General features: G+C 40.9%; 2 protein-coding genes across 5 annotated transcripts in view; both read left to right on the top strand.

Annotated features, from left to right (window-relative positions):
- The first annotated feature begins 18,981 nt into the window (after positions 1 to 18,981).
- On the top strand, positions 18,982 to 53,839 carry LOC131258550 (voltage-dependent calcium channel type A subunit alpha-1-like). 4 transcript variants are annotated; one of them, XM_058259888.1, is made up of 30 exons: positions 18,982 to 19,073; positions 19,214 to 19,486; positions 20,711 to 20,811; positions 21,316 to 21,471; positions 21,565 to 21,785; positions 21,865 to 21,968; positions 22,785 to 22,900; positions 23,519 to 23,578; positions 24,512 to 24,616; positions 25,970 to 26,167; positions 26,257 to 26,471; positions 26,545 to 27,209; positions 27,281 to 27,844; positions 27,928 to 28,071; positions 28,161 to 28,362; positions 28,503 to 28,667; positions 31,101 to 31,211; positions 34,332 to 34,415; positions 34,489 to 34,671; positions 36,884 to 36,975; positions 38,997 to 39,147; positions 39,247 to 39,374; positions 39,492 to 39,694; positions 39,772 to 39,986; positions 48,470 to 48,582; positions 48,691 to 48,848; positions 51,646 to 51,876; positions 52,852 to 53,009; positions 53,076 to 53,353; positions 53,435 to 53,839. In XM_058259888.1, exons 1-30 carry the CDS (start codon positions 18,982 to 18,984, stop codon positions 53,586 to 53,588), a joined length of 5,640 nt encoding a protein of 1,879 aa, XP_058115871.1. In that variant the 3' UTR covers positions 53,589 to 53,839. The 4 variants fall into 4 exon arrangements, with proteins under 4 accessions (XP_058115871.1, XP_058115870.1, XP_058115872.1 ...); XM_058259887.1 differs by lacking the exon at positions 20,711 to 20,811 and adding an exon at positions 19,687 to 19,787; XM_058259889.1 differs by lacking the exons at positions 20,711 to 20,811; positions 22,785 to 22,900 and adding exons at positions 19,687 to 19,787; positions 22,252 to 22,367.
- An 11,560-nt stretch (positions 53,840 to 65,399) lies between these two features.
- LOC131259155 (voltage-dependent calcium channel type A subunit alpha-1-like) overlaps positions 65,400 to 72,089 on the top strand; it is a 19,993-nt gene continuing 13,303 nt past the window's right edge. Inside the window, exons 1-3 of the mRNA XM_058260582.1 lie at positions 65,400 to 65,410; positions 71,017 to 71,178; positions 71,262 to 71,534. Coding sequence (XP_058116565.1) covers positions 65,400 to 65,410; positions 71,017 to 71,178; positions 71,262 to 71,534 — 446 coding nt within the window. The remainder of the gene's footprint in view (positions 65,411 to 71,016; positions 71,179 to 71,261; positions 71,535 to 72,089) is intronic.

The raw sequence follows: 72,089 nt of genomic DNA, 5'->3' as shown, positions 1-72,089 counted from the left end.
ACCTGCCTCCTGCCCGCATTCACACTGGACCGCTGCGTTGACGGTTCTATATAATATTTATTTGTCATCATAATCCGCAGCACTTTTCCAGCCGATCGGGTGGCAAATGAACCACCTGTTCACCTGCGTTTCAAGCTGCAGCAGCTTACGACAAAATGACGTTTACCCACGTACAGGGTGAGTGAGGGTGGCTCATAGGGGAAATGGAACGCTACAAGGAGCGTTTTGATTTATTTTCTCCTCTCGGTTACTTATTGATAGGTGATAAATTTACAAAATGGGAAAAAAACCATGTCTAGTGATGTTTAGGAATGCTTGATGTCTTATGAAGCCCCCCGTTATAACTTCATTTTTAAATGTATGTTTCTTTCCTGTTCATGGACCTGTTCATGTATGTACAAGTTTAAACCGCGATTGACTATTAAAAGAAATTTATTTTTTAATACACATTTAAACTTAAAATTCCCTTAGTGAACTCTGCATGAATGGGACAAAACTCGATTCCAAATGCACCATGCTGCGACCATCATTGCTTGCTCGCAGCAGGAGCCCATTATCCAAAACAAATTGTCCGCGCCGTTTGTTGCTTTAGGCGCTGACCCATAGTTACACACTTATCCCGCAGCTTTTGGGATCGATACATACAACGACGGGCACATTTGCGCCTTGTCCGGATGTGGGAGGTGCGAAAATGGCGTTAGTGTAAGCTATGTGCGCTGCTTCTTGTTTCTGGAAGTCCTAACAATAGCATCCAAGGCCAGTCAGCAGGAGGTGGCGTTGTGTTTTGCGTTTTCAAAACGTGAAAACACAGTCATGTCGCTCCAGTGTTAATCGAAAACAAGCTTTAATTAAGGCTGATTACATCAGTTGAAGATTTTTGTTTTTCTCCACGTAGTAATAGCAACGAGCGTTTTCAGGGCGCAACAGCGCAGCACGTGATTTAAATTGATTGGTTGTTGTGGTTTTTTAGGGCACAATGTGACACGTTTGGTTTTTTAAATTTTGCAAAGCACAGTTTAACATACCAATTTTCGAAAAGCACATTCTACTTTGACGCTACCAGTTTGAGGAAACCAAGGAATTGCTCTCAAACGAATGTTTGGGGTTATCGGTTTAGCAAGTTTTGTGAGTTTTTTCTTTGCTCAATGTAACATTTTCATTGTTGTGTACAATTAGCTGAAACTAATAATCTTACATTATATTCATGAACATGGCTGTTAACCACATTATTCATATTCATATTCATATACAAAAACTAAGCATCTATAAAATGAACCATGTTTATTAAAATTAAAAAAAAGCGTTTTTACTAAAACTGTAACTGCATACATTTCATTGCTTCAATTTTGATAAAAATCACTCTACCGTATTCATTGTATTTCAACCTAATTTTCAGGTTAATGCTACGAGTTAGACTAATTAAAACTCGTTCAATACGAGGTTGGCACGCAAACTGATTACTAGGATCCCTGAAAAGAGATATCAAGCGCACATTCTACTGACAAAAAGAAACACGCAGATTCATTCATTCGCGCTTGCCTTCATTGGACGTTGAATTTGTGAAAACAAAATTGCCAACCTCAGTGATAAAGGAAATACTCCTGACTCTTTCAAGTTATTAATCCGTTAGCAGAAAGCATACCCTTCCGCTATTCTCGATTAGTCACATAATCGAAACAGTACGCAGAACTCTGGAAAACATTCTATGTATAAGCGTCCGTCGTCAAAGCTCAAAAATAAAATCGCAAAATTAAGCTGTAAGCCATCCTTTTAATTTATAACTGAAATCCAAGAGTAACAATCGCCTCTAATTCTCCGTAGATTAAGCTCCGAGGATAAAGACGACCACGCTATGAAGGAAAGCTGCTAATAGAGAAGTATGTAAAAGCTAAGAAGCGAATGGTAGCGTTAGAGTTTAATGGCATAAGAGGTTGGAGAAACATTGTACCATAAGAATGACCTGGATCGTGCAACACGTTATTAGGAACAAGAGCGAGGAATTCATGATTTGCAACAAGTTCATTTGTGTAACATTGTACGTTGAAAAATGTGTCAAAGTATGAATTAATATAACATAGTGCGAAGGCAACATGTTTTGCTAATTCTTATTTTAAAAGGAGAAGTTAGGTTATTGGAAATATTTATGTTTACCAAAGGAGAGAGACCCTTGGATATTTAATTCACAATTTAATGTATTTTTCTTATGTTATTGAAAACTATTCCAAAGTTGTTTAATGTGGCATGAATTGCTAAATTCGAATGAAAACTTACTAGAAAATTAAGAATGATGGGACAAGTCCAACAACGTTAGCTACTGTGCTCTTCAGACGAGCTGTTCACGGTGAACCACTGCACTTACCGTTCAGGCGAAATGGAGTTTTGCTTGGAATGCATGCAAAAATCCGCCTAGTTTCCGAAACGGTAACCTGGTCGTCCTGCGAGAATCCAATGCGAGCATCTTGGCCTCGGTCAGAACAACCCCATCAAACATTTCAATGGCATCGCTCACGATGTAGCCCAGGTATCGGTTCTGCACGAACGTGACATGACTGGAATCCAATTTTACATCCTTCCAGTAATATGGATTACGGGGCTGCCTGAAGCGTCTACAATTGGCTAGCGTCACTCAAACCGTCAGCTTCTCGTAGCTGTCAAAATGCTGCCAGTGCCCTGGGCTATGTGGATGAATGTAGAGAAACACTTCGCTCAAACACTTCACTATACCGTGCAGTTGTTCAAAAAATGGGCAAAAGAGAAAGGATTACGTTGGCGAAACCGCATATTCTATGGATTAGGGTAAAGTGAATGTAAGCTGTACAACTGGGGCAACACACATTCAAAACATGTAAAAATATGTCCACAAGATTGTTCGTATTGTAAGGTCCATTAGGTCAGCTTATTCCAAGTTTTTTCGTCACTTAAAGTTGCAAAGGGAGGGAAATTCTTACAAACTTTTTAAATTTCAACACCTTTAATCTTCTACAAGGTTGATTTTGTTCACGGAAATGGTTCTCAGCTTTGCAATGACGTAGTCACCAATACCCAAAGCACCATTGAAGCTAATTAAACTTGGTGAAATATGTGACCACAGTGCCGTCATGCCATCGAACTAAAAGCCCGTACCGTGATATAACTATGACGATCATACCTTGCTCACCGGTAAATGCTTTAACTTTTCGGAAAACTCTATTTACACTTGACATTTACACCCCTCAGAGAAGAGGGGATCTTCAGAACTGAAATGGCAGCCGGGTTCATCGTCGTCCATTCAACCGCAATGACTTATTGCTTCCGTTATTGCCGAAAGTTGGACAGTTGGGGTAGGAAGAGTTCTACGGTTAGTTACTGGATTAGCAAACCCGAGGACAACAAAAGGGGGGCTACGAATTAAGGCAATTTCAACAAACCACGGACCGCAATCTTGAAGAGATTTACTATATACTTCACGCGCACCAATTAAAATTAACTTACCACTTGTGAGCTGGTAAATTTTGATTCGGAATACGAAGGTAACGATATAGGTAACGGAGAGTCTGTAACGAGCACGAAATTGTTCCATTTTACCTGTCGTCTACCGAGCCCAAGGTCCAGAATGCCATAATTTGTGCTCGAAATAAACGCAGACGTGGAAGGAATTTTCTCGGAAAATGTTTGCCTCGCTAATGGATTGGAATGAACGGAATGGCTTAAAAATAAATTTCAATTCTATTCTTAAATGTTGGTTGCTTTTCTGCAAGTATCATTAAAAAGGGCCATCAAATCTAAATGTCAAAAAAGAAAAAGCATTCTTATGTTCCCGTTCCATGCATAGAACAGGAAAGAAGCTGAAGAACTCCAAAGCATACGTGTTCATAAATCGGTTTGAATGACATGCCCAAATCAATCAAAGGGAACACAATAATATGGTAATGCTGTTTGCAAGCAGCAAACAGTAATTTATATCATTACTCACCATTACGTTTGCGTTACGTAGAAGCAACGTCACGGCAGAACATCATCTGTGCTTGGCGGTGTTTGCCATGTTACCCATTTTGTGGTCTCTGTCGGTTGGCTTTACACTTAAGTGTGAAACCATCAACAGCGATTTCCCCAAAGCTGTTCTTGTGTGGGGAAAGTTTAGCCGCAGCTTGTTGCCCCATGGTGTACACGTTATCTTTAATGTACTTTAAAAGTTTACACATTGCTTCCGACACGGGCCGTGGGATGTTATTTCGGTACAAATTGGTTTCGAAAAGGTGGCCTCCATAGTCAGGAAATGAAGTTGAAAGCAAATGCACAAGAAGCCAACGAAGTATGAAGTTTTCAAACAGATTTTCGTTCGACTCCGAATTGGTGATAATTTATTATCTAACACCAAAGTTAATCCTTCAGACCAATTTCAAATACCATAGATTGTGTTTCGAAACATAAACGTGCCCGGAAGCTATCGCTTCTCGCAACCAACAACCATGCCGAACCGTCGCATTCGAGTTGAGATGGGTCCTCCGATGGATTGCCTTCTCTGATACCCTCTGCCCTTCGATATGGCGGCCGTGTAAGGATGTAATGGAAACGCAGGGGTGACGATCGAAGAATTTTACATTGATTTGTTTTTATGTCCTTCACAAAAGGAACCACAAAAACGACCCTTTTAGTGAGAGCTAAAATAGAAAGAGTTAAAAAATCGATTTCATAGTCCAGAACGTTAAATGTGCCTCTGGTTTATGTCTTTAATTCTTTTTTAATTAAATTGACTACCGTTGAGTGCTTCAAGTGAACGAGACGGGAGTTTTAACCAAATAAGTAAGGATGGATGGGGAACAAATGAGATTATTTTCTACGTGCTTAATTCAAACAGATTTCTTGTTCATGCTATACTAAAATATAATTTTTGTATAGAAGCCTTTCTGGTCGGAGGTAAAAATACATAGCTTTAGAGTTTTTAATGCTTTTTAAACCTTACGGAATAAGTTCTTTACTTTAATAAAATATATTCCGCAATTTAATCGAGACTTTCAAATGAAAATATAAGACTATAATCAATCCATAAATTAAACCTACACACAAATTGAAATTCAATTGACTCCCGTTCTTCTTATGAAACAAGTGACGCATTTTTTGGGTTTACGTTCAATTTACGGAAACCACAAGAAATAAACTTAAACATTTCAACGGTATAGTGTAATAAAGTGCACAACCCGTCGCTATCTTTCACCTTCCAGGAGCTCGTGCGTTTCCAGCGTGTACTATCGACACGGCGCTAATAGCTTGCGCTGTAAGCGAAGCGCCCATGTAAAACCACACACGCTAGGGAACCGTCCCGACGCCAGGATGAGACCGGATGCAAGATCCATGTAGTAAGGTAGTAATTGCCTCTGGGAAGTTCCGGAACGACGCATTCACCTCGATGGAAACGGCTGCTAGGCAACACTTTCATCGTTTCTACCTTTAATTTGCCGACCCATTCGGGTGCTTGTTTGACATTCACCTGTATCGTGTTGTTACGGAACGGGATGGTTGCGGTATCGTCGGTGAACCAATAGTAATTCTTGGTATAGTGTTAGCAACAGGGAGTTGTTTTCACTAAAAGACCGACATACTAACATTTCCGAATGGTGCATCATTCAGGAAAATACATCGTCCAAAGTGATTAACTGTATAATTGAAGCGAGGCTGCAATATGGATGCAAAATGATGTCCATGATTTGAACTTCCCGTCGTTTGTTTTACCAAAACTCGCCCTTGGGAGCAGTTGAGAAAATTAAATAGACTTAAATGTTCTACAATGTTTGGGGTTACGAAATAGATAAGATTTTTTATGATCTAAAAGTTCTGAAATATGCATCGATTGCGTTTGGTTATTCGTTGAATTTTAAATGTCAAAATGTAATCGACATAAAGTGATAGCATAAAGTATTTTAGATCCTTTGAACAAATATTCCAAAACTTCTTTCAGTTAGCATTTTCACTACTGTTTTGTTCAGCAAATTGAAGTCAAAATAATGTTTCTGTCAATTCCACACAGTTTATACCAGCTCACACTACGCACCTGGGTGTGGAGAAAATAATTCTCCAACGCAACATCATATTAATCTCTGTCATATGGCTGTTTACTTCCAGAGTTCGAACGAGACTGCCAGTACCAGGGGAACAGTTGACACTATTTGGACAACTCACGAAGCACGCACAACACCAGTTAAAGGTAAGTACTCTTAGTGTTGAAAAAAACATAAACTGGCTGGCCAGAGTACAGCATTCTTGCAGCGCGGCTTCATCGAAACCTACACGACATCCCAGATCGCCCCGGGTCGCCGGGCGATATCCCAAAGCTCGTTTATTTTAACTCCCACAACCCATGACAGTGGTCTCCTCGTCGAGAGCATTCACTTAGCTTTACCAATGGGGGGTTCGCATGGGTTACACGTACTCGATGACTTTTCACATGCGCTAAATTATACATGGCGTTGATTAAAAGAGTCACAATCTAATCGGATGAAACGAATCCACGTGCACTGAAACAGTGTTGCTTGTTTTTTTCCAATTAATATTATTAACACAAACTACAAACGTGTTATACTCTCCACTTGAGTAGTAAACTAATTGTTTGTAACTAATTTTGGTTCCTTTTATAGAATCGAAGGTGAAGTGAAGACTATTTTGGTCAGTGTTGGTTGCTCCATCTTTATTTTCTAGCTTCAATTTCCTTTAAAGCCGATTAAAAGACATTTCATTTCATGGCAAAGATTAAAAAGGAAGCTTTCCGGAAATAGTATCATTTTACTACCAAACTTGCAAGCACCTGCACTTTTGTCGGTAAAGACATCGTTGGCAGAATATTACTTGATAACGATACGGATAAAGTGGAAGGCGTCGCATTGAAACTGCTTGGCGCGATCCACCCAGAGCAAACGTGCTAAAACATTCATAAGATTTCTTCTTTTCCATGGAGCATTTACTCCCGCACTTTCCACACGCCAGTCGGTTTGCATTCCCAAACGGTTTTCCGGTAGAAACTGCTTACCTATATCATGATTCGTGTAGTTTTTTATTCCAACAAATGTCGCACAATTTTGAGGACATGAAATGGAACAGGGCTCAACTTACCGTGCCGTGCAAGATGGAAGCAACTCTTTTTGCAATCGAGATGAAAATAGAAATAGAATTCACTCGAAAGGAAAATAATGTAGCAACAAGTTCTAGGGTTTCGCAGAGCGCAAACAACTCTTAATCCATTTGGAGTTTGGCGTTAGTTTTTAAACATCCTGCAGGAAAACCCGGGACACTCCAAACGAACAAAAACATTTTCAAAGTTTTCCAACTACCGCAGGGAAAAATAATCGCCTTAATAATATTCATGTGAAACATTGACGTCAGCTAACGGAAAAGGGTGAAAATGTCTGGATGTATTTCTATTTGACAGTGTGTAATAGCGAAAAAAAAAAATAAAAACATGTCAATTAAAGGCATCTTAATATAAATTCTAGCAAATTGTAACAACCGCCATCAAGCTTAAAATATACTCATTGCCATGAGATGGGTTCCTTTCGCTCGTTTCGATCAACATTGTGATGCTTAACACAATCGTCAAGAAAGCTTTTCTAGTCGGACGTGCTCTGGAAACGAGGTGTCGAATGGATCGGAATGGAGGGCGGTGGGGGGGGGGGGGATGGAAACCAAATGGCGCTCGAAATTGCATGCGAACAATCGGTTGGTGCACATTTTCCGCTTGCGAAAAACTTCTCCGTCATCGATTACCATTTTTATGATGGCCGTTCCATTGAGTGCTCCGTCTGCGGTAGAAACAAACCCATCAAGACTCTCAAGCCTTGGCGCCGTGCTACATTTACAAATTGTATGTTTAGTCCCTGCCCCCCGTCCTCTAGTTGGTAAACTATTTCGCGCGGAAGTTCGACGCGCTCGGTGGTTCCGTGGTTGGTGAGGTCGTAAAAATTTCCCGTTTCCAACAATTAGTGTTACTTCCAGCAATTCCGTCCTGATTGGTCGGATTCCCGAGCAGATTTTCTGTGTTTTCGTTTTCTTAGCTGATTCTACCTTCTCCCCTGATGAAGCGACTCATTGTGCATTACATTCGCCCGATCCACCAAAGTTTTCCCCGTTCGCATCATGGGTGCATCACGGAGGTGTTAGCCGAAGTTGCGTCGCAAAATGGAAAACTCACCCTGCATCGAGGGAACCCTGATTCATTCTTCCATCTTAGCCGTACTTTGCTGATGGATTTATGAAGTAAAGCGAAGTGAAGTTTGCTGTAACAGGAATCCAAACAGCCAACAGGTACGGTGCACTCGTAGTGGGATACTTCTAGCTTTTTTTCGTTATTATTCGTACTTGTTGTCGTTCGTAGTGGTTTTCATTTCCGGGGCGCATAATATTTTCCATGCATCCACCTCGCCATTGGCGCCTCGGCTAGAAAACGACGACCGGTTGAATGCTACTCACCTGTACCCGAGCGGTAGAACGGGAAACGGAATGAGAACGGCATAAAAAAGCTGGCAGTGACTGATAGCAAACCAGTGAAGCAGTATGGCAGCCCCCCGCTTAGGCCAGACATTTGCTCTAGTGATGAAATGTCTAGGGTGGAATGCACTATTTTTCACGCCAAAAGGAAATCCCACCCTTCCGTCGATGGTCGGCAGCGAGGCACGATAGTTGGCCGGAAGACTTCCGGTAACAGGCTCACCCGCCGAAAGGATGCTCTCGGTTCTTTTCTTCTCGGGCAAAGCAACAGAATAGCTTGGTCCCTCGCTTTGCTCTCTATTCTTAGTGGATGAAACATGCTGCGAAGAATCAACCGGCTGTTAGCACGCCATCCTCTTTCTGTCTCGTCGTGTGGAAAGGTGTACCCGGTCCCCCAGCGACCAGACGGCGTACTTTAAGCGGTACGGTGCCCTGGGTGAATCTTCATTTTGCTCCAATTTTTCCTACCATCGTTCAATTTAGTTTCCACCTTCGTATCTTATACTTATTGACAGCTCGTGGCGAGACTTGTTCGCCACGGAGCGTCTTGTTTAAAGACTTGTTTTTTTTCTAGCGTCATCTTTTGTGCTGTCGCAGCGGAAGTGTTCCTTCATGAACGAGCGCTATAATGTTGCAACCTCATTAAAACGAAGCGCTTCTCAAAGTTTAGCGCTTCAACCGTACACACGCTGAAACCAAACTCAATTAATTATAACGTCCATGGTTGAATGCGCATTGATAAGTTTTGAAATCAAATCAGCATTTTTACGTGAAATGTTAGGGGACGCATGGGAAAACTATGCTGAATTTGTCCGTTCGAATTTGATCGTTAAAAAATAACTCGTAAATAGTCTATGCAGCTTCAACCAACCAGAAAGAGACGCTTAAAGAACACATAGATTTGTATATACAAGGTTTTAACATTTCCTAGAAACTAGACAATTTATTCTTTTCCAACGTTTTTTTTTTCTTTGCAGATGATTGGAAGCGTAGGAGGTCGCCACATGTCGACCCGTCGACGCGGCTCGTCGCCGATGGTGCGCCTAGGGAACAATCTGAACCTGCAGCTCGAGCTGCCCGACGGATTGAACACACCGCGTGTTTCGCCACGACGGCGGCGCGCGGTTACGACCAGTGACCACAAAAGCTGTGCATTAATTCAAACAAGACTGAAACTAGGAGACATCATGTAAGTATAACGAGCTCGAAGGAAAATGCTATAGAGCCTTACTATAAAGCTCGAATACATTCTCCTGTACAACCTGTTGATCGTTTGCTTGACGGCAAGTTTAACTGGGAAAAAAAAAGCTTCCTTCAAAGCAAACGAATGTGTTCATAGTTATTTTATTTTTTATTGCGAGAGTTACCAACAACAACTAAATTACGCCATCATCATATAACTAAATGCTGTTAGGCATTCACGTCTGTAAATTAAACGGTTTGGAGGCGATTGCGAAGCGGGAAATATTTCACGAAATATTTCACTCTGTCAATGGAGACGCTTGGTCGTTCACTCCCAAGGCTCCCCATTTTGCCCGATATATCATGGGGCTCTCTAGGGAACTGAGCAGTCTGTTTACAACATTCCACCCCGCTACCGTTGTTCATCTATGTGTGTGTGTGTGTGTTTGTTTTGACAGCGCCCGTTTACAGACACCGGTCGGGGTAGGCCCGTTATCGGCGCGCGACCCAAACAAAGCCCCCGTAATCAGTGCCACGTGCGTACACGTGCTCTTGGCGCCATCGTGTGCGCGTGTGGCCGAGTGTATGTGTGTCTGCCCGTGAACGGTTCATTCCGTTCACCGAGTGTCGTCGGTCGAGGTGGAAAAAGGACCTCCGTGAGTCGGTGGTGGACCATTCGGTAGTCGGAAGCCAAGCTGGTCGTACGTGTTTGCGTTCGCGTGCAACGTCGAAGAAAAAAGCAAAGAAATCAAGGAAAAGCTGCTTCTGGGGTGAATAAAATAACACCGAGTGGAAGAAGAGAATGTGCCGTGAGTGTTGGAAGATTAATGGCTGATTGATTTCCTTTTGCGAGTTGAATCTGGTCCTTGTTCCTAACGACATTTGGATGTGAAGTGATTTTCAAGTGAAATAGAAAGAATACCCTAGCTCATGGAGTTTGCTTCAAGTGAAATCTGTTTAAAAATTTTCTGGTTCTCTTGTGACACACATATTCTTTACGTGTAGAAAAATGATTTATGGCAAAAAAAATTCCTAACCTTAAGGCTATGGTGCAGTGAATGGAAAAGTTCCCCACAACCACCAGTGATTATTAAATTTTCCAAGTGAAAAAACACTCGCCCCACCCACACCTATCGGGTTCATCTACATCATAACTGGCCGCGGAGTTTCCCTTCAAACAGCTAGCTGGGACAGTCCGATTCTATCGCAGCCCAGTCCATGTCCATCGACCGAGTGGAATTGATCGTGTAGTTTTAAAATTGAATTACCTTAATTTGATTTGAGTGCTCTAATGTTTCATTGCATGTACATATGTTGCGCGGAGTGTGAAATAGTATTAGCATAATTGTGTCATTTCCTGGTGCCACGGCAAATGTTGCAATCGCAAAAATAGCTGCGCTTGCAAATGATTATAGTACAGAGTGAAATGGGCGTACCATGGTTCTCCTCTGGACAGTGAAAATTGAGGTCGAGCAACTTACCGAGCATAGGCTTGTGTTTCTTCATTTTTAATCATTCGCTTTTGTTCCATTTGTTAAAACTTATTTTCCCTTCGAGATATGATTTGATGCCCAGCAGTGGATCGGTAAGGAATTGGGAAAGGCGAGTGCGTTTTCTTTCATGTAACAGGGTGAAAACCGAATCGGGGAACCCGTGTGGCATTGAGCGAGCAGAGACCGACGGCCTACACCCCCGCATCCGTTTCTTTTTATGTGTTCGTTCTATCGTTTTTATCAGCGGAAATGGAGCAACTGCTTTTGAGCCTCGAACGCGCATAAGAGGCGAAGGGGCGGAAGGGCAGCTAGAGCAGTCAGCCAGCGAAGGCTGCAAGAACAGGAGAAAAGCTGTGAAAACTGGCTGCCAGCCAGGCAGTGCGGTGTGAGTGTGCTTCGGTGTGTGTGCGCGCGCGCTTATGTTCCGATGCCTATATGCATAGGCCATACTTCATTGTGTTCCGCTCTCCATTCGCCAACCACTCTAGTGTGTATCTGTAGCGCCTATTTGTGTGCATCTGTGTGTGTGTGTGTTTGTATACAACCCCTGTGCGTGTGCAAGCGGCTGGCCTAAGCAAAAGGCATCCCTGTGTGGCTGCCAAGCTCCCGTTTCCCAGCGTATCAATGGGGCTACGTTAATCATCCCCGCACGAAGGGTGGAAAATATCCAGTGTCCAAGTTTTCCCCCGTTGTGACTCGGGATCGCTGCTGTGTTCGTGTGCTTCAGACTCTGTTGTTCCATCGCCGTCATCATAGTCGACGGTGGTAGCAGAGTAGAAGGCTGACTGTTGACGTACGAGCACGGGTCGAGCACGAGAGATAGAGAGAGGCAGAGAGTGAGAGAGTGTACGTGTGTCAAAGCGAGGCGCGCCACAGGATCCCCAAACCCTGCGAAACGCCACGTGCGAGAAGCAGAAAGCTAGAGGCAACGTATTGTTAGTGCGAGCGAGTGCGATTAAGGAAAAAAGAGCGCCCTATTCCGCTGCGAGGAAAGCGTAGTGTGAAGAGAGCCCGCTGGCGCCGCCTGGTGACGCTCGGGCAAAGCTTGCACAGTCCCGCACGTGAAAAGTGTTTTCCACCGAGCATCGAGGCGCCCGAGGAAAGAAAAGAGAAGAGAAAAGAAGCCAAGCAAACCTCAAAATTTCGTTGTGCCATCGAATGAAGGAAAAAGCCATCGGAAAAGTGCACCCCACCGCTTGGAGTCTCGTGCTGCTCGGTTGAGTGTGTTTGTGCTTTCGCTGGCGGAAGTGTTCCAGAAAAAGGGTCCCACACACCAAAACCCCAGCAGCCCTGGTGACAAAGAGTGCTTCGTTAGCGTTCCGCTGTTCTTCTCTACCCATTGTTCCCGGCGCCCATTTTGGAAAGCGGTGCGGCAGCTGGCCATCTCGTTGTGGAAATAATCTGGCACAACCTGCAGCTGCACAAATGAATAACGTCCGTGGCTTGGTGTAACCAATATGGCCCAGTGGTCGTCCATCGGTGGTACTGCACATTGGGAAAAACTGACGGTGGGTTCCGTTCGCTTGGGCTATGGAATATTTTCTCCCTCGCCTCCCCGTGAACACGCGTAGCTTTTGTTTTTGGCAACAGACAAGAAACGATTCCCCAGCGACAGCATTCCCCGTGCCTGCGCCAGGAATATGTAGGTCGATTCGGTATTACGGGCTCGGAAAAGCATGGCTGCTATGTAAAAACGTGACTCGTCAAACCTGCACCCGGAAGGGCAAACCGACGATTCTAAAATCAATGTTCTATTTATTGAGCCAATTTGTCACCTTGTTCAAGTATTTTAGTCCTTCATATTGCCATGTGGTTGAGCATGAAAAGTAAACGTACAGCGGAAAAACATCGAGATGTTTCGATACTTTCAAAAAAGAGATGTTACAAAAACAAAACATCATACATAATATGGTCGTGTAAACATATTGTTTTTATTATATGTTCTATCCTATCCTCATATGTTCAACCCTTTAGCTGTAAATTCGTGTAAACGGGGACTTATAGCCAAAATACACAAATTAATTTGCATATTTCCATTCATTTCAATGTACCTAATGTCAATCATCAATCATAGGTTGATGTAAGGCGTATTATCATTAATGAATTTGGTTGAAGTGTGTAGGCTAAAAACCGTGCGTTCAATACAGTGTCGAATTCAATTCGGGTCCAGCAATATACTCGAATAAATTCACCAACAAATTGTCGTCGCACAAACATACGGTTCAGGGGTCTACTATGCATGCCGCCTTAACTCTCGAACGTTGATCATTTCGGCATGCAGCTAAATTTAGCCTCCATTTCTAACAATCGCTTTGAAGTGATTCATTAGAGCGTGTTTGAGTTTTTAGCAACGTTTCATCGCGCTTCACGCCGTGGGCTCGTACGCCCGATTTGAATGAACCTTTCCTTTGTTCTTACCACAGCATAGAATTTGTCTAGTGTCGAACTGTAAGGGACTGGTGAGGTCTATATAATACTACGTTACATTTAATTGGGAGCGGCAAATTCGATTAATCTCAGAATATATATAAAATAATTTTAGTATTTAATAAGACGATAACGATAAATTGGCTATCAACCAACATAAGTAACACAAGGTCATGAAGTTAAGTTATTGGATGGATTATGCTGATTCATTCAAGTACATGAAGGGTAAGCCCTTCAACACGTAACCGTGTTTTATACATTCAGCCTCGTTGAAGCAGTCCGTGTTCGACGCTTCCATCGAACGACAGAAAACGACTGAGCCTCGAAAGAGTTACAAATTACCAGCGATCTCTGCGACGGGCAGCATTCCACTGGCGTCTTGATGCGAAGCGTACGAATGAAACATCAATGGGACTCGAAAGCAACTCAAAAGGCTTTCCATTTCCGTTCCCTTCAAAGCTGCCACTAAAGGAAAGGTGTAACCATTTCTTACGCCACTCCGTAGCGAAGGAAATCATAATCTCCTTGCCGGTAGTACTTATGGCAGCGGATCAGAGGATAAGGTCGCTCTCGCTTCTCGCCCAGCACATTCACGTGTGACTCGACATGGCCGAACTCCGCTGAGCTACGAAATGACCTTCAAGGATAGCACAACGGAAGTGGTCGTCCTTTCTTCCCCGTTTTGCTCGGGTGCGGAATAATAGGCCAAGTCTAGCATAGCGTCGACGCGTAACGTGTCCAGCTTCCGAGCAAAATCAATAGCTTTTTAGCGATGGCCTTCAATGACGCATCCTGCCATGTCATTGGCAACATTGTTTGGAGCACGTTCAAGGACGCCCTATTGATCATGGATGATTTTGTAGATCTCTCACGTAGCCCGCTTAGAAGATGGACGTGGCAGATTCGGTGTGAAGACTGTAGCATTTCACAACCGATGCATGAAAGCACACGTACTTTATTACACAACGTATCGATTTTATTAAGGATGCATGTAAAATCAAGGTAATTTGCAACTTTCTCCATCTCGCTACAGTTTCATTCGAAGCGGGTCGGGTTTCGATTGTCAATAATTTTCTTTGGCTGTTTTTATTATCGGCATAAACGAAGTATTTGCGTAACAATTCGAGATATCGATATGCACCCTTTGATTTGAAGCTAGCAGTAAAATTAATTATTTATTTGCTCCCATCAACTGTCCTATTATATGGACGGGATCGATGCTTACTTCGTATTTTCCAACCAGCGCTGCGCGTAGTATCCTAGCATCCCAGCCACACCGTTGGCCGCAGAAGGAAACGCATGCTCCAGGGAGTACAGCAACGGAGAATGTGTCAGTTTCGTCGAGCTGAGTGATGGCTAAAAATAGTCCATCCGTTCGGCTCGTGTTAGCCATTGTGCATCCCTCGGTGGAATTCTACGCGACTTGGTGGCAAAACCGAACCACCCGCTGGGTGTCGGGGCTTGGCATGTGAGGAAAATAATTTTCCAACCGCACAAGACTGCGGCCGACTGCCAGGCGTCCGTCCGTCGTTCACTGATAGCATGTTGCATCCGGTGGGAGATCCTGTCCAGCGGTGTCGGTCCGTCGTTATCCTTCGACTAATACGGTCTGGCACTCGAGCCGGATCGTAAAGAGTCAGACTTGTTTATGTGTTGACTTATCGATTATTGCTCGCTGCCAGCAGTGCCGCCATTATCATTACCCCCCATTCTATTTTCAGTGTCATTTCCATAGGTCTCGCATTAATATTTCCATTCCAACTCGCCCTGCGACCGTGGGCCCCTCCGCTTTGGAAGCATAGAGAATTGTTTTTTCCACCTTCCTGCTATTGTACATGGTAGAAATGTTCTCACACAAATTTAAAGCATAACCTCTTCGGCGGAGACGACAAGTGTTTGCGAAGTTTTGTTCATTTTTCCATTTCCATTTGTTCTTCTACCGTGCACGCTATCATATCGATATCTGACCATGGAAAACCGTGACGTAATTGTGTGTATGCATTATTCAAGAACATACACCTTGCCCTGCCATCCATGTTCGGAATTTTTACGGGGAGAAACTGTTCGTTTCTTCTCTATTATGAGTCATGACGTATGTTTGAAAGAAGGACGTGGTTTTCTAATTGAAAATCATTTCCTGACATAGCAACAAGCATATTGGCTTGTTTTGAAGAAACTAAAAGCAAGGAGATTATAATGGATATATACGGATTTTATCAGTGAAATTTGTGTTCTGAAGAAGAAAATTTATTTTAATTCACTATACTATTTGCTATTTTTGGTTGTTTGGGGTATGTGCAATTTAAAATTGGGGACATTTTCCTGTGCATGCCAAACCATTTAACCGAAGTGCGAAAACCTTTCTATTATCTCTGTAAAGACAGCAGGTAAAACTAAACAGTAAGCACATTTGTATGTCATGAAAAAATTTACTATGGTGTGTGTCACCTTGCTTCGAAGGTTCAATGTTAACCTCAAAAAATGGTGTCTAGCAAATCAAGTAATGACAAATTATCATTTTAGCTATGCTTACTGTCGTTCATACGACGGTTTGTAGTGAGAGATTAATTCAACACGCTGTACTAGGTTACTTTTCGTCTATAAGTTATTCTACAACAAACAATTAAAAGAAAGTGAATTAATTTTTTTACATTAAATTTTACGCAAAACCAAGTTGAAAATCTCGTTCAAATTTATTAACGTACACCCTTTTGGCCACGGAGCAGATGAAGTGTGAGAAATGCTCAACATTTTGACAAGGCGCCCTAAACACTAGCCACCCTCAATGGTTCCATAAAAACGAAGTACCAAGGCATCGAGGGCATCGCGATTTATGGCTGGATTGCCAACCGTATACGACGAATTGTGTTTTCACTCCAATTTACGATGGTTTCATGCGACACGATCGTTACGCTTACATGCTCAACAGCGCCCGGATATGATGAGCAACAAGGAGCCGATGGCAACAAGGAGCCGCCCTTGCCGCGGAAACCGAGTATAATTTGCTTACATTCATCGTTAATCGTAGTTTTTAGTGACAGTCTACTGAGGCGACACGCAACACCAGTCCGGTACGGCGACCAAGAAGTAGCAGTGTCGTATCTAGCCTGTGTCCCATGGTGGTTTCCGCAGCTACCTGGACGATGTGGAGGCCTAAGACCCGTGAGGATATCAGTTGATTTGGCTATGTAGATTAGCAACCGCGCGCGCTTCAATCATCGTTCGAGTGGAGGCTCTGTCACGCCATAAATGGTACTATTAGCTTGTGACGCGACGGTGTGCCTTTTGCGGGCCTAGTTTTGGCTGCGCGAAAATAAAAACACCCTTGTAAGGGCTGGCGTGATAGGAATAAATTTGTTCACCAGGGAGCAAAGGGTAGTAATTGTATGAAGCTTGTGTCAAATGCTCACGAGTCGGCCGTACGCACGATATGTTGACAAATATCATTTATCCTAAAAGAGCATTAATCTTTTAATTAAAAAAAATCATTCAAAATTACACTATCAAGAGCTATGGCCAACTGACAAAAAAACAAAAAAACCTATTGAAGTATTCCATAATTGTTTAAACTAGGTTATCATTTGCTATGATGTTGCCAGAGTTTGCGGTACATTAATACGTCCAAACATTGTGAATGACATCTGTAAAAACCAAACCTATGGTCGGTAGCATTAAATTGTTAACAGCTAATGCTGTTCCGCAACTTCAATCGCGCGGTTGTCTTTCAGCCATTCAATTCGTTTTGTCGACCTGTCTATCACGGCATCTTTACTACTCGATTTACGGCTGCGTGACAACGATGTAGTCCATAAAAATCAATAAAAATTAATCATAAATCATAGCGGAGCTTCTAGTGAGACAACCACCAAACACACTCTCACACTTTCACACACGCCTCCCGTAAGCGATTTCGCCCACATGAATGGCAATAGTAGAAACGAAGGACCCCAAACCCTCGTTTCGTTTCGTGACTGAGATCTATATCCATCACCGTCCTAAATCTCTCAACCCAGTCCAGGTAGCGCGTCGCGTTCTCACGTTTTGAGCGGGGAGAAAATAAACTGCTGCTTGTTTTGATTTGCAAAACCGTGCGAAAGGGGTGGGCCGAGGAGGGCGGAAAACATGCATGTTACGCGCGAACCGCTGAGGGGGCGGTGTAGGCTCGCGGGCAACGAGCCCTCAGTTCCAGGGACACGCGGCGAGGCCAAACCAATCCGTTTTCGCTTTGAAAGCGCCGCCGTTGTCTATTTGCAACTTGTTTGAATGAAAACAAATGCCTTCGCCCGAGGACACGAGCGAAGCGCCGACTTCTTCCAACACTTTCACGGCAGTTGACCGGGTTATTGTGAATCTCCATCTGCCATTATCGTTAGTGAAGTAGTACATGTTTTGTTGTTTTTTTTTCTTGCGAAACCATGCGTCTCCCCAATCTGGACCAGAAGCTTCTCAGCTTCGATCCGCTTTGCTTCTAATGGAAGTCACCGAGCGTGTGTAAACTGCACACAATCTAGGCTGCAAGGAAGGACAGGTGACCCAGTTCCCGATTCCGGTTACCTGCGGTTGCTGAACTTTAGCAAAGATGGCGTTTGGGGAGCTCCAGTTCTCTCGCTAGATGAGATTTCATGTCTGCATTTTTCTGCATGGCTGAGCGCATCCATCGCCCTACTTAGTGCTATCCCGTTTGCATACGATTGAGAAAAGTACTTCGACTAACGAAGGCGGGTTACACTATTTTTCCTCCCACAAATGAATAGCTATGGCAAATGGCGCCCAATAAACTCTGTCTGGAAAATTCCGTGAAAGGAAATAGCAAGGCTGCGTACTCATCGGAATCAACTGTATTCCTACCTCGTAAAGCCCGGGTGTTGCGGGACGGCTTAAGAACCCGAGGCCTGATTTTCTTCTCCTCGTTACCCAATTGGGTCTTTGAGAATATTATATAGAGATGGCAGGGCATCGGAAAAGGTAGCCATTAATGTCGTTCGAATAGCTGATTGAATTAATTTTTATTCTATCTTCCATTCTAGTTTCACAATTTCCACAATTACACGGTCTTCTGATATAGTTAAGCATTTACAGCTTCGTTTTACAATGAATGAAACAATGAACTGCAGTTCTCGTACCTACAGAAATACTTGTTGAAAAACTTTGCATAACATTTTATGACGATTTTATTTGATAATTTGTGCGACGTGAAAAGAATAACTTGTGATATATTGTTTGGAAAGGAGAAAACTTTGTTCAAGTCCCCATTTAAAAGACATTAAAAAAGCATTAAGCACCAGATAAGCATGGCCAGTGGCTAACCGTCTTGTCTTTCTTTCGCGATTTCAGGTTAGCAGCGGCTCAAGAAGCGGCGCTCGCAGGTCAGACCTCGAACGGGGCTCAGTTCGGACGCAAAGGAGGCCACTATTTAGCTGATAGAATGGGTGGCCCCAGCAGTCAAGGGGGTCAGCCTCTGGCTGGAGGCGGACCCACCTCATTATTTATTTTATCAGAGGATAACATCATTAGGAAGTAAGTATTGCTGTTATTAGGAAAGCGAGACTTAAAAGTTTCATTTGCTGAAAGGCACTTGCGTTTCGTAGAAAATTCGTTCACTAACAAATCAGTACATTTAACCATTCGCTATACTTCCAAACCACTTTCCTCCACAGATACACCAGATTCATTATCGAATGGCCGCCCTTCGAGTACGCTGTGCTGCTGACAATCATTGCCAATTGCGTGGTATTGGCTCTGGAGGAGCACTTACCTCACGGGGACAAGACGATACTTGCTCAGAAGCTGGAAAAAACTGAAGCATATTTTTTGGGCATATTTTGCGTTGAAGCATCACTGAAGATCCTCGCCTTAGGGTTTGTAATGCACAAACACTCCTACCTCAGGAACATATGGAACATAATGGATTTTTTCGTCGTAGTAACGGGGTAAGTAGGGCCTTTTCGCGGATAGCACGACGGGATAGGTGCACACACTTTACAGGACTATGGCCAGCTATGGCTGATAAATCCGTGATTTTCAAAAGTGATTAATTGACCTCAAACAGTGGCATACTTTTTGGTTCGTCATTCGGCTAGACGAACGATACCGTTTTCCATTACTAATGCTCACTCCGTTCTTCGCACAGTTCAATGACTATTTTCGCGGAAGCCAATGTCGATGTTGATTTGCGAATGCTTCGGTCATTCCGTGTTTTGCGGCCACTTAAGCTTGTTTCAAGGATTCCAAGTAAGCCAAGAGTTGCTGGTGTCTGCACTAGTGTTTTATTTTTACAACCGAACAAGCTCTAGCGATTCTCTAATCCTCCTAGCGGCCAGTTATAGTGCTCTAGCAAATAATCGTTTCTACGTTTCTTGCCTTCTTGCTGCGTGTTCTTGCGTGTTTCTGGCCGAGTGTTGATGAGAGCTATATTTATTTACCACTAGTGTACTGTACAAGCGTTTGGTCTTCCTTCTAACGCTAGGAATAGTCAGCTAGAGTGTAGTGTGTTGCTAATTCGGTACCCAACGCCGCTTGAAGTTTGCCATCGTGTTTTCGAAAACCAGTCCACCTGCACCAGAGGTGGGCAACCGTTCAGTGTGTCAGGATTGCGATATGCAAAGGACCACAACGTGCGCGACAAGGTCAATGCAAGGAAAGTTGGAGTATTAATCGAGGTTTAACAGGTCCAACTAGGCGAAGGGCAAGTTGGCAGGCGCAATAAACCTGACGGCGGGGTTGATTGTTTTTATTAGTTTCTGGCAGTCGTTAAATTTACATAATTTCTCACTGAGCTTTCTGATCGTAGCCAAAGTTTAGAAATAGTTGCCAACAAAACCGCATAATTTTTCGACTTTTATGCTTAGATAAACCAGTTCTTAGATAGAATTTTGAACATACTTTCCGTTCCCATTTTTTATAGCTCTAGTGGGTCGTTCTCAAATAAAAATACTCTGATTAACTAAAATTTATCAGACAAAGTTTAACTGCTATATCTAAATTGGGTTTAGGTCTTTGTTTTAACAATCTCTTTGGTCTTTGTTTTTTGTCCCAATTTGTACGAAATCCATTTAACATCCGGGGTGTGCTTGGTTGGAACTCATTTGTAAAATTGTGTAACTGTAACTAACAGCTACGTTTGGTTGCTAATCGTGAACACTTCTTTACGCTAGATTCATCACATTATTCCCCCAAAAGGGACCGGAAGTAGATCTGAGAACACTGAGGGCGATCCGAGTGTTGAGGCCCTTAAAATTAGTTTCTGGAATTCCTAGTGAGTAGCCTCATAGATGCCAACCGTTTGGTGTATTAGATGTTTTGTCATGTTCTGTTTGTTGTTTCTACTTTAATTATCTTTTTTTTCTGTTCTGTTTTATAACTCAAGAGAGTATCTGTTTTTTAGCTCAAGAGAGAGATAATCATTTTTCGTATTTTTAGACAATTATTTTCATAGACGCTCTTTAGTGTAAGACTTATTACAAAAAACTAAATTACATATCATCTTTTTCTTACATTATCCAGTAACAAGACATACTATTAGAGTAAAAATTATTTCTACTCCTTGTTTCATTTGCTTTTGGTTTTGCTAACAATCTTTCAATAGAGTAAAATAACGTTTTGCAAATAAAGCAATCTTATGGTAGAGTCTTAATTTCTTTTAATTAGATAATACAACTTATCTATAAGTTCGAGCTTGTTCTCTACTAGATACACGATACTCTTACCACCGATTAACTTTTTCCTCCTCTTTCCCGTCGTCCCCGGTGCCATCGTGCAGGTTTACAAGTAGTCTTAAAGTCAATCATCAAAGCCATGGCTCCATTGCTACAGATTGGATTGTTGGTCTTGTTTGCAATTGTTATCTTTGCAATCATAGGCTTAGAATTTTACTCGGGTGCTCTGCATAGAAGTTGTTATAGCTTAGAAGACATCAGTAAGTATCTTGGGTTCGAAACAGGGGACAGGGGATGGAACCTCGTTTCGCCGCGTTTGCTGAAACACCTTCCTGTGCCCGTCTCATAAACAGCTCAAATCGTGAAAGAGGGCGAATTTCCGACGCCTTGCAATGCGGACAACGACACGATAGCGCCAACCGGTGCGTACGTCTGCAACAGCAACGATAGCACGTGCGTAGAGCAGTGGGAGGGTCCCAACTTTGGCATTACCAGCTTCGATAATATCGGTTTCGCTATGCTGACCGTGTTCCAATGCATCACCATGGAGGGTTGGACGGCAATCTTATACTGGGTAAGTGTTATCATTTTTCATCGGCCCCTCCCCACACCGTCCTCCGTACTGTTTCATGCTTGTCGCTTTTTTTCCGCAGACCAACGACGCCCTGGGTTCGACGTTTAATTGGATCTACTTCGTGCCGCTCATCGTGCTGGGGTCCTTTTTCATGCTTAATCTAGTGCTCGGTGTGCTCAGCGGGTAGGTATACGCCACGGTACCACGCCCGCAATGACTACGCGCGCGTCCGAACGAAGACACTGCGACTGCTGAGCTAACCTTTTTATTCATTATTCCACGCGCAATTGGACTTTGTGTTGTGTTTTATTGTTCACTTAAATTGTGTGCCGTTTTCCGTTTCGTTTTCCCAACCGGTACTCATGGTTCGCGCACTTACACGATCCTTTCGACCTTTCGCGCCACCGCCACGGTCTCGTTCGCACGCTTTTCTCTCCATCGTCGGGACGGCCGGCCGGCGATGCAGAGAATTTTCCAACGAAAGAGGACGCGTTGAGCGACAGGCTCAATTTCACAAGTGTCGCTCCCGGCAAATGTTTATCGAAGCAATGACATCCTATCTGGACTGGATTACCCAAGCAGGTCTTACAATTTGATTTAGCTCAATTTCCGAAACAGCAGAACCCGCTTCCTGTAGCGCTCAAGCGGTTCGCCAGTACTTGCCAGTATGGTTTTCCGTTGTCCCAGTTGTTAATCACTCTTTCGTTTGATTTTTGTTTTGTACTTGGTAAAACTTGGAATGTTTTTTTCTTTCGCCTTAGTTTGGTTTGATTCCGTTTTAGTTTGGTACCGCCTTCACACGCCCCTGTCCGACAAAAAAACAGCAGCATACTACTCAATTTGACGTGTTCTTCTGTGAATACTACCACCACACAGCTGTACGTTAATTGCTAGTAACCGACATTTATTTCTCTTTGATCCACCCCTCTCTAACCCACCACTCCGCCCCGTTTCCCCTGCCCACGCATCGCTAACCGAATGTCCCGTGCCCTTCCGTAGAGAGTTTGCGAAGGAGAGAGAAAAGGTAGAAAATCGTCAAGAATTTCTGAAGCTACGTAGGCAGCAGCAGCTAGAGAAAGAACTCAACGGCTACGTCGAGTGGATCTGTAAAGCGGGTAGAGTATTGTTGCTATTGTTTCTGCTTGTACATGACATCCTTTCGAACATCCTTCGGTTTTTGATCGGGCCACAACGGGAGGCTGTTAAATGGCACCCGATGCCTGATTCCCATTCGTGGCCAGCAAGAGGAAATCGCACACACTCACACACACACACACATACACACACACGCACACAATCCACGCACCCACATACACACAATACACCCCCCTCCCAGCATTGCAACCCCTTCCTAGACCTCCACCCTCACCCCTCGGCTTGTGTCCTGGCATGTTCCATTTCGTCACGGCTTCAACATTCGCTTGCACCAGATACAACCTTCCCCCCCGATATCCTGTGAGCGCCTGAGCGACTGCGGAGCGCCTAATTGGCTTACTAATTACGCTGCCCGTTTTATTCTCCCGTTTCAAAAACCTCGACCCCTCGAAACGCCGCCCGAAAAAAAACCGACCCACTGGCTGGCCGTGCCATTATCGGAATGACCTCCATCTGGAAATTGGAACTATTCTTTCATCATCTATCGCACCTCATCATTCAACTCGCCCCCACCACCGACCACCAACACCCACCATCCCCACGGCGGTTGACGTACCGGCCGCTCATCCCTTGAACAGAGGAAGTAATACTAGCCGAAGAGCGCACCACCGAAGAGGAGCGGCTGCACATCATGGAAGGTTTGTGTCACGATTCACAATTGATGGTGGTGGTAGTGGGGAAGTAGTAGTCGTAATGGTGGTAAAAGTAGTCGACCAGTGAGTATGTTTCCCTTTCCGTTCATCGGTATGTTGTATGTGTCGGCATAAATTCATCCTTATCGTCGGGCGCGCGTCTCCACCAGGATACTCACACTAGCACACCAGCACGGTGTGACGACATCCGGACCGGTGTTCGGTAGACGCGAACACTAAAAAATATGAAGCATTGCTGGCAACACTGTGCCGAGCTCCACTCGGGCTCCTCCAGTGCTAGCACTGGGAAACAGGATACGCGCTGACTCGCGCGGCCAACGTGGAGACACGTGGGCAAATGTGCTGGTATTGCTCACAAACACTCGTTACATCGCATGCGCCACCACCGCCCCCCCCCCCGCACGGCAGTTACCAGCCCATCCCGCAAGACGGCAACGATGTCATAACGCTGGTATTAGTATTCGGAATAGGGCGCCGATTTGAACCGATACCGCGACCAACGAACTTTCCCCGCTGTCATGTAGTGAACACTACGCGTAGAGGGGTTCACTCTTATCACCCGTAGAAGACAACGCGATTCCTTCACGCCCGCTTGTTAGTGTGTTGGTTTGTTGTCCTCGATAGTTATTCTAAAAACGCTGTTACCTCGGCACACGGCAACAATGCATGGAAAACTGTGTGCGTACTAGATGCGCGGGAATTTTACAGCAGCAAACAAAACATCTCATCCTCATCGGTCATTTGTGCCTTACTTATTCATGCAGCATGCCAATTTGGTTTGATTGCTTTCTGCGTTCAGAAAAAAAAATAACATTTACTGACTTTAATGAATTTACTGTACACAAACTAACATTCTCGTTTTCTTATAATGTGCTTCCCTGCTACCTGTTGAATGCATCGCATCATTCGTATTGACAGCCCGAAGACGTGCGGCTGCCAAGAGGAAAAAACTTAAAAATCTCGGCAAATCCAAATCGACCGACACGGAGGAGGACGACCCGGACGACGATTGTGGTGATGATGGTAAATTTAATCATTTTTCGAAAATCAATTTCTTCGGCAGAAGACCAAAACCATACGTTAGGATCGGACACAAAACATCATTCCAATCACAATACGATTCACACTAATTTAGGCAAATCAACACGATCATGTACAAAAAAAAAAAACACATACTCAAGATGACTAACCAGCCGATACTTTTTAGTATTATTACCCGTGCAGTGATGTTCCTTTCTACTGGTTCTTTATTTAAACTGTTGCCCACTTGGGTCTCATAATGTGTTTTACTGGTTGTTTGTTTGTTGGGTTTGTTCTTCATCTATCTTTTCTATTTCATGTTGCATGCACTGTATTTCACCGTCTCATCGCGACTATCACTGCTGTGAATTGAAAAAAATATAATTCCCCTAAAAAACCATGTTTTAAACATAAACAATCGTACACACTAAACTGCCACGATTCCCGCGCAGTCTTTGTTCCAAAGCGCAAAAAAGGTAAAGGTACGGAACAGTTACTTTCTTCCTTTTTTAAATTGCTTCGCGGTACTGCCCTAGTATCTAGCTGATTTCGCTCGTAACGTTTAATTAATATAATTTGTATTTGCTTAAGGCTAATTGAAATCCCTCTTTGCGTTGCTCTCGGTTGGGTTGGATAGGGATTAATTAGTTTTCATCTTATGGTATTGTTTAGAATTATATGCTTTATAGGAAAAAAATATAAATTTTTGAGGTATATGGGAGATTAAACCAAGATACTGAGTGCATTCGAAAAGCATTTTTTTTTTATTTATGTAGTTTATGTATATTAAAGAATTGCACAGGAAAATTAACACATTTTTTCATGTAATGCTTTATTGTTCATTTTCCAACGGTTCATAAAATATGGGAGATTTATCCACGATATTGAGTGTATTCAGAGTATATTTCACTTATTTTAGTAGTTTATTTTTCTGAAAGAATTGCTCAGGTAAATTAATGCAGTTTTTTTATGTATCGTGATATTGTTTATTCTGTTACGTTTCATAAAATGAAAATAAATGCTAAACTGAAAATTGAAACACACTGACGTATTTTAAATATTTAGCAAAGAATTAGTTATTTAAATTTGTTCGTATACTTTAAACACTTTTAATCTGATTTTTTAAACACATACTATGTATATGGCTTTATGTTTGTTGTATTTATTTCATAACTATTCATTAAACGCCTTAATAGGTTTTTGTTCTACGAAATAATCCATTTTGGAAGAGTAGTAGAATCCAAAACAAAGTAAAATTAGTCTTCTTAGACGTTTATCTCTGCTAGTACATGTGTTGCAGAGGGTCATGATTGACGAGAACTTCATCTAACGTGCCAATTTTCTCTATTCTTCCAGGTTACCTTAAAGCCAAAGTGAAAACGCAGGGCAAGTGTAAGGGCTTCTGGCGGGCTGAAAAACGGTTTCGATTTTGGATCCGACATACCGTAAAAACGCAATGGTTCTACTGGTTCGTCATAGTGCTCGTGTTTTTCAACACGGTTTGTGTCGCCGTCGAACACTATGGCCAGCCCAACTGGCTAACGCAATTTTTGTGTAAGTATCTAATGCTTATGACTCCATTCCATTACAAACAGGGTACCTGACTTTCCCGTGTTCTAATGCTTTGTTATACCATTTTCCAGACTACGCCGAGTACGTGTTTCTTGGCCTGTTCATGATGGAGATGTGGATTAAGATGTATGCCCTAGGGCCGCGAATATACTTCGAGTCGTCGTTCAATCGATTCGATTGTGTCGTCATTAGTGGCTCCATTTTTGAAGTGGTCTGGTCCGAGGTTAAAGGTGGTTCGTTTGGTTTGTCCGTACTGAGAGCATTGAGGTTGCTTCGAATATTTAAGGTAAATCGAGAGTGACATTCATTTATTCATTACAATAAATGTGTTGCTTCGGTCTCTTCATTTTTATTTTCAGGTCACCAAGTATTGGTCCTCGCTCCGCAATCTCGTGATATCGCTTCTCAACTCCATGCGATCCATCATATCCCTGTTGTTCCTGCTATTCTTGTTCATACTGATCTTTGCGCTACTCGGAATGCAGCTCTTCGGTGGACAGTTCAACCTACCAGACGGCACACCTCCAACCAACTTTAACACATTTCCCATCGCGCTACTGACGGTGTTCCAGATCCTAACCGGTGAGGACTGGAACGAAGTGATGTACCAGGGCATTGAATCGCAGGGTGGCCACAAAAAGGGCATGATCTACTCGCTGTACTTCATCATTCTGGTGCTATTCGGTAACTACACCCTGCTAAACGTGTTCTTGGCTATCGCCGTCGACAATTTGGCCAACGCACAAGAGCTTACCGCGGCCGAGGAGGAGCAGCTAGAGGAAAACAAAGAGAAGCAGCAGATGGAGCTGGACAAGGAGATGGAAGCGTTGCACATGCAGAACGATGGATCGCCTCCCAGAGTCGAAGTTTCATCACCATCGCCTACGCGAGGGAATGGAAGCGGGGGCAGTGTAAAGGTGAAGAAGAAAGACGATGACAAGGAGGACGACGATGACGAGATACCGGATGGTCCTAAGCCGATGCTGCCGTATTCGTCAATGTTTGTGCTCTCACCGACCAACCCGTAAGGCCAAGTTTTTGGATCACTTTGGCAAAGTATACTTGTTAATCGAACGTGATTCCATTCCATTGCAGGATTCGTTGCGCGGCCCATTGGGTGGTGAATCTCCGGTACTTTGATTTCTTCATCATGGTCGTCATTTCGCTGTCCTCGATCGCGCTGGCGGCGGAAGATCCCGTCGAGGAGGACTCGCCGCGCAATGTTATACTCAACTTTTTCGATTATGCGTTTACCGGCGTGTTCACGATCGAAATGTTGCTCAAGATCGTCGATCTGGGCGTTATTCTACACCCCGGAAGCTACCTGCGCGAGTTCTGGAACATCATGGACGCCGTCGTCGTCATCTGCGCTGCCGTCAGTTTTGGCTTCGATATGACCGGAAGCAGCGCTGGCCAAAATCTGTCCACAATCAAATCACTACGGGTGCTACGCGTGCTGCGTCCGCTGAAAACAATCAAACGGGTGCCAAAGCTGAAGGCAGTGTTTGATTGTGTTGTCAACTCGCTCAAGAACGTCATCAACATCCTGATCGTGTACATACTGTTTCAGTTTATCTTTGCTGTCATCGCGGTGCAGCTGTTCAATGGCAAGTTCTTCTATTGCACCGACGACAGCAAGCATACGAGTGACGAGTGCAAGTGCGTATATATAGCTCCGTTTCGAATATTGGTGCGCGTTTCGGGAGTTTTCTGTTAATTTCTTTCACATCTTTCTACTGCAGAGGTCACTTTTTCGTCTACGATGGTGCCGATCAACTGCCGAGGCGTGAGGCTAGGGAGTGGAAAACGCAAAGCTTTCACTATGATAACGTGGCGACCGCTATGTTAACTCTGTTCGCCGTTCAAACGGGCGAAGGCTGGCCTCAGTATGGAACATTTTTATTCCTTAGCTCTGCTTCAAAGCGATTTCTGTAATTAACCCATCTCTGTACGTTCCTCTTCCTTGAACTTCCAGAGTGCTCCAAAATTCGATGGCAGCTACCTACGAAGATAAGGGTCCAATTCAAAATTTCCGAATAGAAATGTCCATATTCTACATAGTGTATTTCATAGTGTTTCCATTCTTCTTCGTTAACATATTCGTGGCCTTGATTATCATTACATTCCAAGAGCAAGGTGAAGCGGAACTACAGGATGGTGAGATAGATAAAAATCAGGTAAACTATAACCCGCACCGTTCGGTTGCAAGATATTTATTTTCATACAGTCTTCTCACCATAAGCTGTTACGTCGAACGAAGAATCAGAAGAAAAGTTAACACGTTCATTTGTTCTGGCTTTTCTTTTTCTACTTTCAGAAATCGTGCATAGATTTCACGATAGGTGCTAGACCATTAGAGCGTTACATGCCAAACAAGCGCAATAGTTTTAAATACAAAGTCTGGCGGATCGTCGTCTCGACACCATTCGAGTATTTTATAATGATGCTTATCGTGTTCAATACCTTATTGCTGATGATGAAGGTGCGTATGTTTGTGTTCCTCATATTTGTTTTGCGTTCGTAACCCCTTCTATTCCAAGCTAACATATCCACACCATCGTCGCTGACGCGTGCTGCTCACCACATCACACGTTGTATTGAGATTGTGCGTACAAAGGCTGGGTTCTTTGTATTCCCGTCCATGATCCTCGATCGATGCCCGGTACAGCATACCCCTTATAAGTGCATAACTTTTCGTAAGGCTACCCTTGCATTAGCTGTGAGGGTCAGCAATGGCTAGATAAAACTGTTTTTATTGGCATTTCACAAACATAGACTCCGCGGGTGGAAAGCATAACCAATAAGAGAAGATCAATTCGTTCTCTTGCACACTACCAAGGCAAACAGACAAAGAAAGTTGTATATACTAAGGAATGCACACAAAATGCCTTCCTGTTCTTCTCTATACTGACTCTATAACATGATATTAGGGATACTCCACAGTTTGATCTCTCCGTTGAATTGTAGTTTTAGTTTGTTTTTACATTTTTTTCCAACGAACTGTTTGTTTCAGTTACAGTTCCTGTGTTATATTTGAAATACGAATGTTTTTTTTTTGTTTATGCACATGATTGTTTCGGATGTTTAGTGGTATTTTTATTACCTTTTTTACTTTTGCACGTTTGCACTGCTCTGCGTCATGCATCCTGTTAATGTCAGTGGTTATTGTATGTTTTAGTGAGACTTCCGTTTGAGCTGTTTATCTAAGAATTTATTTTTGCACGACCATTGATTCGATATGGAGATTAATTGAATATCTTGCATGATTGGCAATATTTGTAGTGCATGTATAACTTTGACTCGAATACAGTGAATTTTATTCAACTTGTTTTTAATTATTTGACTAATTGGCAACTTTCAAATATCTACCTTATACATTGTTTTTGACCCATGAGATACTCAATTATTGATGGCCGCTTGTAAATTTGTATCCCATTTTTAAGACTATATTATTAGTTCGTCGGTTATGTCAATTCAAAGGAAAATTATTCCATCGTTTAGATTTAACATAAATATGTTTTACGCAAAGTGTAAACCTCTTTCACTATGATGCGCTGTTCATTCAGTGTGTTTGCGCCCTACGTCAAATATTGAGTATCTGTGAGTCTTGATTACGAAGACTTGCATTATTATAGGTACAGGTTCAAGCACATGTTAATATTGTATCTGACATTATTATGATTTTGGAATGTTTGGCCTAACTAAGAAGTTTGTGTTTGACCACTATTCGTCCAACATAAATATTTATGATGTTTTCACATAATGTTGCCTCATTATTATTCACGTACTGAAGCATGTTCTGTCGGAACACTTCTTATGTACTTTTAATTGATGAGTTTTAAGAGCACAGTAATCATTTTATTTTGCATGAACTGCACGACATGTTACGCATGATTAATATGAAGATATTAGGAATGACGTTGGTTATTTGTGTGGTTTATTTGGATCAAACTGGGTATTCCATGGGTGTATCGTGTTAAGGATTATTTTTTATGCACTGCTAATTTTCTTTCGTCACGTATATGGATGTGTCCTTGATAATGATTCATGCACTAAGTCAATGTTTGAACTCATTCATTATCCATTTCGCGAAAGCTTGCAACTAACAATCAGCAGATCGATGATACTTTCTTTCCATCCTGTGGTTTCACAAACTATCTTTCCTTATTGGCATGATTACTGTTTGCTGCACTCTGTCCTGTTGATTCTTCATGCACTCATCTTATCTATGTGGATTGCAGTGTTTCAAATCGTGTCACAAATCATTTGCGCGCTGTACATAGCCCCTCCCAATGACTATTCATAACAGCATGCTCCCGTGCATTTAACATGCATGTACGATTTTCATTTCGATTGAAATTGAGAGTGATTTCTATAAACTAGCTTGTGCTTAACCTTCTTGATAAAATGCTTTACCAACTATCAATGTTTAACGATCATAACGTGGTTCATTTGAATGCCTCGCACAAATCAACTACACATGTAATTTGCATAAAACATCATTCATCCATATATTTGCCACATTGATGAATCCCAAGCCCTTGTTCGTTGAATTCGTTAAGTGAACGTTGCCCCTTTTTCTACCACAATCAACTTTACAAAACGTCCTGATCGTTCGCTATCGAGACAATTAAATCAAAACACATTTTGCAAAGTGAAGATTTCTGGTAGTGGAATCTCTCATACGCCTTTTTGATCCTGTGGCAACACCCTTCGGTTTATAATTATTACACAGATCAAGTACATTTCAAAATTTGTATGTACTTTTCAGCATCCAGGTGTTTAAACCTGTTGACCAAATGATCCAAACCAAAAAATAATTCCCAATTCCAACAAAACAAAATCAATTATGAATTTTGTCACTATACTTAACTGTGTCTCAATTTACCTATCATTATCAATTAACCATGCGCAGTATCACAATCAAGGAAAAGAGTTTGAGAAATCGTTAAAATATCTCAACATGGGATTTACCGGGATGTTTAGTGTTGAAACAATACTGAAAATAATAGGATTTGGCGTCAAGGTGGGTATACGGCGACTCTAGCTACTTGCTAGCATCGGTTTTATCATGGTGTAAAATTAAGCAGTATGTTTTCTATTATTTTGGTTCATCCAACACAACTATTTGTTTATTTATGCATACTTTCTTACAGAATCATAATAACCCTTTCACTCTTTAAAGCCATCTGCAAAGAATTTGATATACTTCTCAAACCTTAAAATGATAGAGGAATCAGGTAAGTGAAGCATGCATACTTTTCTTTGCTCCAAATGTGTTTGGTATTTATAAAATGATTGAATTAGAAAAATAACATTACCAATGACTAAAGCGCAACGTTCTTCCAGACTTCACAAAATGAGGTATTGTTATTGATGTATTATTTTAATTAAGTTTTACTCATTTCAATATTTTTGTCAAATTTTATCAAGGTAAGTAATTTTCTTCTTAACTAGCATAATAAAGATGAGTTAAAAAACTTAACGTTTTAATGTTTTGAGAAGTATATCAAATTTTTTATGTCATCATTAGAAATATTCTTCATATACAAGTTAGGAATTTTAATTTCATACATTCATTAATGTTGGTCAAAACACCTAGCTATGAATAGCGGTTTTAAAATACTTCATCCATAGTGTGATTCGAAAACTACCTTAACTACCCTTCATGGTATTTTTCTTTTTTGCTCTAGCTATTGCAACATGTCAAACAAACCTTAATTATTTCAATTTGTTTTTTTTTTCTCCAAAAATTCTCATAGCAAACATGGGCAAGATCTTAATTGTTTTGAAGAAGCATTATATTTTAATCAATTGATGAATTGAGATGAATGAATGAAAACTATTTACTCGCGAACCCAAAATAGCAACTTGTTTGATCTCTTTTAAATTCTACCACATTGCCCAAGTTTGACATTTTGCCATGTTGGCTAGAGTTCTTTGCTTAGCATGACTAACTGCATTATAACTTCCAACTGTAATAGCACATCTATCATAAACTGCTTATTAAGTATTCGTGATTTTGAGTGTAATATATTGCATGTTGCTATTATTTATTTTGCTTTTGGTATGTGGTAACCCCCGTGCTTGTTCGAAAGACAAAAGAGGATTGAAACTAGTTCAAGCATCTAAAAAAGATCCAAATTTATTGAAAAAAATGAAAAAATTGTTGGCAGAGATTCATTCAAACATTATACTGATATCTTCCTTTGTCTTTTGCCAAACTGTATTTCATCCATATTAGATTGCATGTACTCTAAGAAATGCAAATTATGTTCAACACATGTTATTATTGTGCCTTGTGAAAGGTTTACGCATGAAACGGAAGCCAGTTTTGTTTAGAATACAATATGCTGAAATGAATGCTCATGTTATGCTCGATAACTGCACTATTATATTAGCCATCTACTGTTTGTAAAATTGTGTCACTATTATTTACACGAATATTATATTTTTCTATGAGTTTAACGTTATTATTAAGTTTATTTCATTCTTCGTTTTTTATCAATCGGTATGTGCATGACTTGAAATGTGATTTCTCGTGCAATTTTTGTTTTGTTTTAATAAAACTTTATCGACAGATCAAAACATGCCTAAATGATCGTAATCAGTACAACTTTACTACAATTACTCGGTTCATTCATGATAATGTATCAAGAGTTTAAGGTAAAATCGACATAAAAGTGGATTTTATTCATAGCAATGAGACTTTAAAATTCGTTATGAAATTCTTACGGAAGTAAAAGAAAAACAAGATGTTCCCTTTCCTCCTTTAAGAAAACATTTGCATTAATTTATGAACAACGATTAAAAAAAAAACTAAGATTCGCTGACTTGCTACCCATATTCCTTTCTGCAGTTCCACGATGCGCCGACGACTCTGATTGATATTCTGAGCTTCATGAATTTGGTATTCACGTTCTTCTTTTTACTGGAAACTATTATGAAACTAATCGCTTATGGATGTAAGGTTGGTACCGCTATGTCGTCAATCCATAAGATGTGTACTTTACGGAAAACAAGTGAAAATAAAACCAAAACAACCGCCATTTCTAACGATCTGTCAAAGATGGACTGCGGCTGTTTGTTAGTTGTGTCATCTTGAGTTTATGCCTAATGCATCCATGTCATCATTTACTCTGTTCGTATTTTTGAAAATTATTTTTCCGATGATAATGATAACAGTTTCACACCAGTAATTAATACCATGAAAAAAACTGATTATTCGGGGAACATTTCAATTCATGCGGTTCTTGGTGAAAAGATTTTATAGTTTTGACATCATCGACCAATTTTGTCACAACGGTTAATTCGATTGTTTTAGTACCAGTTTTAATACCAGTTTTAATTATATTTTGAATTCTGTTTTCGATTTTCCAAAGGATTCGCAAACACTATTTGTTCCCATACTTACATTTCATCTTCATAGATCTTTCTATTATTTATCGATATTTCATATGTTCTCTAAAAACGTCATGAATGTACGTTAGTTTGCAAGTAGAAATTTTCTGAAACTAGTACATTGATGTTCATAGATCCTATGTTGGATATTAAATCAGAATACTATACCTTAAATCTGTACATTATGTTAAACTTCTTTAAAAACTTTCTAATTCTTTATCGAACGTGTTAGTCTGTTCTAAAACAATTCTTTTCATTCATTCCAACCATTCAATGCCATGATTTAGTCTAGAAGAAAAGCTCATTCAACGAGACATGGTTGGAACTCGATAGTGTATTATTGTTTTTTTATTTATCATAATTCTTCTCCCTATCTGTTACATTATTGTCTTGAAACGCAAGAAACGCATATTTCATTTTTAATTTCACGTTTCATATTTTATGTATTTCCATCACGCATTATACAATCATGTTCAATAACGTAGTTTCTGCTAATATTTTTGAAAGCTATTCTTTTATTTAAGTTTTTAAACAAACATCTGCCAGACAATAAATTATACCCGCATTGATTACTTTCATTGATGTTTTTCTTTCTACATTTATTTCTTATTAATCATAAGAAATGATTTGTTTAACTTTCATGCTTCATTTTTTTTTCTGAATAATGTTACTAATAATATTATATGCCGTTTTCTTTCTTTTCCACAATATCCTTCAAAATGCTAATCCTCTTCGTTTCTAACAGAATTTTTTCAAGGACCCTTGGAATATATTCGATTTTATAACAGTTATTGGAAGTATTATCGACGCTTTAGTTTTAGAATTAGGGGTAAGTAAATCAAACGAATACTACAATTAAGAACTTTTATTTAATCAGTATGAATTATTTTCTTCCACTACAGGAAAATTCCTTCAACGTTGGATTCCTAAGACTGTTTCGTGCTGCACGATTAATCAAACTGCTGCGTCAAGGTTATACAATACGTATATTACTTTGGACATTTGTTCAATCATTCAAAGCACTGCCATATGTCTGTTTGCTGATTGCCATGCTATTTTTTATCTACGCAATTATTGGCATGCAGGTATTTTTAACTCAATTTACAACCTTTATCTTATATTACTTACTTCTGTTCCTTGGTGATCATATTAGTATTGTTTTATTTTATTTCAATAATTTCATTATTACTTTTTCTTGTGCAACATGCCAAGATTTTTATAAGCCCGATGGAGTGAAATTTTATGAATGTTCATTACATTTACTATTCTCAAACCAGAATGAATGGTTATATTTCGTCAGGGAGGGTTAATTAGAAGTAGATATTTTTAATCTCAACTGTGATTTTAATATCAGTTGAATTAGAATAGCAAAATAGCTCTTCCTTCAATTTAAAATAAATAAATTTACATCTTTACTCATGTTCATTGCTCATAGTGCGGGGACTTGCTGGTTGCATTTAGAACGCGTCCTTATTGTATTCATAATTACTCAAAAACATATTCTCTGCTCATAGATAGGAGAACTAGAATCATTTTTAACTATAATCATGGTTATGATCCTTTGTTTCTTCTTGCGACACTTTCTATAGTGTTGCAGTTTCAAACAAGATCGATTGTTGATTTTCATTATTGCAGTAAAATTCATCGATTCTAGCTTCAACGTTTACGCAATTTTTATACAGCGCTTCGTTTGGTTTCTTAATCAACATTTGTTGGCATTAATAGATATGGCAATGTTCATGAAACTGAAGAAGACTAAGCTGCCCATAAAGGTATCAATTTTATAATTCTCTATTATCACGTCGATTCAAAACGAATCCTATCACAATTTAGTCGAACATTATCTCAAAATCAGTTGTCTGTTGACCAATTTTTTTAAATAATGATATCTACCAATTGATTAAAATTTTGTTCAAACTTTACATTTGATTATACTATAATTTTATTAACTTTTCTCATAATTGACAAAAACTTGTGCAAATTCAACCCTTGAACGGCGCTCCAAACGAATCACTTGAACGGCGCTCAAAAATGGTAATCAACGAATTCGGTGCATCGCCCGGTGCCATGCAATGCAGGTTTTTGGCAACATGAAGTTCGATCCCGACACCGCACTGAATCGACACAATAACTTTCAAACGTTTTTCGGAGCTCTTCTTCTACTTTTTCGGTAATAATCGATCTTTGAACACGCCACTGTAGCCTTAGAAAATTTATTAGTTTTCATTGATGCTCTAGCTCCACGGTTTTATTTATTTTTTGAGGGTTACACTTGGAATACCCACGCGTGTAGTTCCTTCTTTATAACTGCTCTCCCATTTTACACAGAACAACACGAAAATAAGCTGTCACGAACAATTACAAATCATACTACAATAATAATAATAATAATAGTATAATACTTAATTGATAGTACCTCTCAAAGTTATTCCCCTTAGTGCAATGTTCAATAATCATACGATGTTGGGCCAACGCTCAAGATATTGATAACATATCAACACCCCTCGAATGTATTTGTTGTGCGTAAGTTGTGTGTTCTGTCATCCGCTAGTCGTTTAGAGTGGTGATAGAAATAGTAAAATCGTGTAAAATTATTGTACAGTTACGATCGTGTAACCGCCTGGTCCGTTAATTCTGAAGTTGTTACCAAGCATTACCACAGTAAGTGTTCCCATATATTTAAGTTCACAATCGTTTTGCTATCCAGTTGTACTGCATTTCGAAAAGTGTTGAAGTTGGGAACGAAATTTAAAAAAAATTCTCCAAATATAAGCCCAAGTGGTATGCAAAACATATTGGTAAATGTTGGATGGGTTGAATTTCAATGCTTTTAACAAACAGTAGTAGCATGTTGTATATAAGTAACATTTTAAAAAGATAGATGAATTACGATTTAGATACTTTTTGCAGAGCAATTCAATTTCATCCAGTAGATTGTGATAGCCGCAATACAATTTGCAGTTAGTTGTAGACAACACATATCTGATAGTATTACCCTCTTTACGAACCGAAGCGAACATTCCTCAAAAACTATTGTTTTGTAAATTTTGTAATGCTTTTAAGTTACTTTTTACAAAACTTTTTTTTTCGGTAACATTTTAATTTGTTTTTGTTACATTTTTGTGTTGTACATACGTTTATAATATGCCATGTGTTCGGGATGGAAATGTTTAAATTGTTTCGAAATGTAATCTTTGGTTGTGGTGAAAATCTCAAGTACAATTTAAACATCCACCTGCGAACACTGCTATCCTCCGTAAAGTGCAAAAAACTATACTTCCTTTCCAACAAACTTAGGTATTTGGGAATATTGAGCTAGATCCTGAATCATCTATCACTAGACACAACAACTTCCGCTCATTTGTCCAAGGGCTGATGTTATTGTTCAGGTAGGTGTTTAACGCAGTTGCAGTGTATTCTCATCAAAATCACAAGACAACTCAACTAGTTTAATTTTCTATGACGTATTCAATTCCTCTTATGTGTACTACAATATATTTTCACAAAAACAAACGATACTTCAACTACTAGATATTCTGTGTCTCTTCAACTACTTTTTTCTACTCATATCAATAGTCCTACCTCTACATCTACTACTATTTACCAACTGAACCTCAAATAATAGTTCGATATGTATAGGATGTGAAACATAGCGTACTCATATGGAAAAAGCTGGAATTTTACAAATGCAGCTACCGATTATAGCATTTTGAATGTGAAATGTTGCACAGTGAAGAAAATTAAGGCATCTCATATACCAATGCCATCAAGGCGGTTTCATGACAGTTTTTATTACAATGTATTTAAGATCTGAATAGATACTTTTTATTCCCAACTGTAGCACAGTTTAGTACACATATAATGACTTTAGCTCAAGTATAATTCTAGCTTAGATTATTTTTCCGTCTTTACTACGGCATCAGATGTTGTCGCCAGACCTGTAATCTGCCAACAGTGAAATTTTTTTTCAATACAATAGTCAAGTGATAATGGATGCTTCTGTAGAATGGTGTCTATGACATTTGATAGTAATGCTTCCTCTGACTGCAATTTTAATTTCAATTCAAATCTATTTTCACCTTCAGCTTTGTACACTGTGGCATCTCAAGATCGATTTGAGGTGCCCTAACGGTAGTTCCATTTAGTTGAAGTCATAGCTATTATCAATCATCTATTTCCGTCAACGACTAGCGACTAGCGACCTTCTTGATTTCTAATCTTCTATACCATTTTCACGTTTCTAGTACTAGGTTCTCTCTTTCCGAAGAGCTCGCACAAAAATCGAGACCAATATAGGACCTGTTTTCTTGCAAACCGCGTGCCTCAAGGAATCGAGTCTCAAATCAATGTACAGTTTGATAGCAAACGCAATATTGCTAGTTATCTTCCATTCTCTTCGATCTGTTCAATACACTTAGTTCTTTTATTTGGTTCGTTTGCTCGCTTCACTTGACATTATTTTGTTCTGACCTTTGACCTACATTAGAGCATTTGTTGTTCCCTGTACTAGATTTTATACAGATTTGAAAAGCAAACAGCTTGTTATAATTCTTAATAAACTTTGATTTAGAGTTTTAGATTCATCTTAGTCTGGTGTCATTTTTTCCTTGAATGCTGTATAGATAATTGTAGATTGTTATTTAGCAAATATTTACTTCATTCACCAATTTATATGCTAGCCTATTGCCTTATTTAAAAGCCATTTTGCAATAAGGTCTCACCATTTACTGCTGTGATCGAAATTTCACACAATGTGTTATTTTTATCAAAATAAATAGACCAAATTAAAATCATGTTAATAGCCTGATGACGTAGAACCAAATGTTTTACGGAGGATAATTGACATCTTTTTTTAATTACGTTCCTGCGCATTGCGTTTCATTGCACTATAATTTATTCTCCTGGGACAATATGTAAAAAAATACTTAAGCTAAGCTTTCCCAGTTTTACACAAACTTATTTCATAGGAGGTTTCTTCAAAATTAATTGTTGTACAAATCCTCTGTAAACATAAACGCCTGCGGTATTTCGAGTATTTCCATTTTTCCCGCCTGTTGCTCCCTTAATATTTGCTTTAAGACGCCTATTGAAATACATTAACCATTTACACGCGCACACACATCAACACATGCCCACATACATTAATATTTAGGTAAAAAAACAATCTAAAAATATGCCGATCTTGGTACGCATACTTTCTTATCTTGTTCGAGCCAATATTCTTCCATTTGCTAGTTTCCCCTAACGTTTTCCGTTTGCCCTGGGCAAGGCTGCCCATGCTAGAAATTGAAGCATCATGCTTTCAGGTTTACCGCGTACTAATTATGTATTTTGTGTGTGTATGTTTTCGTTTACTCGACGTCCAACTTCACACTTACCTTCCGCGTTTCCCGCACAAACGTATGCGCAGATGTGCTACGGGCGAGTCGTGGCCGAACATTATGCTGGCATGTCTCAAAGGGAGACCGTGTGACCCAAGAGCAAAAAAAACGAACGAAACGTGCGGATCGACACTGGCCTACGCATACTTCGTGTCGTTCATCTTCTTCTGCTCATTTCTTGTAAGTGTATGTTATAAGGTTTGGATGGTGACAAGTTTAAAAATGTATCTCTTCAACCTTCTGTTGCTACATTTTCTACTGCCGGGTACGGACCAATAGATGTTGAATTTGTTCGTCGCCGTTATCATGGACAACTTTGACTATCTCACGCGTGATTCCAGTATTCTTGGTGCTCACCATCTGGACGAATTCGTTCGGATATGGGCAGAATATGATCCTAATGCTACGTAAGTATTCAATACCAAATTAAAAGAACCATTAATTTATCTGTGTGCTATAAAATCTGAAGCATTGTAACACTGCGGCATGATTAAAACTGATACTAAATTATGCTTTTATAACAGGGGTAAAATACATTACACCGAAATGTATGATATGTTAAAGAACATGGATCCTCCCTTGGGATTTGGTAACAAATGTCCCAATCGACTCGCCTATAAAAAGCTCATACGAATGAACATGCCACTCGATGCGGAGGGTAAGGTCGCCTTCACAACAACGCTGTTTGCGCTGATACGGGAAAATCTCAACATTAAAATGAGGACCGGTAAGGCAAAGCACTTCTTCCCCGAGCGTAATTGCGGAAACTCATCACAATCCCATTTCAACCTACTATCGTTACAGCCGAGGAGATGGATCAAGCCGATATGGAACTGCGGCAAACAATCAGCCACATATGGCCCCTGCAGGCTAAAAAGATGCTCGACCTGCTCGTCCCGCTGAACGAAGAGCTGAACACGGGCAAACTGACCGTGGGCAAGATATACGCCGGTCTGCTGATCCTAGAGTCTTGGCGCAACACCAAGTTTGGCCAGGTTGAGTCTGATCTGCCGGTAAGTGTTCGATGGTGCAAAAGTGCCCCTTGGAGTACAATCACGCTTTAATAGTGATTACACACGTGAAAACTTTCCACTTTTACCCATGAGAAGAAGTTTGTGTGTACATCTTTGCAGCAAAGATGAGTCGATTCCTCGCATTATTAGTTCATCAGCATTACCTCTGTTATGACTTCATACTATTTCATTTATTGTAGATGAAATTGGTCTATCGAGCATTGGGAAGACTGACCACTTCATTTGCTCGAAAACGTTTGACAAAATTTGGCCAGTGTCTGGCTAAACACTTTGAAAGATTTATTCATTTTACAGTTTGATTTTTTTTTCGTTGATTTTATTACTTTTGTTTAACCTATCTCTTAATCAATTATTATGTTTTGTTTCTCTCAATAACTGGTGTCTGTGTAGTGAGCATTATTTGGTTATCGTTTTAAAGCGTTTTTGGATGATGTTCTGTTCACACTGCCCCTAAGTATTGCATCGAGGGGAACATAGATCACTTATCGTCTGTCTCCAGATCGTAAATTGAGTAACGTTTTGCCAATTAAATCTGTTCTCTGTACTAACACCCTTATGTATGCCTTGTAACTGTTGTTCAGCAACAAAACTTCTTTTAGTGAAGTTTATGGAACGATCTTTCCTACAGACGTCAGTTTTTTTTAACATGTTGTGTAAGGTTTGTCGCATCTAACTTTTTATTTAAGTTGTGAGAGACATGTTTACATCATGATTTTTATTTCTTTGTTTAATAATCATGTCTCTTTATTGTCTAGATTTTCCCGGTCACTTTTATTTGAAATTTGTTTTCGATGTCGAATGATTATGTTTGTCTTCTAATTGGGTTATACATTTGTCCTAGATTCCCGCATTAATTGACCACATTCTTGTTTGAATTTTTATTAAAAATTATATTATCGGCATTCATTGACATTAAAGACTGATATTTTAGGAAAAGCTGTAGCATTGTATTGGCTTTTTTCAATGTTTGAAAAGCTACTGACTCACCGAAAATGATCCTTTTTATTTTCAAAATACGAGTTTTACACATGCAATCAGGATAAATTTCAATCACACAAAATGGAGGACTGTATTTTCCTTAAACAGCTGATAATCGTTCTGTTTTGGTTTATAATCAACACGAGCCTTTAATTTTTATGTCACTAGATTTGTGACAATGCTTCTTTATGTTCACCCTCAGATTCCTTTTATTTCTCGAAATCTAGGTAATTATCATGCTGAACGAAAATAAAATTCACAATAAGGATGAGAATAATACATTTCCGTTCACTAATGTTGATCTTATCATGAAGACTAAAAACAGTGATAAACAACCAATATTACTATCCTGACCATTATTTTTCAGGGAAATGAAGCAAGCATAAATAGTCCAACGGCCAGGCTGCCGGTATTATTCATTATCTTTCTCTAACAAACCGTGTTTTGCTCTATGCTAGTTAGGGCCGAGTTCTTACGCTGGCATTTTCTTAGTATTCGTTTCTCTTTGGTTTGCAACCGGTTTTTTCGATTTTTTTAGATTATCTCAGAGACCAACTAATCGTAGTTTCGTGACAGTTGTGGATTTTGTAAAAAGATCAATTCTCCAAAAATTACCTAACATGTCGCTTTAAGATTTCCGAGCTGTTTTCTTTTATTGTTCGGTTTTAGATTTTTGAGCTGTTAGAATTTGTTTAAAAGGTCATAGATACCCTTGTGTGAGGTGCATTCTGTAGCGTAACATAGATGATTATGATTTAATACCTACATTTTTGTATTTTGGGAGCTGTTTATGATTCATGGCCTTGGCCGATTTTGGAAAATAGAAAACACTACTGAAGCAACCAAAACATTACTCACCGAAATAATAACACGTTGAAAACCTGTAACAACATAATACATTTACCAAAGATTTGCCAAAGTAGAAATTCGGAACCCAACTCATCGTTTGAAAAGACTCGCGTAAAATTAAACGCTAGGATAGTGGATAAATGAACCCATAGTAATTTTTTTTTTTCTATTTTAATCACAAATTTCACAAAAACCCCATATTTGTTAGTATGTATTATTTGTTATAATTCATCGCAAAAATCTCTCCCAGTACCACCCCATCTGAACATGTCTTGAGAACTGCCATGTTGGAGATTTTTGTAGATATTATTTGTATAGCGTAATGGAGCGTCAATCATTAGGATGTGGTAAATACATACGTCCGGTTTCGTCTGAACCTGGTTAAGCATTACGTTTACTCATTAGTTCTAGTTTTATCTACCATATGATCTCCACCGAGCATCCTTCCGCGAAGCCTACAAATTATATGAAATGGTCAATTAAACACATTAAACCTGGAACATTGTAGCATTATATGTGTAACAGATTACTCATAGTGCCACAGAATAGTTGCTAGTTCCATCATTAGTTCCTTAGGAATCCCTTTATCATTAGCTCAAACAAACAACCCGTGTGTCTCCAGTAATGGCTCTGTTCTACCTTAAACCCAAACCTGAACCAATGCCCCATCATGGTGTCCGGTAAATCTGCTGCAACCGTTCTGTTTAATCACTTCTAATGCATTATTTTCCAGAAAACTCTTTCGATACGATTCGTGAATGTTAAGCCCTGTTGTCCCGATGAAAAATACTGAGAGACAAATTGAGCGTGCAGTAGCCAATATCAGACCGTGTTCGAAAAAGCTAAACTTAACCAAGAATTCTGAGAAGATAGTAACAAAAAGACAATCGCGAGACGAATTGTGCCCAGCGCAGCGGAGCAAAGGCGCCATTGAAATCCTATGAGCACGATCTGGCTTAGGTTTCGCCCAGCTAGAAGCAAATCCGATTGGATGGTTTTTCTCGTGTGCCACATTGTTTGCTGGTGCGAATCGAGCCACAGACGCCGAGTTCTGGTTACGTTCCGCTTTACCGGACCCACGCGCTCGGACTCGCTCCGATGCTCACCCAGCGGGATTCTGCTCTTGCTGGTGCCTCTAGTTAAGCTGGTTGTCGTAGGAAGAGCTCTAGGTAAATGCAAGATAAGTAGTTTGACAATGGAACCGCATGCGGTTCGTCACGTAATATTTTTTCTGTACTGTACTCTTTTTTCCATTCTGTAATTGTTCCAATGATTTACTTTTCCAATCAAACTCATACCGCAACTACAAACTGCAAACTAAGCGAATGTAACAGCAACAGTACCAAATAAACCATTCACCTTCATACTAGACATAATTCGGTCATGGCCGCCGATGACTGAACATTTGTATCTACATGTATCTTACGTGCAACATTGAGTCTGTAGAGTCGGTTACACAGTCGGAGCAAAAGATACATTCGAGTTTCTATTATTTTATCAGTCGATATATTTGAATTATACCGTCAAACCTGCAAACAAACAAACAATTACTCATGCACTTTATCCTAGTCTTCCACCGTACCAGTATCTTATCCAACACGCCTTCCAGTAAACCCCAGTCGTGTCCGCCCACCATCCGAGTGGCTCACATTTGTGCCGGTTCGCGGTGTGTGAGATCTTGTAAAAATTTGCCACGCTACTATATGTGTGTGTGTGCCACGAACTGTAAATTGAATTCTCCCCTTCCCAGCAACCTATGTACAGCAAAAAGCAGCAAAACGCTAGTAAAACCGCCACATATCGCAACGCAACTTATCTGCCTGTACATTGGCTTTTCGTAGGATAGGATACTACGCCGTTACTGTCACGTTTTCCTTACTCGAACACCACAGCTGCGTGCGACGCGGTGCATTGTAGCTAAACTATAGTATACTACAAAACTCTCCAACACTCTTGTATACTGCAGTGTGTCGTCTTGCATTTCGTACGATTCTAGAGCCCGGCCGAGTGTGCCAGCTGGGCATCTGAGAGCCGCACTCTTTACGTTACTTCCACCGGACGGGTGTAACGTTACGATTCTGTTGTGGGTTAGTTGCGAGTTGGGGCCTGTTAATACGCGTCACAGTTCACTATGGATAAGCGAGGCTCGCTAGCAACAACGGCGTGCAGGGACAAACGGTCCTACAGCTACGTTGACACTGTTTCTTGCTCAAATGTATATCTACAAGCCGGTCAATCCAATCCGTTTCCCTTCCAAACTCAAATTGACTTACTCTAGCGCATAGACAGTTGCATATGAATTTTAATTTTCTTTTAAGTTTAGATAGACCGATCTCCAACTGACTAGTGTTTTTTTTTATTTTTGGTTCAACTCATTCTAGTTTCATTTGCGTAGCTTTTTTTTGGAAAACTAGTACACTATTTGTTTGAGTTTTGTGGCGTCTACTAAACCAGTACGGCATAACACAGTTTAAAAACAATTATAAGCACATACACATCCACACACAACTACACCAGATTGGAAAGTGCCAACCTCATGGTTGATCATTCGGTACTTGGCACCCTGTGCATCATACATCACTATGTACATTCAATCCGTTTACCTCGCTCATGCAGGTACCGACTATTGCTTTTGTAGCATGTCTTTAAATTGCTCTTTTTTGAATGATTTGTGCGATATATCTTTAAGACAATTTTAATGCTCAAATTTTACCTTCAATTTCTTTGGATCGTGATGTAGTTTAATCTAGAAATTATACCTTTTTTAGAATAGACAAATTACTACATTCGTACTGCATGCGATCGATCTGATTGTTACTCCAGTTTGAAGATTCTCAATTTAGGTTTTTTCATTCTGTTGGCATTTGAGTTGTTTGGTTTGACATGATTTGGAATTTTTGTTTCGAGTTTGATTTTAACCTTTTTGAAGTTTTTCAACTAAACAAACAACATCACAAGATACCTGTAAATATTGTAAATGCACCATCTGAGCTGAACATGTATGCAACACCGTTGTACAGTCAAAATGGACATGAACAGTTCTGGCAAATGATTTTTTTGTCGGCACGTGGAAAGGCTTTGCTTGAGGCTCATAAACCATTCCAACGTGGCGGAAGATTCATTTGCCGAATGGTGCGGAGTTTCGTTTCTTTCCTTTTTCGTTCTTTTCCTAATGCTCTTTTTAAAACCTAGGCTAATACTATTTGCACACGGTTGCTCAACCACCGATACTGTCACGTGTTTTTTCAATTTCCTATTGTTTAAGATTTGAATTTTTCCAACACTCTGCAATGGTTGAATTGAACATAATCGAGAATGTGCCTTTGCTACTCTATTTCATGAATTTCGTTTGTTTGTTTTTCGCTTCAAAACTTTTTCCACGACTTTCTCGCTTCCGCTAAAAACGTATCAACCACCAACATCCAACTGCAATGTAAAATGTAAACGAAAATCAAACATTAACCGAATTAAAATCGAACACCTTAAATCACCTGTTCCATCTTAAATGCTGCCCATTTACCGTGTGGGCGTGCGCATGTAAATAAAATCGGTTCCGGTTCGATTCGGACGCACTGCGATGCATTCGTGTACTCGCGTGTCACGCTAAACTCCATGATAATGGCCTATAAATAACACACGTAAAATATCTTCGAATGCGTTTATTATCATCAAACCTAACTCGCACTTGCACGTGTGCATCACTTGCATTGCATTCTACCATTCATCATTTCGTCAAAATCAATTACCAACACCACCACCATTCTGTGCAACCACAACCCCTTCGAACCACATCTTCTACTGCCACCTCTGCTACTACCGCCGCTACTACTACTACTACTACTACTACTACTACTTCAACTACCAACCCACCCCTACGACTACTGCCACCACTGCGCCCGCATGTACCGACGCTGCTGGCCACTGCTGCCCAACAGAAGCCGTCCCTTTTCAGTGCGATCCTCGATATGGCCGTGATGGAGAAGACGGGTGGCTCGCGCACCGGTTCGCTGAGCCTGGAAAACGGCGAAGGAGTCAGCTCGCAAACCCACCTGCTCTACGGTCACGGGAGCGCCAACGGAGGCAGACCGGGAGCCGACAGCGGTGGTACCGGGGGCATCGGCAGTGGTGGTGGTGGCGGTGGTGCTGCTGGAGCTGGCGGTGGCATCGGGCTTGGCCACGGTCACGACAGCACGCTGGATCTGCATGGCAGTAGCTTGGTCAGCCTGGCACGCCGCACCACGATGCGCAAGCGGTCCTTCAGGTAGGTTCGTTCGGCCATTTTGGGTGCCCAAATCCCCATTCACACTCTTTCCCCTACTACCTGCCCTTGCCCTCCTGCCACCAATCTTCTTGCCACCATCAGCAAAAGTTGCCATAGCGAAGCGGCGCACGAAACGGCGAAATGTTCTGACTTCTGTATCCGTTCTCCATTTCTCCATAGGAACAGAAAGGTGATGTCTTGTTTCTCTCTGTCTCACATTGCAAACTAAAAAGCAAAAAGAAAAACTACACAAAGTCCCCATAGCGATGGTAACTTGCAAATAAGCAACATGTTTTGCGTTTTTATGTTCGTAACTGTCGATACTTTCTACATTTGTTTTGTACCACTCTATACGCACTATCCTCCTTCCTCCGAAGCCTATCACTTCTTCTGAGTTTTAGCTTCCTAGCCACACGCATTTCTAAGTTAGTACTTCACACGATTCCCCAATTCCATCGATTTGGCGTAGATTTTCGATAACATTCTAATCCACTTTCTCTCGTGTGTGCCCTAGATGACTTATACTCGTCTGTCCACCTTATTGCCATTTTTACATTCTTCTTCTTCTACTTCCGATGTATTTCTTCTCGATGTTTTTGTTACGTACTTCAGTAAATGAGTGTTTTAACTGTTTTGTGTGAGTGTGTGTTGTTTTTTTATAGTAATGATGCAAACTTTACTTAAACTAGTGGAGATTTAAGACCGAAGCGGCTAAGCGTTCGTTATTTTATGCTGAACTACAAAATAAAAATAATGTAGAATACACAAAGGATATCATAGAATTAATCGAAACTTACTCTCCCATTCTTTTTCATATGAGATCAACAGTTATTGATATTTTTGAACGATTTTGATCGCTCGCATTATTCAAATTCATTTAATAACCAAACTCTATTTTTTAATTTTCTGGCCAATTTTATAATATCCACAAATTGGTTTAACAGAGCTTATCTTATCGCGAGATTGCAAAGAGATTCCTTCACGCGACCAAGAACTCAGCTTAGTTTGGAAAACGAGCATGGCCATTCCTGAACTCCATGTAAACAAATGGATCTTTTGAATGAATCTTGAACCAGAACACTACTCTCAAATGAAATTGCTCTCAATGCTGTCGGATAAGCAAAAACTTAATGTTGTGTTGAAGTGTGCTAGCTCCAAATTTTTTTTTCAAACGTCGTTTCATGGAAAGATAAAATCATTGTTTTTAACTAAATCCAGGTAAGTAAGCTTTAACGGTGACTTAACCTAGATGTCAGAGTAGTGCTGGACACCTTTCAATTGCATAAGCTTGCTTTTTATGTGTAATTTGTAAATAAACATGTTAAATTAGAACATACAATCATAACAGTACCAATAAACGAATAGTGTAGATGAAGTAAGCTAGCATGTTTGAACTATCCAAATGCAATGTATAGATCGATTAAGCACTCAACTACAGTAAATTCAACCATAACAAACAATTCACACAGCAAACAGACGACACCCTTGTCTAGCAAACAACCACACGAGCACATTCACAAGAATTGTTCAAGCTTTTTGATTTTTTTTTTGTTCAGTTCACTTTCTTTTAACCATTAACAAGAGCTTCCTTTGTCGCTCGAAAACGTGAACTTATAACAAACAGAACTGGTTTATTCGGTTAAAATCTCGTTCAACCATGTGTTTTTAAAACTAAAGACTTAAAACAAAATTATTTTCTACCACAATTGATTTTCTTCCATCAATAAGAAAAAAACAAAAAATATAATGAGCTATTTTTTATCCATACCAAATTATTATCTATATTAAATTAGCTCAATTTTATCGATACCACAATTACTTTAATTGATGGACCATGCGTGGCCTAATTGAATCAAAAATACTAAAGTATGGTTTTAAAAGATACAGAAAAAGATTGTATTGAGTATGAACTAGCTCCGATCACTGAAGCTTATCAAAGTATTACCCTGTCCAACCTTCCTTATTATCTGATACACGATTCCTTGATCAATATGTGCAGTGGCCTAGTGACTATATATTTTTGTGTACCGTTGCAAAGCAGACTCGTGTTAACTTTTAGACAGTTTTATTATAGCGATCCGTTTATCTGTAGTGGACCTAGTATTGATGGAAACCAAACAAAGTAACGTAACGAAATGATTCAAAACCAGCGTTGCAACCCACCCGCAAAGGATTACTTCCGTGCCTCGGCACAGGAAGTGGCCTAACAGATTACGCAAACGTTACCACCAAGCCAACCAGCTAAGCCGGTGGGTGATCATTAACTTGGAATCTGTTTTCTATTGCATTCACCTGCCGACATTTCGACGCATTCATTGGCGTCAACCATTGGGACACCGGACTGTTGGTCAAACTTTCTATTGCCAACCTCGCCAACCAGGAGCTGCAGGATGTTTCAAGGCAACCCTCGCTGGAGTCCCTAACTCCGGCTGACGGTCATCTTCATCCCGGGCATGCATATCATAACGGGCATCGAAGGTCGCCCAGCTTGAGGTAAATCAACCGATCTAATGAGTTCAGAGAGGGAAACCTAAAATGTTTTATTCAGCTCATCACAAGCTGTTTTCTATTCCATTATTAACAATTTCATTCTCCATACAGACGGGAATCTCCACTGGTACGGACGCCAAGTCCGAGGAAGCGTCATCACCAGCACGAGATTGGTTTTTCCGACACCGTGTCCAATGTGGTGGAAATTCAAAAGGAGGAACACAGACGTGGTAGGCATCATTTCGGCTATGCGCACAGGCACAACCGAGGTAACATAAAAACTCATAAATCTTCACTATTGATGTTGAGTGTCGTAAAGCTGTTGCTTTCTACTATCGATACTGGATTCGTTTATTTGCTGCAGAACTTATTTGAAAGCAAAACCTATATTTATTGTATTGATATTTTTTTTTATTTGTTTGAACTACGGGGTTTATCTACGAGCTATAAACTGTACAAGACAATTATTTCGTTTAATGTAGATACGTGTCTATTATATGAAATCACGTTTCCGTTCAGTACTCCAATCCAAAGTAGTGTTTAATCTCTCTATACGTCCAACAGCTTCTTAGTCAAATTGGTATTATTAATTTTTATTGTACGTCAAAATTCCAAAATCCAAAACAAAAACTCAACATCAACCGTAAAGCTCTTGTGAGGGCTGACTGATTATGAATTTTTATGAACAACTTCTAATGGCTTGCAAAGTGTTTCAACTGGGCAAGTTATTTTCATCCACACATGCACAATATCCTTAGAACAAATTAGCACTTTTTAGCAAAATGTACGAGGTAGAAATCATTCGATGCCTGTAGTCGTCTCGGTTTTAGAGAAAATAATATAGAAAAATCATTCTAACTCTAACCAGAAACATACCTTTTGCTCCTAATTTCAATACCTTAAGACAATTAATTTTATATAGTGTATTTTCCGGTGGTTTAATATACTCGATATTAATCGACTAGTCAAATTTAAATTAAATCTATTACATATTATCCTTTGAAGGGCTCAAAATTGAGGTTGCTTAAACAAGCAAGTATGTTTTTCTAATATGACCCTTTGGAAATTGGGCACCAAAATAAGCATTCTGCAGGATTTATCATTTTTCATCCGTTCTGCGTTTAAAAGGATCACTTCACACTCGCATATCTTCTTCTTCTTCTTGGCGTAACGACCTCTTGGTCATGCCTGCCCGTTAAGGGCTTACGAGACTTGTTTCCCTGTTGTACGTAGATAGTCAGTCCTTTCGTACAGGGGAGGGTCCGGTCTCGGATTCAAACCCACGTCATCGAGGTGGTGAGTCCCGGCACTCATAGGCCGATTTTCTAACCGACGCTACCGCTCGGCTGTCGCGGACCCCCCCGCGGACACTCGCATATTTCCGGGCTGAATTTCTTCTTGCTTGATCCCTGCCCTATTGATTTGTTGCACTTCTTTGTATTGTGCTGGATTCATCATTCATCATCGTACATCTGATGATCGGATAACAGGCCAATCCAATGATTCCTACGATACCACCAACAAGTAGGGCATAGATACGTCCTCTTAATACCGTTGGCGCCATTTAGTTCGGCTTTGGTTTATCCACAAATTCCAAGTACCGGTGCTGCCGGTGCACAAAGCAAAGAGTTAGAGCCCCGCTACACGAGCCGCAAACTCAAAAAGTTCGCGGCGAAAAGAGGGGAAAAACCGAGAAGTTTACGTCAAAAACTTTTCAGCTCCGTGAGCCGAAAACTGCACCCGCGAAGTTTTTTCAGCTACCGCAAACTCAAATGCGCGAGAAGAAGAAGATGAAGAATAAATAGATGTAAACATAACAAATCTCAAAAACAAAATAAACGGACATACGGTGATAAATTTACGTGCTACGGTGATATTTTATCATTGGCTGGCGGGGGTCATGACTGGCAACAGCATTGGTACCGCAGAACGCGGCTACACGAACCGCGAAGATTTTGCGGGTCGTGTAGCGGGGCCCTTAGAAAAGAATACTGCCGACACACAATCCTTTTTGCAAAATTGTATGACAGTGTAGTAAAACTTGGGCAGTCGGGCTGATTGATTGGAATATGTTGAAATTTAATTTTGTATAAACATTTTAAAATCAAATACTTACTTAGCACTTTGTGTATGTTTACATTATCATCGCTTTGAAGAAAAAATTACTAAAGAAAAACTATGATTAGATGTAAAGTTATCTGAAGTAGAAAGCAAAGACATTCGATATACCACCGCATCGTATTTACCACTCCCATAAATTTTTTTGATTCTCAATTTCAAAATTAAATTAGTGAGTTATTTATGGTTGCCACAAAAATAACAACCATCTGGAATATTTATTTTCATTAGAAATGCTGCAATTTTGTGGAATCTGGTTAACTTTATTATATAGAATATATTTTTTGCTGTTATGAAATCGGAAGGAAATTGATTTAACAAAGAACTCGTAAATACCACTTTACAGTTGCTTTCTTACTTCTGTTTCTCCACATTTTATGAGACAAAATAGGAGTAATTTGTTTGTATGTAAATGATTTTTTTTTGTACTTTACGACTAATATTGGTTTATTAAATATTAATAGCCTTTAAAAAAAATCACCAAAGTTTTTGTGTTTCCCCAATGTAGAACATGTTTACCACCTGATAACATAACACGATAGCTGCACCTTTAGATAGTTGTTAGCACATCTGACGAGATTTCTGACGCTGTAAAAAGTGTTTCTCTAGTACCAGTGACTCACCTGATGTGTTTCAATGTGTCCTCTGTCTATCTCTAGCGATTTATCTGCTCAAATAGCCGAGCAAGCTACTAATCCCTGCCCGATGTGTCGTGAGTGTCCTCTTGCGCTGTTAGATTTGCATTCTCTAGGATCACGTTGTGGATTTGGCGCCGATTAGCGTTGTTGCGCGCCCGTCACCACATCTTCACTCTCTACTTTCTCTCACACACACTGAACATGGTGCGCTGGCACAGTAACAAACACACACACAAACACTCATTGCGTCCTTCTGAACGGTTGTTCCAATGTGTTCCCGTTTGTTGTTGTTTCTACTCCTTCGATCTAGGTTCCTGGTCAGCGTCCACCAGCCCTGCCCGTTCGCCATCGCCAAATCGTTTTGGTGTACATAGTAGTGCCCAGCATCGCAGTAGTAAAGACCGTTCCAAAAATCACCTTGTCCATCAACCGTACGATACGACGATCCTCTGCGAGCGATCGCGCTCGCCCAGTCCGGCCCAGCTGCTGCAAGAGCTGCGGGATCGCGACCAAGCCCGGCGGAAGTACCGCAACGGAATGGGTACAGGAAATCCAACACCTCCTAAGACGCTTTTATTTTCGACCCAAATACTTGTTCACTACTATTACTTGTACTACTTCTAGTTTTCACGTTACTTTTTACACTACTTCTACAACAACTTCCATTTCTGCCTCTATTTACATTACTACTACTGCCTTTTCCACCAACTTCTTCTACCTTTATTTGTTCCTTTGAACCTATTCCACAAACACTCACACACATGTTGGATTTACTTTGGTTCGCTAACCCCCTAGATCATGCTCTCTTGCGCATTGCGCTGAGAGCGTCCCCCATGGAAAAATAACCTTATCATAGAAGTGCCTCATGTCTCAACAGTGTGTTAGTTAGGAGGATCTTCTCTTCCGTGTTTACTCCACTCGCCCATTTTCCATGTATTGTGTTCTTCACTCGTCTCCTGATAAGTTTATACCATCAACATTGATCATTCCTATGCATCTATGTGTTAACGAGTAGACCGATGTAAACATAATCTTATCACCTCAACAAGTGTCATATAACAAGTGGCATGTAAGATTCATTACCCTTTCCAACACAAAATTGTATGTTGTATTTTCCGGCAAGAATGTTGGTAACCAATGTAAAATTCGTATCAGTGCTCGTGCTCTGCAGATGGTTTGAGAGGCCGTTCTGAAACTTCATGTATCGTTCTCCGTATCTCACCTGTTCCCGTCCATTAAACTCATACACCCTGTGTCCTTTTGTTCATAGTGTTCAATGTTCACTCCGCTATCGCTTTTTTATATACCGATGCTCTCTTAACCATTTGAGTCTGCCGTTATTTCCGTATTATTACCTGCCGTCTGCCTATATTACTTCGTTCCCACGGCAGGAGGTATCTTCAAAAATCGATGCAACTCATTTCATTGCTCTCTCCATCTATTTGTATCTCCTTTTCTCGATCGCTCCTTCTTCGGTGGCGTTGTTCCGTTGCGTTCAATTGTCTTTGTGAGCCAGGTTCAACAGGTTCACACGTGCAGCACAGCTATCCGGTGCTAGTTACACGCCGCCAAGGACATGGCCGCCGACTACCACCGACACCGTGCAAACCGTCGACACTGCAGCTGAAGCAGACCAACATCAACTTCCCGAAGCTGAACGCGAGCCCTACGCATGTAAGTAGACAAGTCCCCTCCTCCATGTGCGCAGTGTGTGTTGGAACTCCGTAACTGTGCTTTCAGACCGGCCACTCGTCCCACAACACTCCGCACAGTGTTCACTCGCTGCCCCAGTCGAGGGAGTTTCTCCGCGAGCGGGATCGGGACCGTGATCGAGATCGCGATCGGGACCTCTACTATCGTGAGCGCGATCGGGAACGCGATCGCGAGCGATTCCGCAATAGCCGGGCGGAGCGCAGCCACGACGACTACAGCCTGCGATTCGAGTTCCGCGACCGGGAGCGGGAGCTGTACGAGCGCGAGCGGGAAATTGAACGCGAATTTGAGCGGGAGTACGAAAGGTAGCGATGTTGAACATCTGTTCCGTCCGAGAGCAACTTTTTATTACAACGGACTTTTACACTCTTGACAAACTTTTACAGAATGGAACATTCCGTGCCACTGTCGTACGAGCAGGCGCTTGCCATGGGCCGCACGGGAGGCCGAGTGCTACCGTCACCGATCCTGAACGGTTACAAGCCTAAGGGGGCCCTCCACTCGAGGCACTCCGATTCGGACGACGAAGACTGGTGCTAGCACAGGGTGAGAAGACGGCCAGGAGATCGAAAGCGACGCGAGCAGATTTGGGTCTGATTCTGTGAGCTCCACAGTCCCGCCAAACCTCCACAGCGATTCGAGACGCTCCCCTAAGTAGCGTTGTAGGCATTCGAACGCGTAGCTCTGAAGCGGTCTATGAAACCGAATCAGCTCTGTTATGCAGATGCCACAAACCATTTTCTGGTCACCAGCGCTGGAACCAATCGCAAACAATGTAAGATAGATGGAGTTGGAGGCATAAATGTATTCCCTGTGCGGCTCGATATTGTATCAAACAGGCTGTATTAAGCAGGGCAAGATGTGCATCATTTCATTGAGTCATCGTTATCTTTGCCTAACCGGAATGTAGACCAATTTTCGCAATAATATAACCTAGGACGCATAGTAGTACGAACGTCTGGCATAGGCTTTTTTCGTTCTTATATCAACGGAAGTAGGTGTTAATTTTGGCTATAGGACGTTAATCTCCAACGGTCATTATCGTTACCCCACATCGGTCACTCAAATACCCTCCCCAGCGAACTACAGTATTTTATTCGCATCGATATACACTAACGTTGGCACAGGGTGGCGCAATTTCTTAGGGGCACCTTTTGGTTGAACAAAAACAAAACAGAAATGTTTCATCTTAGCGGTGGAGAATGGATGGATTAGTTTCCCATTCCATTTCCGCGAGAGTAGTGAGAATTGTATTACAAAACAAATTATACTATCTTGAGCCAACTGCTAGAGCTGTGCTACGGGTCCCAACCGAAGGGTTTGGGGGCAAGTTTTACCGGAGTTCACTAGTGTGCTACATTCACTAACGCATATACTGGAAACAAGACTGACATAAGCGGATAGTAAACTTGTAGAAAAGTTTAAAAAAAGCGAAGGCCAGAACGTAACTGATACTCGAAAATATCACGATGCTCGACTTACCACGTTCAGAATCGCCACTACATACGTTCCATCGATAGGGTAGCATGCTAGCAGAGTGTCAAGACTAGATAGGGATGATTCTAGCATTTTGCTGTGGGTTTTATTGGGGGATATAACTTTTTTTAAAGTTGTCTCCCAGCGATCGAGAATTGTCGCCAAAGCAAAACATATGAAACCAAACACGAAGTCATGGTAACACGAAGCACACATCAATGCAGGGAATTTTTATGTAGAAAAAGGATAAAAACTAGACCAGAACAAAAAAAAAGACAGGGACGTTAGCAATTATAGAAAGATATCCCACCTACATGTTTGTGTTGTTTCCTTAATATGTCTTATGATTTCTGCAGCGCTGAAGCTCTTTGGAGCCTTTCTTCGCTACTATTATCTGATAGCGTTAGGTGGTCGTGTAGAGCCGTAGAAATTGTTTTCTAGACTGCTCCCACAATTGCATCCCCAGATCGAATGTTTTATGATTCTAAGTAGACATCACAGCAACGCGTTACACTTACCATCATCGCACACGATGTTTAGAAGGTGTTTTACAAGACTTCGCATATAATCGGGTTTTTCACACCTTATGGTGACCGAATTTTTATTATTGGTCACGTGGATACCTATAGTTTGGGGATATATTTTTAGTGTTGCGGGTGTGGTTACACATTTCGTATTGATTAAAACAGTAGAATCGTACGCAGTCAGTACACACAGTTCATACAGGGAAGCAGTTAATGTAGATGAAGATTTTCTAGAGATTTCCAATTTACTCTAATGGCATTTGGTTCATAGCTTAACTCGCACAGTAGAGATTCACGTAAGTCCCCGCGCCACTCTGTGTCTAGTTTGTTCCCTAATTGAGTTATTTTCAACCCTTCTACATATGTAGCCTTCCTCGCGAGAACGTAATATTTGCGAGTTCAAATACCCTTTATCGTACCAAGTGACAGTGCGCGATTTTAGTGTAAGTAAAAATCGTTTGAAAAAGGTCCAAAACTGTAGTAATGAACAGTAAAACGAAAACAAAAGTCTTTTGCCGTTTAGAACAGATCATTAGACGAGAAATCGAATGAGGTTTAAAAACATACCCAGGCAAATGATTCGTACGATTGATTCAGCTAGCTTTAAATGAATATACTTCAAATAAAACCAAACGCCTGGAGAGAGAGCATAATAGGATCTGAAGCCGCGCAAACGGTTTCGTAAAACTTTAAAATTGTGTCGCTGGGTATAAAACCATTTAAGTTCCCTAGCAACGACCCCGCAACCACTAAAAACTATATAATTAAACCTAACACGAAAGATACACTTGCCAAAATTTAAAGTCTACTAATAACCGATCTTAGTGCTGTAAATATTAACAATAAGGTATATCAAAGAACAACTGATGGTACATGTAAATCCCGGAACTGTATGAAACGTGTTGTACCGCGAGGACTATATCTATTTAACCTTCTGAATGCGATGCTTAAACGACAGCAAATGTACTTCTTTATTAAATCTCTAACATTCCCAGTGAACAGCTTTCAAACATTATTAAACTGCCATTTTTCCACTACCTAAACTGTTGACACTTTGAAGAAAAATAGATGAAAGTTTATAAATTTATCAGCATCAAACACGAACTGTACCCGTTAACGAACCAGAACGTGGTACCTTTAACGGTGCTAAAGTATTGCAATGTTTGTGTTTTATTACCAAACACGTCTGCAACGGGTAGCAGCGTATATTTGTTTCGGATTTTCTTTCACTTTCCATTTCTGTAGGATTGTTGTAGAACCTTGCTTAACCGGCAATCTAAAGGCATCTCTACCTAATGCGTTACATGTTTACAGTGCTAAAGTGCACTAGAGGAACTTGGATAAGACACATTGTAGTAAAAATCTAAAGCTCCGTCTAACTTAACAATAGATATGGGCAAGTTAAGTGCAATCCGGTGATCCCGAAAGATAGAGGAGTCGAACTTGCATATCCCAAAAATAAAATTTCGCGTCACAGAGAAATAATATTCGTTTGCATTCGTTGGCGAATCTAAAACGTTGCAGATGAAGTATTATTAAAACATAAAGTAAAATAGGACAACAAATCTTGATGGTAAAGAATGAAAAAACCAAACGAAATCGAAGGCAAACAGTAAAATTTCGAGGCAATCGTGATCACGCATGGTTAGCTATTTTGTATGGAAGCATTTCTGAAAGCGAAAATAGATCAACCGATCTTCAACCGATCCTAATTTTTGAAATTGGAAGCTCATATTCATGAAAAACAGAAAATAATGTATCTGGCAAAAAATCGATCGCATTACAAATGTTATCGTAATGACTGCCGGTAAACTTGAAAGGCTCCACCCATTACGTACACATCCATTGAGAAAACCCCATTAACCGAACAAAAAACCTTTAGATCAAAATCTGATACACTATTTTAAAACAATTGGAAACCAGCACGCGGCACGCCAGCTCGGGAACCGATGTTGTAAATACATTTTTTCTGTGATACATTAAAGTTTACCGTAAAAAAATGAAACCAAAACAAACCAAACGATCGACGAAACGTAAAGCCAATGACGTAAATTTCTAGAGGCCCCATCTTGTCTCTCCCTTGTTGTTACGTCACCGTCGAAATTATAAAAAAAAACCTCGATAATGTTGCATTCTTTTGGGAGGATGCGTTTGTGTAGAATTTATACATTTACTCGGTCAACTATGTATATTCCAAAGCCGTAGCGAAGTACCACAAAGGTCAGCTTATGTGTTTTCGAACAACGCTTGACGTGAAAAAGCATATAAAAAATGGGGTTTACTTTCGGCGCTTTTGAGTGGGCATTTCTCCACTCATAAAGTCTATAATAAGGGTCGATTGATTAATCCCTTCGTTCTCCAGCCATATTTGTGCGTATTTGTGTGCAAAACATATAACTAAAAATGCAACCATTTCCGAGAAAGAAGACAAAACTTAGACCTAGGTCACAAGATTAAAATAACACTGTTACAGTCACGCTGCCCAAAGCGCCGTGTTAAAATGTGCTTTAAATAATTTGATCGAACCACAGTTAGTTGAACATGCTAAAATATTCTTTATCGGACAATTTTCCTGTTGAACTCTAAACGATAAACTAAATCCAGTCAGTTTGAATGGTTTACACTTGCAGGGTGTAGAAATGTTGGAAAATCGTTTTCAAACCTTTATCTTACAACGTCGAAAGGATAATAAATTTGAGGATCCCTGACGGCTATTACCAACTTTATAACAATATTATATCGAAAAACTTACCCAGCGGAAGGACACTAATGTATATTAGTTAGTATTATGTTTGAAAATCTGGAATCAAACGAACGGGTTGGTTTCGCCACGATAAAATCTGTTGAAAAACTAAGAAACTCTTAAGCAGTAACAAATAAAAATCAACAAAAATGCTAGGATAACCCGAAGAGATCAAACTGGTTCTTCCTTCGTTCCATCCGAAACTGTTCTGCAGTAATAATTTTAACCAGCCCTATTTCTATTCACTAAAAATGAAGCAACATTGTTACGAGGCGTAAAACTGCTGCTACTTTACAGATTTTTTCTGAAAACATGCAGTTTGATACTCACCTACCTAACACATTTTTTTTAAATCGAAATTTTTTAGCGCCACCTTTCAACAACATCGAAAAACATTCATAGTTTCGTAAGCATTCCGTTTTGAGGTAATTATAACAGTATCGTTATGTTAACTCGAGGGGTTCTACAGAAATGTCGTTAATTTTAAGGATATATAACAGCTTATGGATGTTGTATTGCTACACTTTTCTCACATTTTTTAAATGCGTATAAAAAAGGAAAAGGAATAATAGACGTCATTTTCTCCACAAAGGTGAAGAGCATGTGGTTCCTTAGAATATTTTGCATAGTGCTTTTGCGTATCATAGTCAAAACAAATCAATCAGTTTTTTGTATGTTAAAGATCCTTTCTGTGTAACGGGTAAAACACTGCAACGGAGTAAACTCGTTCTACGAAGAGTGATGAACTCGAAACGGACATTTTCATCAAGAATTTATTTCTTCGAATTTATATTTCTTACAGCTTAAAGCTTCGGCTCAAGGAAAATCCCAGAATGCGAGCTTCCTAACAGGACTCACTGAGTGGGAAAGAACAGTCATGTTTGTCGAAAAGCTCCACAGACGCGTTCACTGACGCTGCCACCCACTAGGAAGGTGAGCAGGTGAGATAAAGCTCATATCCTTACGATCCATCCGCAGCACACGGTGGGTGGCAGGCAGGTTCGTTTCGTCTCGTTCGCTCGCTGCTTTCTGGTGCCCTTTCGTACCAACAGCTTTCAGTTGCTACCGGCATTTTGCGGCATGTTCGGTCTCCCTTCAGCAAAGCAAGGATTACAATACGCATCTCTTACCAGCCTGTTGGGGGAAGAAGGCAACGGGACGGAATTGGTTCGAGCACGAGCATACCGAGCAGCGATCTACCGACCGACCATCACGAGCACCTTTTCTGCAGGTCGAGGTGGCGATTTCGCTCGTCGACCTACTCAGAACAGTGCAGGCAGGCATCGAGCCGAGACCTCGTGAAAAGTTCGCGCCCGTCCGAGCTTGGAAAAAACCAGCGCAACGTGGGAGGGAGACGCCAAATCGCGACCGTGCTGCTAGCGAGCGAGCGAGGATGCGTTTGAGCTGGTGATAAGGTGAAGAAAAATGTCCCATTGCAAGCTTCCTGCTACATCCTGCACCAACTGCGAATTGGCTGTTATAAATCTGTAGGGAAAGAAAAGCGTGTTTTCCAATCCGTGAAAAGCAGCACCAGTGGAGACAACAGATAGTCCGCTGGGTAGAAAGTATAACTGCAGCAATACTGGAGCCCTCGCAAGCTCGCAGAAGTTGTGCAATTTGTGAACCGTGCCGTGCGGATAGAATGTGAAAATTTCCCTTCCCCACCTGCGTTTGCGGTCGTAAGGACGGGGGAAAGCGAGTGTTTTCGGTTGCAGCATTACGTGTATGTGTATGTGTGTGTGTGTGTGTGTGTGTATATGTGTGTGTGCTGCGGTGGTAAAGAATGCTCATTCTTGCATGAGGCGAAGAACCCTAGGAGCTAAGGCTGGGAAATATGTGAAAAAATCATAGCAATGTTGCTTCAGTGCCAATGTTTGCAGGTTGTTCTGCAAACACCAAAGTCTTGATGTGGGTGTGTGTGCGCATGTGTAAAATAATTCTGGTTCTTAAGCGCAACCAAAATACTCACCGTAGCATTGTACACCAGGAGATTATATTATTACTACGCCCGAAATGTTCTTCCCCAATTCCGTTATAAGAAATTAATGTCCGAAACCATGAATCAACATTGTGGAAGCCCCGCCAAAGGTGAATGAGGGATTGGAAAAAAGATCGAGCAACGAGCAGAACACAGGACACGGAAGCAGAACAAAAGGTTCTAAATCGGTCCGGCTGTGTGGTGTAGCCGACCCCTTGGACCCGAAGGACTGCGACAAAGAATGTGCTGGGTTATTGCGCACACAGGTAAAACTGTGGAAAAAAAAAAATAAACCGAACGGGATACATACAGCGATAAAAATAGATTGCCCACAAATGTCAACAGTAAAAGGTGGATATTCGCTTCCATCATCAATAAAGCGAGTTTCGAGTTCGATACACAGTATCGGTAGAGTCCATCCTGGTTGGATGACCCAACCAAAGGCTGTTTTATCGAGTAAAACGGATGGAGAAACTGCCTCCACCACGGTGGGATCGAAAGAAGACGTCCTGCTTCAGCGCGACCCGGTTTTGGTGCCGTTGGCCCGGGATACGAAATGTTCGACGGAATCTGCCCCATTTTTGGCCACCGAGCTCAGATGCGTTAAGCTTGTGTTAGTAGAAGTACGATGGTGTGTGTTTGTCTGTGTGTTTTTGTGTGCTAACGACAGCAGGCGAATGGCGAGGGATTTAAAATTAATTTCCGCTGGAGGGTTGCCAGTTGTGCACTCAAGTGTAGAGATTTAAAGAAACAGAAGAGGGCAAGTCACGGCAGGAAGAACGGTCGCATGCGAGCTGTGGGTGGTGCTATGAAACTACCATTCCCTTCCAAACACACCAAACCACAAATCACACACACAAACATACACACACACATACACGGAATATAAAACGCAGAGTTGCATCGATTGCTCTCAATTACCGAACCGGAATCTTCCGGATTGGATCTAGCTAAATTGGACTTAATTATGTGCAATGGCCAATCTCCTATTGGATTCAATAGCCTACAAAGCAGGCGTGTAATGGATTGTAGCTGTCATATTTGCGTCCAGTGCTGCCTGGTCACTGATAATTTTCGGATTTTCCTCCTCTTTCCACGTGCAGGCTTCGTTGTGCAAATACGGTGTAAAGCGTGAGAAAAGAATAGTGATGATCATTCGGTTGTGCTGATGTGTTGTGAGGGTTGATATTTGGAAAGGTAAGCAAGCGTTCCAGATCGTGTGTGCGCCTCCGGCTTCCCGTTTTCGCCCGAATCTGCCACAAATACTCCGGTATAGTGCCGATTCCCAGGTGCAACTGCCGCAGGCGGGCAACGAGCGATCCTAGGATTACGATCAGTATACGTTGACGTGCGCGATGATACTGACTGCTGAGTCTGTGAACGCCAGTTTCCAACCAAGGGCGTGAATGCGGCGCGGAATAAGTTGTATGGATGTATATAAATTGTAAGGTGAGTAAATGCTTATTTTTTAAGAGAACACTTAACGAGAGCAAGGGTTAATTGTTTTGTTTAGTTGAAATCTTTCAACGTAAATATAAATCTGTTTACTTTCAAAAATAAATTAAACAGTTATAATAAACACCTTCGCCGAAAACCATGTCCCTGCCCCAAGCTCATGTTGTGAGGTGAGAAATTTTCGTGAGCCCGATTGCTGGTCAGGTTTACCTAGTTGAAGAAAGTGTTGTCGCACCAGTTGAAGAAAGTGGTTATGCGTACGACGTGAAATTCGACTCAAAAAATAGGACACCCGAGTACCGAATGTGCCGGCCCCGAATAGGAACGATACGGCGGCTTGCCCGAGACAGACTCGACTTCCGTTCTCAGACGGAGCGTATGAACGAGACAGACAGAGTTCCGTGTGACGAAAAAAGACAACGGGTTAAACTACGACTGTTCAGTTTGGAGCTCTTCCCGTCTGTACGGGAAAGATCGAATCGCCGTTCCTTTCCTTGAGCTGGGTTTGTAAAAAATGAGTACGCTAGCACTGATCCATTAACCGTGATGTTTACTAGAACGCCAAACCAAGCCGTGGCCCGCTTTACTGCACCGACCGAAAGCAGCGCACTGCAAGCGCGCCATGTTGGCAGAAATGTTTATCACCGCCAATTGGACGGAATGGAGTGTGAAAGGGGCGGAGAGAGAGGGGGGATTAATGTGACAGGTATCAAACCCACTTTTGAACCTAACGCTTCACCCCATTCACATCGCGGTCCTCGTCCCATGGCAACGCAGCGAAGGGACTGTAACAATCGAGTCGTTCGGTAGGAGCAGGAATGGAGTCCCTGGAGTACGTAAGCAAAACAAGTAGTGCACTTATTTCCTGGTCAATGCACCAGACCAGGCACGGGGGACCAGTTGGAAGCTGTCCAAGAATAAAAAAAGTGTCGGCACTTAAAATAACAGCCAGCACTGGAAGTGAGCGTGTGTTTGAGGGTGCTTGGCATGAACGTTTGGCCGATGGCTGTAGCTGCCTACCATCGTTCACGTGATTCCATCGAAGGTGCAGAACCTGCTTAAAGATTCTCAGTTGTTCCTCAACGGAGAGTGAAAGTTTCTACACCCGTTCGCTGTTGACGTAATAAAAATTTACGGTCCGCTTTATAGTACAAGGATAACGACTGTCCACTGGGGAGAGATGGATTTAACAAAGGCGTACGGAAGGCGATATCCGTATTAATGGATAGGCATTTTGCAATGCTGAGATGAACACAAGATTGCAGACATGTTTTAGCTGCTTAAATTATGTGTTTATCCGGAAACCAACTATTCTATTCTATTTAGTCAAAAACATCGCTCTAAGCTCCCAACACACAGTTGCATAGCTCCGTAGCTAAATTTGCCTAATGCACCTTTCAAATGAGCAAAACATGCAGCAAAGCTGCCTTTCCTTAGCACGCGGCTTTGTCTGTGGCTGTGTGTATGAGGTATAAAACTCAAGACGCTACTGACAAGCGGTTATGGGCAACCACTTTGCCGTCCGGAGGCGCGTTCGAGGATGGACTGTTTTATTCTTGTATACAACCAATTTGTGTCCTTGTCGGAATGCGCCGGTTTCGCGTGCCTTTTTTATCATTTGCCTACCAACTTGCTAGCCAGCCTCGTGCGAGTATGGGGTGGTGATAAGTTATGACACACTGCGTTTGATCGATACATTCGTCACCCCTGTGTGTCGGTTAAGAAAACGTTCCTTAAATTCGATACATCCGTTTTGCACCGACTGGCGCTCCGAACCATGTATGGATGTTTGAACAATGCACCAAAACGTTCAAACCTGCCTAAACAAAACGACCACTTCTTTGCAACGTCAGGAGAAGAATAATCTTATGCTATCGAAAAAGTGATACAGAACATGCTAAAATTTTCTACTTTTTTTATAAGATTGAGCATACCCACAACCCAATTCGAATGGTTTCCCTTCAATATTTGTAAATATTCTGTCATAATTTTATGTATTAGTATGTGTAAGAAATCTGCTTAATTCCGGCTACTGCAGAATGGAGTGCGTTCATGTTTACTTACGTGTGTACTTGTGTTAGAAGGGCACTCAAGAACATTTTTTAGTGGGAAAAAGAGGGAAGAAAGTATCACATGTTTCGTATTACGACCCAGTACAAATACACACGAACATGCCCGAATGCTGGAAAGCTTTGCAAGTGCTTTTGTTGTTTACAAATGCAACTCTTTCTGAGGGCATGAAATCAAATTACTATTTTGCTTTAGTGGTGGTTATATCTTCACATGTGTGAAAGCCCTTATCGAATATGAACGGTATGAATGTGATGCGTTTGAAACAGATTTGACAAAAGCTCAAGGAGGTAAATATTTGTCTTGGGTTCCTTTGTTTGATCTTAGCCCAAGCAGCACAAAGCTACACATATAAGCATTTTTTTTTTCTCACGAAACCGTGCAAAGATGATGCATCGTGTTGTTTCTTCCAATATGCTGCACGATCTTCCATCCTATGTTTCTTCGATTGATGTCACAAGGTCAGTAGTTTTGACAAGTGGTTCTAACTTTGATCAACATGTGAATTTAACCCAAAAGAATTTGTATAAAAGTTTAATTGTCATCAATAGTTTACTTTTTAAGAGATTTTGCGGAAGAGTTATGATAAATTTACTGACTTTAAATTTAACCACGATTTTTGTAAGTTTAGTTTTCCTTATGTAAATCAAACTGTATTAAATTGAAGTTCAATTTATTTATTTATTCAATTGTTTGCATCCTTCGTGGATGCTTCTTTTTCAATTCCACAAAATAATCATCTAATAGCTGAAAAGCTTACAATTGTCACAACTTATAAGTATTTAAACAAATCAAAAACTGAATGTCAACGCTCATATATTACAACTTATGAAATGTAACGATTTCCCGCTAAAATAACTTCGAAATTCACATTCACCGATAACTTTATGTCTAGCCCAAACTCAAAAAGCAATATTTATAGTTGAGCCACAAAAGTTTCGATTCAATGGAATTGCATGACCCTGTAGGCTTTGTTCCCGTTCGGCGTTCTTTATTCTCAGAATCAATCTTATTTGCATCGGTTACGAAAGCAACCAGCAATTTGCATAACGCCATTCAATTTTCCAACGTTTCTAGGTAACGTCGAATATTTTAAAATTCTGACATGCTCTATTTTGTCCAGTTGAGAAGAGCTCCAATTTTTTTAAGTTTATAAGTCGGCTTTAAATGATTGGTAATCGTAGAAAACCTTGTGCAAACACTTAAGCTATGCATTTGTCAGTCGGTTGCTCAGTACAAGCACTTTATGCACCTGAAAAGGTATCCAGGACCGCATCTTGCAACTGGGCCCGTTTACCTCTGTATAATGTATGCTAATGTATTCCACACCTTCAACCCCATACGCCTTCAAAAGCCTTGAAAAACGCTTGCTGTAATCGTTAGCCCTCGCTCAGATGCTGTCGTGTTACTAGTGGCTCTCCACGTTTTTTTTTTTTTGTTCACTTCTTTCCATCCCCAAACGCCCCGCAACTCACTCCATGGTCATTCAATGCTACAAACTAGGTTTCCTTGTAAACAGTTTTTTTGGTTCCTTTAAAGTATCGTTTTCCCCATCGCACTGATTTCTACCAACGAGTGTTGTGACGATGATGCTGTTGTTCCTTGTCAAACGAACCACTCAGTCGCTCGCAGGACATCCGCTCCTGTAAATACACGTCATCGTTTACTGCTTGTCCCGGTTACCCAGCGCCTCGTGAACCAGGCTACCACTCAAACACTCACTCATACAGCGCTGGTTGGCTTTATTGTGATGCTCATGGAGGCGCCTGGTGGGCCGTAGCGGCCGTGAGAGCTTTTTCCGACGGTCGCAGTTCATGTAGACGCAAAGGAGTCCCGAGAGTTCCACTAGCTTACACGACGTTGAAAGGCAATCTGCCGTGCCCTGCTGGGGCCAGTTGCGTCCGTTCGTTGGGCCGTTCGATGCGTGTTTTGTATTCGTGGCGTGGACCGTCCACTTTCAAGCCGTGCGCCTCGCTGAAAGTGTGTAGTTTTGGTGGTTTGTTTTTTCTATTTCCAATGTTTTACGTTACTTGAGAGCATCCAAGTGCCGTTGGCCAGCGTGTGAAGCGTTCGGAATCGCCACCACTCCAAACCAAAGCCATCAAATGTACAGTGCGTGAGTATTAGGCATTTGCAACGTGCTTCCATCGTGCCAACGGGGATGATGTAGTGCACGGTAGGAATACGAAATGAATGGACATCCAAACGCTGCTGTTAGCGTCTTCGTTAGTCGACAAATTTTGGCACGTACCATGGAAATTTTACGAAAATTCAACAGCTATACTGTACGCCACCAGGCGCCTCCATTGGTTTCGCCGAACTCTAACAATTATCATTAGCATCACTCAAAAAAAAGAAAACCTCACGTTATGTGACAGAGTGGCATTTTTCCTTGGCCATGGTAATGGTGAAGCAACCAGAAAGGATAACAATCTCCCAGGAAAATCATGATTTTTCATTTCTTTCGATTAGTGGTCAAATGGGGCCTCAGGGGAACCCACCAGCGTTTCGTCAAATTTATATGTACAAAGGGATGTACGCGAGGCGTGTGCTACATCTGTGCGGGTCTTTGCACTTTCAAGTGTAACGTGATTCCGTTTGCCAAATTCTTTTCCTCTTTTTCCTACGCTCGCCTTGTCGTATTCTACGTGAAAAACGCTCAAGTCAACCCGTGCACACCACGAAAAGGAAGCAAAGGTGGATCGATAAACAAATATTCACTACCCAACGAGCGTGTGCCTTGCGCGCGTGAGTGTATAGGTTGGTGTCTGTGTGAGTGTGTAACCATGCGGTGTGTTAATAACATGGTTTGTTATGCTTCTCGCACGATGCGTGAAATTGCTTCAGTCGATCGTGGACTCCAGGCCGTTGCCTGGAACGAAAAGACAATATTTCTGTTTCATTCCGTTCCTAGAATGTCGGTCACAGTCGTTCTCTTATTCCGTTTCGCTCTCGAGCACCAGAAGGTCGAGATATCAAAGGACCAGAACAGCAAAAAATAACACGACTGGTCCAATAAAATGTGCCGAAGTTTCGTAATTTTAAAAGCGCCTCTTACAACGGCACTTATTGGAGGAACTTTGGCATCCACAAGGCTCACGGGCTCGTCCTGGCGCGAGCGCGAACGCGGAGAGAAAACTCGAAACACACAGCCCTCCAGGGAAGTTACACAGCCGCGGGCAAAATCCTTCGGTATGGATTAGGAGTTGAGCGATGGTACGGCCTGTCGCCACCGCGTTCGGGTGGCGTCTTTGTGTCTCAAACCTGCCACCACTCGCCAACCAGTTTAACCAGCCGTTCCTACCGTCGCTGTGTAACGGAGCTTACTCCCGCGTGCAGAACCATCACGTTCCTCCCACCGAGGGGAAAATCTCCACATAGGTCCGTGACTTGTGAGTTCTGAAAGACTGACGCCGCTCTTCGTATAGCTGTTCGTTTTGGAAACCCTCCCGAGCGTCCCTTTTCGAAACGCAACGCATACAATCTCTTTGCTTGCTAAAAGCAACACCATGTCGTCTAATCTGTCGTCATCGCGCTGACGTCACGCTTTACTTCTGGCTGTTTGCGTGCTAAACATTGCGCTGTCTTCCATGCTGTCCCTGCACGTTGTCCTTGAAATGCCTGAAAGAGAGTCCATTTGTACACCTTTTCTACGTGAGTGCTCATGTGCGCGGGTAAAATGTGCCACGATCCGGGACAACCTATTTTTTTTGTTTTTACTTTATTTTTCCAAATGCACTTCAAAACCCATCGGTGTCGTGGTTCAAAGTCGTATGTAACCGGTCCCATGACACCGCACTGGTCGCCTGCATGTGATTGACATGATGCAATGGAAAATGAATTTTTAATACCTCCCCATGAGAAGCTTTCATGCGAAATGGGTCACCTTGGGGACTACTAGTCTTAATTTTGAACAACGACAATGGTGCATATTCGTCTGTACATCCCAAATGCCTGCCTTTTTGGCTTGTTTACTCAAGTCTTACAAGCCGTACAACTTCTATTCGCACGGTCATTCTATCGATTTAAGCTTATCATTTTAAAGAATACCGTTGTTTTAAGCTTAGGTTGTTTAATTTAAGGTACAAATTGAGCTAACAATTTCTGTTTCTTTTTAAATGACAATAAATTACGAGAAATTTCCTAAACAGACAAAACCACCTGTAATATGGGAGGAATCAATGTTGTTTTAAGAGTGTCCAATAATGCATTTTAAACACAATACGGCAACGTCTGTAATATCATAATAAATAAAAAAATTCATTTTAAACCATCTTTCTACACTATGCAAATTAAGTTTACCGAATAAACCGAATACTATAAACTGATATATTTTCTATAAACTATAACTAACCCAAATGGTTAGTATAATAATAAAAATAATATAATAATAATAACCCAAATGGTTTCTTTTAGGTCACAGAAGCTTTTGTCGTAATGTGGCTAGGTTCGCTTCAAGATGCCTTGCAAAATAATTTAATTTTGGTAAATTAGAAACAAGTTATAAACATGGCAAATTTTCAACTAATTTTGTAAAACACCATTTCTCTTGAAGCACCACATCGGAGTAAATTCCTTAAATTGATACTTTCTATGGTGTCTTCCATGCGAATTAAGTGGTCCATGTTTTAATACAACCGATTTTAATGGCAAACCATCTGTGAACCTAAAATCTGCCATTGGTAAATAAATGGCCTGTGTTTGTATGATTTAAAATGATTGTTATTTGATATAGACTTTAATGTTGGCATCTAATAGTTGACGATTGAAAACATGTTATGCATAATACCTAATATTTTTAATAGAAAACCTTCTGATAAACAATCTGATTTTGACTGAGGGTTAAGTAATTGTCAAAAATAATCTCCTTGAACGCTAGATCCATTAAGGTTTCCATTCGATGCTTCATCTAAATTAGGTAAATTAAACCAGTCAGAATATTGAATCAGTGTAATCCTTTTCATGAAAAAGCAAATGCATCAACAGGGGATTATCTATTGCGATGGACTCTAATTGAAACCTCATACATAGTCATAAAAGAAAAGGAAATCTTAGCACTGCCAAATTTCAAATGTCTAACCTCCGTTTATTGATCTTCTTCAACTGAACAGCCTCGAACTCATGGCTGTTCGCATGCATTTGCTCCCGTTTGGCTTCCACCTAGAAAAAAAGTAGAGACAATAATCAAGTGTCACCAATACAAAAACCAGCCGATGATTCATAGCAAACCCCCCGGAACCGTTCAGCAGGCGCTCAACTCAAACTGTTTTCTCTCGACATTTAATGTTTACCCACCGTGTTCGCTATGGCACGCCGTCGCTTGCCAACTGGAGGGGCGCCAAAGTCGAGTGTTCTCTTTCCAGTGACGCTCTGATTTCGAAGGAAGAAAGATTGACGAATTGACAGAAGATTGATGAATCATTAATCGGGAGTGATTTTTGGTAATCGGACATGCGTTCCTAACAAAACATCCGAGCCGTTTATATTTGTTTTCCATTCTGCTGAGTGGCAGTTCAATTCAACCGATTAAATGTCCCATAACGATAGGAACCCCCACCGTCATGTCATATGGTAACGGTCGAGCTACATATATTCACATCCGGTTACAAAGGGGATTAAAATTCATTCAGGCAGAGTTTAAGGGCCTGATTTTTTAAACAAATTAATGTCTACATATGGATCCATTTATCAATTAACTTAGTATTAATGAATGGTTTCCAAATTTATCCATTGTATGAACATTTGTTTATTTATTTTATTTGTTTGTTTATTTGTTTTATTCATTTGTTATTTTTAAAATGGAACATTATTTTAAATTATTTCAGGAATGCATCAAACTTTGTGAGGCTACTTAGGGTCTCCTAACACATTTTATGCAATAATTAATGTAAAATCATGATTTTATGTTGATCAACAAATCATTGCTTAGTTTAGTCCCATTGTCAATGATTAATCAAGAGCAGTATAAAAAATATAAATCAAAGATGTTCAAAGCACTCCCTGCAACCATCGTGACGATTAACGACAAAGCATTAAGACTCCATGCCATAAAAAAGATAACGTTTGTAGTTACAAAGTGACAAGATCCTTTTGGGTGCTTTGGTGAAATGGTTGTTCCCCTAATACATCTCACTTGAAGCGCTGATCGATAATGCTGATTTGCTCTGGTATCGGGAAGACATTAGATGCCTTAGTCGACTCACGTTGCCACGGTATCGTGCTACCCATTAGGTCGACACTCAGCCTCTGCGCCTTTCGTGCGATTCGACTACACGTTTCGCCAGCGTGTCATCAGGGTAACTATATCCTTTCATCCGTGGCGAGTGCTTTGTGCTACATCTTACGCACCATCCACACCGTTAAGTCATCTTCCTCGGTCGAACCTTGACCGGCCCCACCACCACGGCGACGGAGCCACCACTCCAGCACGGGCCGTTCAAGGCAGGCAAAAGTAAGAGGCATCTTTTACGATTCCGATATTAGCATCCAGTATCCTTTCGAACTCCGAAGCAGTCAGTGCTCGCCGGCTCTTACGGTCGTTTGATTCTGGGCTCCGAGTGACCACAGTAATATTACCGTGTGGTACTAATCCGCATTGTTTCGAGTGTTCCACGATGTTTGGTTTCCTCGAATGGTCGGCTATCAAAAAAATAAAGTGATTATGTGCGATCTTGTGATTGATAGTTAGCCTGATAAAGCCAAGATGGACGGCTAATTATACTGCAGATGCATAGAAAACGGATTCTTTTGGATATATTGTCTGCATAGTTTTGTTTTTTTTTCTTTTGTGTCTTATCTAAACAACACCCGTCTGACAGTGCAACCACTTAACACAAAGAAAAGTCAAAATGAAGATGGATATACATGCAGTTTGGCAGTAAGATTAGTTGTTAACTTTTTCGATTTCCTTATTTATTTTCTTTGCTTAACAAACGGAACATGCCTATATGTTAAAAATTTTACCTCCGTGACAAATGATGTAGACAAGTTTTTGCTCTTGGCAAATGAACTGGTTCAAGTGGATGAGATCATCAGAGTGATATAAAAACGTGGGGGAAAATAGAATCACACTCAACAAAATTGTCTTTCCTCTATACGTGCCGAGTTTGCCTTTTAAGTTCAGCATCTCAATCTTAGTATTTTAACCTATTAATGGGGTTTGTAAAGCTAATAGCAATAAAATATGGTGAATATATTAATTGTTTTTCTGGAAAAAGACTCGAAACTAATCATAATCATCATAAGAAACATGATTTTTTCTTTCATTTGGCAAGTTAAGACATAAGGAATTAATTGCACAACTAATATTAGAAAACAATATCCATATACTGTTTATATAGTTTATCAAGTGAATGAACTTCAAAACCCTGTTCAATTAGAATAGATTTATAAGTGGCGTTTTACTCTGCATATACACTTTTGAAACGAGAATTTTCAGTTAAGTTTTGATAATTATTATTTTGTTTAGAAACATTCATTCGTAATTGGAACAAAACGGTAAAACGCAAATGTAATGTTAACGCTAGTTACTTTGAAAAACCGACGCTCTTTTTTAGGTTAAAATTTAGCAGCTGTTAAAAAATACCATTCAAAAAATATTTATATGGTTTCATGTTAACACATGACTCGTGAAAAATCTGTTGATCATTCAGACGTTATTATATAAATAGATTATATTAGCAACGAGAGTCTGATCGAGTGATCTTTTTAATGTTTCAATAGGCTAGCAGCGTCCCAAGAGGAGGCGCTTCCTGATAAGGACAGCAGCGGGGAGGAAATGGGTCCAAAGAAGGGCAAGAAGGGTAGTCCCAGGCATCGCACCGGCCCTCCACCACCCGGGCCGTCATCGCTGTTCATCTTTGCGGAAGATAATTTTATAAGAAAGTATGTAGTGTAGTGGTAAAGCCGAAGATCGTAGCTAAGGGCACTACCACCGGCTAACCAACGATATTTTCGCACTCTGCCAGGACAACCAAATTCATCATAGAATGGCCGCCGTTCGAGTACGCCGTCTTACTGACAATCATCGCCAACTGCGTAGTGCTGGCGTTGGAGGAGCATCTACCGCGAGGCGACAAAACGGTGCTCGCCCAGAAGCTGGAACTAACGGAGAGCTACTTCCTGTGTATCTTCACGATCGAGGCCGCGTTGAAAATCGTCGCGCTAGGGCTCGTGCTGCACGCCGACTCCTATCTGCGCAACATCTGGAACATGATGGATTTCTTCGTCGTTTTCACGGGGTAAGTGGGGCCACTTTTACTACAACCGGCGGTTAAAAGTGAACATATATTTACCAACAATTTTCTAGCTATCGTGTAAACATTAAACAAGCAAATAGTCTTGTTAACGACCAGTTAGTTTATAGCCCTATAGCTTGGCACAAACGTTAGTGCTAACTCACTAACTATATAAAACAAACATCATAATCAATAGGTTTGCAATGAAGGCCACAATTTTATTTGAGACACCTATTTAATTTAAAAAACTTTTACCCCTAGTTTTTCCTTAGCGGTAAACAATGCAATTTTCTATAGTATTTTATGCGCGGATATACCAACTCCATGCAAGTATAGAATTAGAAAAATTAAAATAGATTAGCTTAGTGTGTTTCTTTGTTGGATACATTCTTAATCAAACTAGCCCTGAAATGTACATTATAAACAAATGCAAAATCATAAATCTATTGCGAGAAACTAGTTCTATAGCTTGAAAACACTATCTACATAGACCTTCCTAAAACACATGTTCGATTAAGATCAGAAACGATGTTGCCAGTTGTAGAACAAAGTACTACA

The sequence above is a fragment of the Anopheles coustani genome, chromosome 3 (assembly GCF_943734705.1).
Source record: "Anopheles coustani chromosome 3, idAnoCousDA_361_x.2, whole genome shotgun sequence".
Taxonomy (NCBI): domain Eukaryota; kingdom Metazoa; phylum Arthropoda; class Insecta; order Diptera; family Culicidae; genus Anopheles; species Anopheles coustani.
Note: the sequence above shows the minus strand (reverse complement) of the source record. Positions and strands in the feature narration are given on the sequence as shown.

Coding starts and splice junctions, on each gene's coding strand:
- LOC131258550 (XM_058259888.1), top strand. CDS start 18,982: ATGGGTGGCCCCAGCAGTCAAGGGGGTCAGCCTCTGGCTGGAGGCGGA. Junction 19,074..19,213: donor GAGGATAACATCATTAGGAA/GTAAGTATTGCT, acceptor TTTCCTCCACAG/ATACACCAGATTCATTATCG. Junction 53,010..53,075: donor TGAACGCGAGCCCTACGCAT/GTAAGTAGACAA, acceptor CTGTGCTTTCAG/ACCGGCCACTCGTCCCACAA.